The 72,089-nt window shown below is 44.3% G+C and overlaps 3 protein-coding genes across 3 annotated transcripts; all 3 read right to left on the minus strand.

Moving 5' to 3' along the window:
- Positions 1-13,415: 13,415 nt before the first annotated feature.
- Positions 13,416-14,309, minus strand: LOC137358341 (probable G-protein coupled receptor 139). The gene has a single exon (XM_068024284.1). It carries the CDS (start codon positions 14,307-14,309, stop codon positions 13,416-13,418), a length of 894 nt encoding a protein of 297 aa, XP_067880385.1.
- Positions 14,310-24,653: 10,344 nt separating this feature from the next.
- On the minus strand, positions 24,654-30,134 carry LOC137358342 (probable G-protein coupled receptor 139). Its single transcript, XM_068024285.1, has 3 exons — positions 29,906-30,134; positions 29,037-29,393; positions 24,654-25,552 (listed from the first exon to the last, which is right to left on the minus strand). Exons 1-3 carry the CDS (start codon positions 30,132-30,134, stop codon positions 24,654-24,656), a joined length of 1,485 nt encoding a protein of 494 aa, XP_067880386.1.
- Positions 30,135-39,840: 9,706 nt separating this feature from the next.
- Positions 39,841-53,634, minus strand: LOC137358343 (probable G-protein coupled receptor 139). The gene is made up of 3 exons (XM_068024286.1): positions 53,517-53,634; positions 49,157-50,025; positions 39,841-39,936 (listed from the first exon to the last, which is right to left on the minus strand). The coding sequence occupies exons 1-3, from the start codon at positions 53,632-53,634 to the stop codon at positions 39,841-39,843; spliced, it is 1,083 nt and encodes a 360-aa protein (XP_067880387.1).
- Positions 53,635-72,089: the final 18,455 nt, after the last annotated feature.

Raw genomic sequence — 72,089 nt, forward strand, 5'->3', positions numbered from 1 at the left:
ATGAATAAATCCATGTTGACTCTGCCCAATCAGATCATTATTATCCAAGTGTCCATTTATCACATCCTTTAGAATAGATTCTAGCCTTTTCCCAATGACTGATGTCAGGCTAACTGGTCGGTAATTCCCTGTTTTCTCTCTCCCTCCGTTCTTAAATAGTGGGATGGCATTTACTACCTTCTAATCTGCAGGACCCGTTCCAGAAGCTATAGAATTTTGGAAGATGATCACCAATGCATCCACTATCTCCATAGCTACCTCTTTCAACATTCTGGGATGTAGAATATCAGGTCCTGGGGACTTATCAATCTTCAGCCCCATTAATTTCTCCAATACAACCTTCTTACTAATACTAATTTCCTTCAATTCCTCATTCCCCCGAACCCCTTGTATCTCTAATTCTGGGAGATTTCTTGTATCTTCCTCAGTGAAGACAGACACAAAGTCATCATTTAGCTTCACTGCCATTTCTCTATTCCGCATTATAAATTCACCTGACTCTGCCTGCAATGGACCCACATTTGTCTTAGCCAAACGTTTCCTTTTTACGTACCTATAGAAATTTCGACAGTCAGTTTTTATGTTTGGGGTCTCTGGGACTAGTGAGCATAGTCTCAAAATTAGAGGCAGACCTTTCAGGAGTGAAGTTAGGAAACGCCACTACAGACTAAAGGTGGTATTAGTTTGGTACTGTCTTCTGTAAACGACCATTGATGCTAAATCAATTGTTCATTTTTAAATCTAACATTGACCTTCTCGAATGGCTTTTGGAAATTGAAATATTCTTCTGTCACTCTCTGTCCCTTGGGCAGTCTGTTTCTGTGTGTGTGTCTGTGTGTGTGTGTGTGTGTGTGTGTGTGTCTGTCTGTCTGTGTGTTTGTCTGTGTGTGTATCTATGCCTGTTTCTCTCTCCTCTCTCAGAAACTCAGTAAAACTCCAGTTAGTACAGAGGCAGCGATTCTCTGTCAAAGCGTCAGTCCTGAAGGTGTGCTGCACTGTCGGAAAATCAGTAGTGTGGGATTGCTGCACTGTCAGAGGGTCAATACTGAGGGATTGCCGCACTGTCAGAGGGTCAATACTGAGGGATTGCCGCACTGTCAGAGGGTCAGTACTGAGGGATTGCCGCACTGTCAGAGGGTCAGTACTGAGGGATTGCCGCACTGTCAGAGGGTCAGCACTGAGGAATTGCCGCACTGCCAGAGGGTAAGTACTGAGGGAGGGCAGCACTGTCAGAGGGTCAGTACTGAGGGATTGCTGCACTGTCAGAGGGTCAGTATTGAGGGATTGTTGCACTGTCAGAGGGTCAGTACTGAGGGATTGCCGCACTGTCAGAGGGTCAATACTGAGGGATTATCGCACTGTCAGAGGGTCAGCACTGAGGGATTGCCGCACTGCCAGAGGGTCAGTACTGAGGGATTGCCGCAATGCCAGAGGGTCAGTATTGAGGGAGCGCCGCACTGTCAGAGGGTCAGTACTGAGAGAGTGTTGCATTTGGGAGGGGCAGTAGTGAGGGAGCGCTGCACTCTCGGAGTGTCAGTACTGAAGGAGTGCCACACTGTTGCCACAATAACCTCAACAGGAGAAAAACACCAACAAATCCAACAACAACCTCAACAGTGGAGAAACATCAACAAATTCAACAACATCAGAAGGGGGAAAAATTCACACCGATAAGCACAAGCTGTTGAGGGACAGGAAATGGTTTCCGAAGGGCCAGAGTATCTGATCACACCCGGGATGGTGTAATTGTAAGCAACAAAGCCCGTTTCAGCCTGAAAAATCGAAAGGAGAGAGCAAAGCTGAGAGGGAATGAGTTGATATTGACTGAGTTAATGAGGGGGCAATGGCCTCATGCGGCTCCCACAATGCCCCGCGACTGGGAAAGGCCCCTATCTGTGGTAAAGGCCGCGTTGCACTCTGGGAGGAGCTTCCACACATGCGCATCTCCACAAGCGCGTTAACTGCCGCTTTTTTTTATTCTCCCGCGGCTCAGACTTTCAAGTTTCCTTCATTGAGATTGACGACTGAAGCCGCTTCGGCTTTTCCTTTAAGCTGCTTTTTGCGGAAACAAACGGTCGACGGGCGACGTAACGCAAACATGGCGACTGATGACGCCCCGTCCCAACCACTGTGTCCTGAGCTCTGATTGGCTGCGCTTCCCCACGTATTTGGAGGTCAAAGGGGTCAACTGGCGCTCCAGCCTCCGCGCAGCCGCAGTTTAAGCGACCTGTGACCCCTCCTGGGGTGGGGGAGGGGCCAGCACCAGATTCTTAAAGGGACCCTGCACCGCCAGAACTGTCCCAAACTCTTAAAGGGACCCAACATGGACAGACAGAGCAAGAGAGTTGGAGGGAAATAAAAGAGAGTGATGGAGAGAGAGAGAAATGAGATTGAAAGAATAATAGAGGGATGGAGAGACTGAGAGTAAATAGGTGATAGGGAGAGAGTGATAGAGCAAGAGATGGTGAGAAAGGGAGGGAGAATTTCCTCAATTGGACAGAGATGGAGAGAGAGTGATAGAGAGATGTGAAGAGAGATCAAAGAGAAAGGAAGGTGGAGAGTGAGGGAGAGGTAGAGTTTGAGAGTGAGGAAACAGATAAATGGAGAGAGAAAGGTGAGGAGAGAGTAAAAAAATGAAAGAGAGAGAGAGAGAGAGATGGAGAGAGAGTGGGAAGGTAAATGAGAAATTAGAGGAAAAGAGCAGACACAGGGTGTACAGAAAGAGTGAAAAATGAATGAGAGATACAGTGCCCGTCAGAGAGAGAGGGAATGTCCGGGACAGACGTGGGCAGAGAGAGAGGCAGATAGTGTGTGTGTGTCTGTGTATGTGTCTGTGCGTCTGCATCTGTGAGTGTGAGTGTGTCTGCGTCTGTGTCTGCATCTGTGTGTGTGTCTGTGTGTGCGTGTCTGTGTGTGCATGTCTGCGTATGTGTGTGTCTGCGGCTGTGTGTGTGTCTGTGTGTGTGTGTCTGTGTGTGTGTGTGTGTGTGTGAGTGTCTGTCTGTGTGTCTGACTGGGTGTGCGTGTCTGTGTGTGCGTGTCTGTGTGTGAGAGAGAGAGATCAGCACACGTTCACAGTAAAAAAATGTCTTGCGGTGTCACGCACTCATTTAATTGGGTGCACAACCAGACAAAAGTAACTTTATCCCCGGGCGAATGAGTGGAGTCAGACATATAAAAAGAGATTGCAGGTTAATGCCCAGATAACCCAGATAAAAGTTGCGGAGAGAAATCACCCAGTAATCCTGGTTGTAACCCATTGGACTCAATACAATGATCCAAAAATATTATCACTGCCAATCAAACAAATTCATCAGCTCAACAGCGATTAGTGAAATGATCCATAAACTGCAGTGTTACATGATTCAAGGAAGATTACAGAGCATGATAGAGAACATGTAAACAGACACAAAGTGTTTGTTTAGTTTCTCTGCCATTGTCCGATGATGAGAGGCTGAGTAAATTGGGCCTGTATTCTCTGGAGTTTAGAAGAATGAGAGGTGATCTCATTGAAACATATCAGATTCTAAAGGGACTGGATAGGGTCGACACTGAGAGATTATTTCCGCTGGTTAAGAAATGAAATTCTCCCTTATCCCTTCCTAACCAGCATATCCACCTGTCCTGTCAGCCCCAGGAATCAGTGAACATCAGTGAGCTTTCCTCTGTATCCTTGGAATTTAGAAGGTTAAGGGGTGATCTGATCGAAGTTTAAAGTGGTGGATGGGGTGCCAATCAAGTGGGCTGCTTTGTCCTAGATGGTGTCGATCTTCTGTAGTGTTGCAGGTGCTGCACTCATCCAGGCAAGTGGAGAGATACCATCACACACCTGACTTGCATCTTGTAGGCGGTTGAAAGGCTTTGGGGAGTCAGGGGTGAGTCACTTGTAGCCACAGTATTGATGTGATTTCTTCAGGTCAGTTTCTGGTGAATGTTTCCCCAGGATGTTGATTCTGGGGGATTCAGCGATGGAATAATGCTTTGAATGCCAAGGGGAGGTGGCTGGATTCTCTCTTGTTGCAGATGCTCATTGCCTGTCAGTGTGTTTTTCTGTGTGTGTGTTTTTTCTGTGCTCTGGGACCAATTTCCTCATGGGGACGTCATACTGGTGCCCCATAATTGACTAGTTAGCAAAATGAATACTCATGGAATGAACGGGACAGGGACAGAGTGGATACAACATTGGCTAAGGGACAGAACACAGAGAGTAGTGGTGAATGGTTGGTTCAGACTGGGGGACGGTATCTATGCCTGACATAATCTTATAGACTTCTATTAAATCTCCCCTCAATCTCCTTTGTTCTAAGGAGACCAAACCCAGCTTTTCCAACCTACCTATGTAGCTAAAATCCTTGAACCCTGGAACCATTCTGGTAAATCTCCTCTGCACCCTCTCAAGGACCCTCACCTCCTTCCGAAAGTGTGGTGACCAGAACTGGACATAATTCTCCAGTTGGGGCCGAACCAGAGCTTTATAAATGTTCAGCATAACCTCCGTGCTTTTGTACTGACTGTATACAGTGTATATTGTGGTACAGGGGTATTCCCCAGGGGTTTGGATTAGGACCACTGATCTTTTTGATATATATTATTGACTTGGACTTGGGTTTACAGGGCATAACTTCAACATTGTGCCAACTGCAATGTAATAAACAGGGAAGGGAATAGTAGTAGACTTCAGGAGGATAGAGGCAGTCTGGTGAAATGGTCAGACACAGGGCAGGTTAACTTCAATGCTGAGAAATGTCAAATGATGCATTTTGGAAGGATGGCTGAGGAGAAGTGATATAAACTAAATGGTGCAATGTTAAAATGGGTGCAGGGACAGAGAGATCTGGGATTTCATTTGTGTCATTTTTTACATCTAAAAGATTCAATTTGGGGCTTGCAATCTCTCAGTTGAATTTAGCTTCATCCTGAAAAGTGTTAGCAAACATGTTGGGAAATGTGTCAAAAGCTGTTTCCATTCAGACATTCCTGCATTGTGGAAGTGTGGGCTATCTCTGCAGAGACAGGAAATAGGGGTGTTTGAATGGATCTGCAGCTTTTGGTTGATGCAATAAGGTGAGATTGTGAATAGTGTCCCTTGCATATCCACAGAATTGAAGGTATTTACAGAACACCACATGAAGTAGTTTACCAATGTCTGATAAACTTCAAAGACTTCAGACACATGGAAGAAGAGGAGAAGGGAACAATATATAAAACCTGAGACAGTCAGACAACAGCAGTAGGGAAATGAATCTCTTTTTATGGGTTTTAATTTGAAGGCCTGAGCTGATGATTGAAAAAGCAAGAGTTCAAATCCCACACTAGGCTGTTGTGAATTTGAATTCTGTTTTTTCCAAAAAGAAAAAACATATCTCTGGAAGTTTACCAATGACACAAAAATAGGCAGCATTGTAAGCAGTGTAGCTGGAAGTATCAAATTACAAAGACATATTAATATCTGAAGTGAATGGGCAAAACTGTGGTAAATTGATTTCAATGTCAGTAAAAAAGACTAGAACAGAGTACTTTATAAATGGTGAAAAACTGGAAACACTGGAGGTCCAAAGAGACTTGGGGGTGGCGGGGGGGGGGGGGGGGGGCGGGGGGGTGGGGGGGGGGGGGTCCATGTCCATTTGGGTGCAGTTTAGATTTCCCAGAATGATAACTGGACTCCAAGGGTTAAATTACGATGTGATATTACACAAACTAGGGATTTTTCCCCTGGAATTTAGGAGGATCAAGGTGATTTGATCAAAGTTGTTGAGATATTAAGGGGAACTGATGGGGTCGTTTGGGAGAAACTATTTCAGCAGCTTGGGAACATAGGAACAGGAGTAGGCCATTGAGCCCATTGAGCCTGCTCCACCATTCAATACTATCATGGCTGATCATCCACTTCAATGCCTTTTCCCCAGACCATCCTCATATCCCTTTATGTCTTTGAATGATGCTCACCAATGCATCGACTATCTCCATAGCGACCTCTTTCAACACTCTGGGATGTAGAATATCAGGTCCTGGGAACTTCAGTCCCATTAATTTATCCAATACAACCTTCTTACTAATACTAATTTCCTTCAATTCGTCATCACCAAGGCTGATTAAAAGTTGGAGTTTACCTCAGTGCTTTGGAAATATCAAACCCTGATCCCACACCCAGTAAAGTATTTTACATGATGGGACGCTGCAAATGTTGATATACTCAGTACGCACAGTACCTTCATGTTGCAATAAGATATTATATTCTCTATTCAGATAACTCTCATCCCACAGGGGCAAAATTCTACTGGGTCAACATTCTGACCAAAACATTAAAACATTCCAGAAAGCGAGGCTCACAAATTCAACACAAGTTTCCTTTTCTGAGTCTCGCTGGTCTGTTCTGATTTTCTGTTGGGTGGCATCAGCCGAGATTTTATGTTCAGACCTGAACCCACAAACGTATAACTCAGAGGCAGGATTATTACCCACTGAGCTACATCTGGCTCCAATGTTCCCAGAAAATTTAGTTGTTGTGCACGGCCAGTTATTTTTTCCGTGCCCTGTCCTTTTAAATTTTTAAGAATCTTTGTAGATGTGTGTTATTTATCATGGAACAGGACCTGCATGGGACCTTCCAGGCTGCTGCACACAGCTTTGCAGGAACACTGACCGACACTCTCCATCCCAATCTCTTCCTCTTTCTCTCTGGTACTCTCTCCCCATTGCTATCCTTCCCTCTCTCTGTTATTCTCTCTCTATATCTATCCCTGTCTTTCTCACTGTTACTCTCTCCATCTGGATGGAGGAGGAGAAAGAGAGGCAAATATCGAGGCAGCTTTACTCTGTATCTAACCCCACACCGTACCTGCCCTGGGATTGTTTGAGAGAACAGAGAAGACAGAGATTTACTCTGTAGATAACTTGGCTTGGCAGCATTTGATGGGAAAGTCGAGACAGAGCTTTACTCTGTATCCCTGGAATTTAGAAGGTTAAGGGGTGATTTGATCAAAGTTTACAAGATAATAAAGGAAACTGATTGGGTAGATAAGGAGAAAATCTTCTCACTAGTTGTGGGAGTCTTGGACGAGGGGCACAGTCGAAAAATCAAACATTAGTCGAAAACACTTCCCAGGGTGAAATTTATTATCACTTCTACACACAAAGGGTGGTGGAATTTTGGAATTGTCTTCCACAAATGACCCTTCCCTATCTCTGCAATCTCCTCCAGTTCCACAATCCACCAATATCTGTGATCCTCTAATTCTGGCCTCTTGAACATCCCCAATTTGAATCGTTCCACCATTGGTGGCCGTGCCTTCAAGCTGCCAAGGCCCTAACTCTGGAATTCCTTTCCAAAACCTCTCCGTCTAACTAACTCTCTTTCCTATTCAAAGACACTCCCTCAAAACAACCTCTGACCAAGTTTTTGGTCGTCTAGTCTAATATCTCTTTAAGTGGCTCGGTGCTGAATTTTTATTTTTAAAAATTGATTCGAGTGACGTGCGTGTCACTGTCAAGGCCAGTATTTATTGTCCATCCCTAATTTCCCTTGAGAAGGTGGGTGAGCCATGTTCTTGAACCACTGCTGTCCATGTGGGTTAGGTAGACCCACAGTGCTGTTAGGATTGTGACCCAGTGCAATATCGTTCCAAGTCAGGATGGTGTGTGACTTTAGTTGTTGTCAGTGGCCAGCTTTTTCAGTGCACTGTTGCTTTCAATTTGTGATATTATCGCAGCTAGATGTAAATGTTCTCCTACCATCTGCCTGTCTCTCCCTCACTCTTTCTGCCCATCTCTCCCTCCCTCTTTCTGCCCATCTCTCCCTCCCTCTCTCTCTCTCTGTCTCTCTGAAGACCAAGATCGCATATGTTTTGCTAATTACTCTCTTACTATCTCCTGCTGCCTTCAAAGATCACTGCTCGTGAACCTCCAGCTCCCTCTGTACCTGCACACTCTTGGGAAATATGTCATCGTGTCATCAAACAAAGTCAACATGGTTTCACTAAAGGGAAATCTCCTTTTAATCTTCTCTGTTCTAAGGAGCACAAGCCCAGCTTCTCCAGTCTATCAGTGTAACTGTAATAATCTCATCCAGGAACCGTTCCAGTAAATCTCTTCTATACATTCACCAAAGTCTCCATGTTCTTCCTAAAGTGTGGTCCCAGAATTGGACACAATACTCCAGCCGAGGACAAACTATTATTTTATAAAGGTTTAGCATCACTTCCTGACTTTTACACTCTCGATCTCTGTTTATAAAGCTCAGGATCCCATCTGCTTTATTAACCCATCAGCAAAGACAGACATTCTCTCCATTGACCAGTTCCATTAGACATGAATCTGTGAGTCGTTCCAAGGCTGGCGGGAAGGTTTAGGGGAGACCAGAGAGAACCCTGACCTGGTCAGATTTTTTCAAACAGGAAACAATCAGTACATTGGCAGTGATATTAATAAATCCCTGAGGAAGATAGGAGGAGGCTATTCGGCCCCTCGAGACTATCCTGCCGATTCACTCAGGTCATGGCTGATTTGCTCCTTCTCCACATTGAGCTGTCTCGGCTCCATAAACATTAATACCCTTTCCTAACAAATCTCTGCCGACAATCAGGAATTAATGTCACTGCCTGTTAACACTGGGGAATTCCTTCCCGAAACCTCTCCATCTCAATCTCTCATTCCTGCTTAAAGACGTTCCTTAAAACCAACCTCTTTGACCAACCATTTGGTCATCATCCTTAATCTCTCCTGATGTGGGTTTGGCATCAGATTTTGTTTTAAAATGCACCCTGTGTAACACCTTTCGGACTTCTTATTCCTCCTCCTTCTCCCTCACCCCACCTCTCTCTCTCTCTCTCTCTCTCTCTCTTCCTCCCACCATTTTATTAATAGAGGGGAAGAGTGTGTGTGTCTCTGTCTCTGGTCCCATAACGTTACCCCAGGGTATCCACACAGCCTGTCTCCCCGTCCCCCTGCTTCTAAAGTGTCTCAGGGTCTCCTGGAACTTTCTATCTCTCTGCTTCTGTCTCTATCCCTCACCATCTCTCTGTTCTCTCTCCGTTTCTATCTCTCCCTGTCTCTCTGTTACTCTACCTCTGTCCCTCACTCTCTGTCTATCACTCTCTCCCACCATGTTGGTTATCATTAGGGGTCGAGTTAAATCACAGACAAAATAAACACTTCACCTGTCTGCCCCGGTATAAATAGCAACATTTGTGGCCATTTTATGTCTGTATTCAGACAATATAGACAGGAGTGTACATTATATGATGGGATGCTGCAAATCGATTTACAATCATACTGCCGGAAAAACAACTTAAAAAGGATTATTCACAAGTCTAGTCCAACTGAACTACAGATTCGACCCGATGAGGTAATAAATGCCAACACTCTTGAGTTTGTTGCAGTACCTTAAACTTTACTCTGTATGGCTTTCAGAAATTAAACATTACACGTGCACTACAAGATTAAAGATTACACGTAGGTTAGGTTACATAGAATTCCAGTAAAATAGCACTAAAATCCCAGTGAATATTCCCGGAAAAATCAATGCTGCAAATGATCCCCACAGACTCTCACCTAGTCTGTGTCTTTAATCTCACCAAGTTCCCACTGTTCGATGATCAGTCGTTCAGGAGGGATCTTCTTCCAATCGCTGGCCCAGCTATCTGGACTGCAGTGTCAGATAAAGGAAAGGGACCCCCTTATATCCAGGACTGACCTTCACTCTCCCCTCGTGCACCATGTCACTGGGCTCAATGTTAGGGTCTTTCCCTGCATGATCAATCACTGTGTGTGATCAATATCTTTTCCTATACTGCCTGGACCACCCCACACACACATTGCATTTGTTTCTACATTCCAAGCCTCACCCATAACTAATTTCTTGTCATTAAAAGACTCCATTTTATTCTCCATATCCTGCCTTCTTGTAATTTCCAGGTCTTTGGTCATTTACTGTCCATATCTTGTCTTTGGAATGCAGCACATAGAACATTCCAGACCCATTTCTGTTGAGTGTTTACTTGAACAAGTGAATTGACCATTTAATATTTTTAACTTACTTAACCCTTGTGTTCCCACAAAGATCAAGCTAGCAAATTCAACAGTGTCCACTTTGACTTCATCACATCGTGTCTTATGTATATTCTCACAGGATAGCAGGTATAACTGTAGTCATAGTATTCAGCTGAAAATTGATCAGTTACATTGTGATTTCAGTCCATATTTAGAGTACACACTGGACCTTACTGTTGTAATAAAGTCATTTAGTATCTATTCATCCCACTTGGGCAAAATTACACTGGCTCAACATTCTCACCAAATACTGAAACATTCCAGAAGGCGAGGCTCACAAATTCAACACAAGTTTCCTTTTCTGAGTCTCGCTGGTCTGTTCTGATTCTCTGAGGGATTACTGATGCTTATCCTCCACATGAGCAGTCGTCCTAATCCTGGGTGCCTATTCTGCCATGCTTTCCTTACGTTGCCTGAGTCTTAACATTGGATTATTTACGAGTTGGGTCATTGCGTGGGAAACCGTAAGCGTTTGACCTGACCCGGGATGACAGATGGTTCAATTTTTTTTGTTTGTTTGTAATTGAGCCATTCAAGTAATTACGAGATAATGATTGTTGAAGATAAAAGCAAAATGCTGCAAATTCTGGAATGCTGAATTAAAAACACAGAATGATGGAAATACTCAGCAGTTCTGCCATCAGATGTGCAGAGATAAACAGAGTTAACGTTTCAGGTCTGTGATCTATCATCAGAGCTGTTAAATGATAGAAAAGTAATAGGTTTGAGAAAGCGATTGGGGTAAATCGGTCTCCATAGCATTAATTGTGTAAAGAAAATATAAGGAATTTTCGTGTGCCCTGGCATGGTAGCGATATTGTGTCACATTGAATGACATAATGTACCTGGGGCAGTGCCAGCGAGTATTACAAGGAGATCACTCTTCTACGCAGTGTTTAATGGTATAACTGTTGTTATTTGATATTGCTGTTCATTGCATGTGTGAAGTCATAATTGTAGTGAATAGAATATAACCACTGTTATATTCGAGTCACTTCAGAATTTGGAACAATAGTGCAAAAGAATAAATGAAGGGTAATTGACTCTCGCACCCCGACATCCAACAACTGACGAGCCGGTCAGGAATGATAAGAAAGTTGTTTTTAATTTTAAAACTATGTTCCAAATAAGCAGGATCTGAGGGCATGTGACATAGGAAGTGAACCTTCAGGAGTGTAGATATTTGCACATCCAGTCATTTACTGAATTGGAAAAAAAGAATGGCTGACTAGATGTAGGATTTGCTTCCTTTTCTTTCCTTCTCTGCCGCTTCTCTGTCTCATCATTAAAGCGTTTGGACACAAAGAATAACGCAGTTTGATGGACAGGCTGTCGCCATATTGAACCAGTCTTTGCAAGTTCCTCCAAGCCATCAATGTCAATGCTGCCGCACTTCAAAGAGAGCTTCAGATTTTCCTTGAAGGGTTCTTTTTGTCCTTCCATGGAACCGAGCCATTTGAGAGTTGACAAAACAGGACCTGGCTGGGGAGACGCCGTTCAGTCATCTTTACAGTGTCCAGCACTTCGAAGTTGGTTTTTCAGGAATTTTGCCTGAATGCTTATGGATCTGGCTTCAAGAAGTACACTAGAGTTTGTCCAACTGTCCTCCCATTGAATCCAGAGTGTCTGACAGAGACATTTCAGCTGGAATTGCTCCAACACTCTTCTGTTTTTCTTCTGTATTGTCCAAGTCTCACTGCAGTACACGAGTGTGCTGACAATTGCTCTGTACACTAGGACTTTATTTGACTTGCAAAGGCCTTTGCTGTCAAACACCCCCGGCCATAGTTTCTAGAAGGCTGAGCTGGCACAGCTGATCCGGTGTTTGATCTCCTCATCAATGGTGGCCTTTTGAGAAAGATGATTGCCAAGTTATGGGAAGTGCTCAACATTTTCCAAAGTCTCTCCGTCAAGTTAGATGGGAGGTGGATTATTTGGCCGACCAGGTGTCGGTAAAAAAAAGTCAGGTTTGTTTTGGTAAATTTCAAGGATAGGCCAAACCTCCTGCATACAGAATTGAAGAGATCAAACGCAGCTTGAAAATCTGGTGCAATGTGGGCAACGACACTGCAGTCATCCACAAACTGTAGATCTGCATGCCTATGGTGGTCAACTTTTAGTTTAAGCACGGAGGTGAGTGAGGTTAAAGAGTTTGCCATCTAGGTGGTATTTACTACTCACACTAGAGGGCAGCTGATCTTTGTTGAGGTGAATAGCCACAGTCAAGAAGATTGCAAATAGTATGGGGACTATCACAGTACATCGTTGGAACCCAGTCCTTGGATTTGCCTGGCAACAAAGACCATGTTGGAGGTTCCTCTGGAAAGTCGAGTGTAACATTTTGGCTCTGGGAAGATTTCCTCCGTCACAGGAAGTAGATGATTCAGGCGAATGAGTGTCAGGATTTCCCCTGCTGTGCACAAGAGGGAAATACTGCAAACTTTCCACTGCATGATTTCTATCCCTTCTTGAAGACAGTTGCAGTATCACATTCCTGAAGTTGTAGGGAGTTATTGTCCTCCCAAATCCGTAAGATGAGTGCATGGAGTTTTGAGGTGATCAACAACCCACCGGCTTTGAGTACACAGCTGTAATAACATCGAAGAGGCAAAACACTGAGCCAGGCATTATGGAATCCGGGTCATTGGCTCAGGGCTTAGATGTTTAGGGTCACTAGCCAAGGGCATCGAGTGTTACACATATTGTGGTTCAGGGTCAATGATCCAGAGCATTGAAGCTCATTGTAACTGACACGGGATAGTGTGGCCTCAGGGTCACTGACCCAGGACACTGTCCCTTCATAATCACTGACCCAGGCCACTGTACCGTCAGAATCATTGACCCAGGCCATCGGGGGTTCAAGGACACTGAGCTAGACATTATCGCGTCAGAGTCACTGACCTAGGGCTTAGTTTCAGGATCACTGACCGAGGCATTGTTGGCGGAGAGTCACTGACTCATGCATTACAAGTTCAGCCTCACTGCTCCAGGCATTATAGGTTCAGGGTCATTGACCCAGGGCCTTGTTGGCGCAGGGTCATTGACCCAGGGCTTTACAGATTCAGCGTCACTGACTCAGACGTTACAGGTGCTAGGTCACTGACCCAGAGCCTTGTTGGTGCAGGGTCATTGATCAGGGAAGTGAGCGTTGAGGTTTAATGCCACAGGACATTCTGGTTTCGAGGCTAAATTCTCAGGGTATTCAGGTTCAGGGTCAGTGACCCAGGGCATTGAGTATTCTGGATCTTTGACTGGTGTGTTAGTATGTGTATCAATATTAATGTAAATCAATGGGCCCACAGGAAAGGACTCTTTCTCAGAATATAATGTCGGAATGAGTTCTGATGTTGAACGATTTTCAATTCTTCTCACATTTTAATGACTTTAACAATTAGTTTAAAGGGATACTTGACCACATCCTTCATCTGCTCCCTGATCTTAGTTTGCATCACGGCATCAATAAAAGTATTTGTGCAGCAACTCAGCTGTTGTAGCATGGACCCTAGTTGGTTTAATGTATCAGGTGGCCATATTTCATCATAGCCAAAAACAAACATTTGGTACCATATTGAATGCAATGCAAACACTGCCCATAACAATATGAAATTCCACGAGATAACAAACAATAAAATAATGGATTTCCTTCGACTCTCCATCTCTGGGTCTTTGGGACGGTCCCCAATGCTTTTCCCCCGGAGTCTCCTGCGAGCTCTGCTACTCACTAAAATGTTCCTGACAGTGAAAACATTGAGCAGCAGAATCAAAATAAATGGGAGAGCGGGGTTTAGAAGATGATGAATGGATATCACTATTAACCAGAAGAAAGATCTCATAACAACAATTGGCATAAAACAAAACCAGGGGAAATTGATAAATGGATAGTAATTTTTGAACACAAAATACCAGAAAATGTTGCTTAAACAACACAGTACAATCACTGTTCCCAGAACCACAGCCGCTATTCTCTCAGTACAATATTTTCTCTTCAGTTTCTGGCAAGAAATGGCTACAAAACGATCAAAGGTGAAAGTGACAGTGGCCCAGACAGAACAGTCAGTAATGGCATAAAGCAAGACGGCGTGGATATTACACACACGGATGTAATTCATGAAACGAAAATGTTCCCGATAAACAATTGGAATGTGCCTTAATATCAGGTCGAGGAAAACAACCAGTAAATCCATCACTGCCATGGTCACCAGGTAGCGAGTGACACATTTGGAAAGACCACACTTTCCTCGATACAGGATCACAATCGTCATCAAGTTAGCTGTGAGGATGGGAAATAAAAAGAGAAGTTATACGTCAGGCTGGGAACCAGCTTTAGGCAAATGTTTTATTCTACCCATTGATGTATTGAAATGATTATACCTGTAAGAACACAGGGGAAGGTCAGGGATCTGGTGGACGGCAGGAGAAGTTAAATGGCAAACGAATGAGCCTGAAATTGTTGAACTTACTGTTGATCATAATCCTCCCGTCCACCTTTGGCTGCGTGTCCTACAAATTGTGACATCTCCATGTACTCCCAGTTCTAACGCAGGGTCATCAACCAGAAACATTAACCCTATTTGTATCTCCACAGATGCGGCTGGACCTGCTGATTGTTTCCTGCATTTTCTGGTATTATTTCAGATTTGCAGATAACACAGCACTTTGCTCTCGTATAAAAAGACTGACAGAGAGATTCTCTGACCCGTGACAGTCAGCATGGTTTCAAAAGAGTATTTTGCACGCCTGGTGCCTGGATAAAGGATGCACAGAAAGCATGCAGTACTTTCTGCAAGAGGAAGGGAATGAGGCAGATGTAATGATACACTTTGGTGCCAATGACACAGAGAGAGTAGGTATTGAAGTCCTAGGTCAGGAACTAGTTTGGAAGTTAAAGAGGAGGACCTCGAAGGCAAACATCACTGGCTTACTCCCAGTCCCACATATTAGTGAGAGTAGAAGTAGAAGTTTAGGTGTATCAATGCGTAGCTTGACGATGATGTAGGAGGGAAGGCTTCAAACTCTGAGGTAATTAGGACCAGTAATGAGGCAGGGGTGGTGCAGTGGTTAGCACTGCAGCCTCACAGCTCCAGCGACCCGGGTTCAATTCTGGGTACTGCTTGTGTGGAGTTTGCAAGTTCTCCCTGTGTCTGCGTGGGTTTCCTCCGGGTGCTCCGGTTTCCTCCCACATGCCAATGATTTGCAGGTTGATAGATAAATTGGCCATTATAAATTGTCCCGAGTATCGGTAGGTGGTAGGGAAATATAGGGACAGGTGGGGATGTGGTACGAATATGGAATTTGTGTAGGATTAGTATAAATGGGTTGTTGATGGTCGGCACAGACTCGGTGGGCCGAAGGGCCTGCTTCAGTGCTGTATCTCTTTAAAAAAAAAAGGAGGCACCTAATCACAAGGGACAGGTTGCACCTCAACTGGAGTGGACCAACATCCTCGTGAGGAGATTCATTAATGTGATTGGGGACTGTTTAGACTAAATTGGCAGGGGATGGGCACTGACACATAGACGTAGAAAGGAGGAATAGGGTGCATATTGTGAGACTGTTGAACAGGAATATAGAAGGAAATGCTTCCGTCTTCGATGGGATTGGTCTAAGAAGGACTATGAGGAATGTGAATCCAGGATTACAATGTAAGTTTGTAAACGCCAGACGTGTGGTATATAAGGTTGGTCAATTACAAGCACAAAAAGCAGTTCGGGATAATGATGGTGTGGCAAAAATGGAAACATAATTTAGAAATTGTGAGGAGCAGGCGCTTAATATGCAAGGATATAAAGTGTTCAGAAAAGTTAGGGAAGGAGTGAAAGAGAGGTGGGGATGGCAGTAGTGATTAGGGGAGACATTGCAGTTTTGGAAAAGGAGGTTGTACTTGAGGGAGAAAGGACAGGCTTTATTTGGTTAGAATTAAGAAGCAACAAGTGTATGAACACACAAATAATGATACTTTATAGGCGTCCAAATAGTGAGATTGAGATAGGATTAAATTTGCAGGAAAATCACAAAATGTGCAAAAATTATAGATGGTGATATGGGGGAATCAAATATCTATTAGCATAATTCGAGAGTGAAGGGTAAGGAGGCGGAGGAATTCCTGAAATGCGTTCAGGAGAAGTCCCTCGATTAGTATGTTCTCCACCCAACTAGAAAGGAGGCAGTGTTAGATCTGGTGCTGCATAATGAGTGGGACAAGTGGACCAAGTGTCTTTGGGGAAGAACTTGGGTGAGAGTGATCATCACATGCAAGGATTTTGACCATTAATGCAGAAGCGCCGTGAACGAATTAAGGTAGAACGTCTGGAATGGAAGAGGACAACGTTCAGTGAGATGAAAGGGATCCAGCCAAGCTCAAATGGAACCAAAAACTAACAGGCAGACAAAGTGTCGTCTTCAAGGAAGAGTGCCTTCAGCTACAATCTAGTCACATTCAAATAAGGCCAAGACGTTAGGAGACCAGCAACAAGGCTCCTTAGATGACAAGGGTGATAGAGATTATGATGAAATAATGAGTGGTTGTATGATATATGTCAGTTAAACTCATCAAGTGAGAAGCAGGCCAAATACAATCTATTGAGAGGGAAGATGACGAGGAAGGTCAGACTGTCAAACAGAGAATATGAGAATAGAAAATCAGAACAATCTTCTACCGGCGTGTAAATGGAGAGTTGGTAGTAAGAGGTGGATTGGAGTGCTTAAGGACAGGGAGACTAATATCTGCCTGGAGGCGCAGCGACAGGCTAATTTATATAATGAGTACTTTGTATCAGTTTTCACTGAGGAAGTGGCATCTGACAAAACATCTGTCGAAGTAGAGAGGGTAGAGGCGTTGGATTGGGTCAAAATTAAGAGGTGGGAGGACGAAAACAGCAGTCTATGCATATGGTAGATGTGTCACCTTGTCTGGATGGCTTGCATCCAAGGTTAATAAAGGAAGTGGGGATGCAGAGAGCAGAAAGGCTTGCCATTACCATCCAATCTTCCTGGATGTGGAGGAGGTACCTGATGATTGGAGATTGGAAAATGTGACTATCTTATTCCAGAAAAGGTGTCGCGACAGTCGCAGCAACTACAGGTCAGTTAGGTTTAACGTTAGTTACTTAGATCTTGAGTAGGTTAAAGATTCGGGATAACATCGTGGGCCGAAGGGCCTGTACTGTGCTGTACTGTTCTATGTTCTATGTTCTATGTTCTATGCTGGTGGTAAGTAAGTTATTGGAAACAATTATAAGGGAAGAATCAACAGACACTTGGAAATGATAGTCAGCAAGGATTTGTAAAAGACAGATGATGCTTGACTGACCTAAATTAATTTCTGTTGAAATATGAGAGAAGATTGATGAAGGGAATGTGGTTGATGTTGTTTCTATGTATTTTGAGGAAGCTTTTGAGATGGTGCCATCTGAAAGACTGGTTCACAAAATTAAGGTTGTTGGAATAGGAGGCTCACGATCATGTTGGATACAAATGTGACTCAAGAACAGAAGAAAAGCGAGTTGTAGTAAAACGTTTCTGCTCAGAATGAAGGATGGTACACAAGTCAGGAATGTGACGGAATACTCTCCATTTGCCTGGATGGTTGGAGCTCCAACAACACTCAAAAAGCTCGACACCTTCCAGGACAAAGCATACCGCTTTATTGGCACCCATCTACATGTATTCACTCCCTCCACCACCGGCGCACAGCGCCAGCTGTGTGTACCATCTACAAGATGCACTGCAGCAATGCACCAAGGCTCCTTAGTCAGCACTTTCCAAACCCGCGACCTCAACCAACTGGAAGGACAAGGGCAGCAAATGCATGGGTACATCACCACATGCACATTCACCTCCAAGTGACACACCAGCCTGACTTAGAACTATATCACCGTTCATTCACTGTCGCTGAGTCAGAATCCTGGAACTCCCTTCCTAACAGCACTGGGGTGTACCTACCCCAAATGTACAGCAGCAGCTCAACCAGGCAGCTCATCACCACCTCTCAAGGGCAATTAGGGATGGGCAATAAATGGCCAGCGACGCCCAAATCCCATGAATGAATTAAAAAAACATGGCATCTGCTAACCTCCACAGCACCAATATTTCGTGCTGCTCGATGCACTACACTTTCACACACATTCTGACTATGCCAGCCGGGCACCTACCTCTCACTAGTTCCGCATGCCTCCAGTTGGTCACCAAAACTGTGCAAAACAAACACTGATATTATTCCCTCTCTCCTGCAGGGCAAAGTGGCCTATAATAGCAGGCAGCCATAATGAACCAATGTGGGTCAAGCATAACTTCATCCCCGAGCCTGAGGGAGGAGATGGTTCTCTGCATTCTGAGGCCAGCTGTAATAGAGCACGGAACACTCAGCATCACCGAGAGCATTCAGGATGACGCCATGTTCCTGCATTATGCACTTCTAAAGCCCCAGCTCACCTTCATTCTGATATCTTGAATGATGTGCAAGTTGCCGACAGTAGAAGCATGAATATTTTGCTTCCTATCCCCAGTTCCTCACACCAGCCCTTCCCTTCTGAATTTATTATTTTCATTGACAATCCAAAACTGTCATGTTCCTAGCTGCATGAGCTCCAGGTGTCCGAAAGACAGAGAGATAGATAGATTGAGAGAGACTAAGTGACAGAGAGAGACAGAGGGAGAGAGAGAGAGAGAGCAATAACACAACACTGATGATGAAGCCCCGTCAATTTGTCTGATGCTCTCAGCCATCAACTCAAATTGCATGTTCCTTAGAGGCTAGTATAGAGTTTGAATCTTCACGTGGTGTGGGACAGAGCACAAGTGGTCTGCAGACAGGCCGGAAGGAATGTATAGCTCGTGGGCCACTTCATCAGGGGACGATATCACAAGCGAATTTTAATACATGGGACTCAGGTGAGAAAAAAAACATCTGCTGTAGCTAAACAGGAGCATGGAGGTGTCTAACTCCAATGTGGCACAGGACATTGTTGTTGAGCCTATGCTCAGCTGATCCAAAATGTACCTCAAAAGCTGCTGAATCGCCTTTCCTAGTATGGAGGACCACCTGGGGCACGCTGGAAGTGAACAGCAGCATGCACTGCACCATTAGATGTGTTTCCAGCTTTATAGCACTGACACCAGTGGATCTCCATCGCCACAAATTGCGGCCAGGCTGAGATACAGATGAATCGAAATGTTCTTTACAAAATGAATTAGATAACGAGTGAAAGGAAACAAGCTGCAGGAATATGGGAATGGGAGTAACTGAAGGGTTGAGGCAATGGAAGCGGGTGAAAATATTAGAATTAAGGGATTTCCAGAGTGGAAACCTATGTAGTTCAGTGAGCATGGTGTTTTGAATGGGATTTGGCGCTAGTTAGGATATGGGCAGCAGCTTTGGATGAGTTTTGGTCTATTAAATGTTGCAAATGAAGGGTGGAACATTCGGGCAACCGAGCATGGATTGGACAGAGGCACAAATGAGGGTTTATATTGCAGATGGGCGGAGGCAGAGGGCAATATTATGGAGGTGGTCGTCAGCATGATGGGTGAGGGAGAGAATGTTGAATCAGAACTCAGCTCAGGGTGAAAGAGTCCGTGAGTTTGTGAACAGTCAGGGTCAGCCTCAGACAACAGCCTGAGTGGGGAATAGATTCGGTAGACACGGAGCAGCGTTGGTTTTGGGAACTGAAGTTAATTTCATTTTTTCCAATGTTTACATGACAAGAGCACTAGTATAGTGATATAAGATGTATCGATTTAATAGCTGGATATAGCGAATTACCAGGGACCCCAGCAACAGCAAAAATGAAAGAGCAAATTACCTCTGCAGTAAGAAAGTTAGAAATGATTTATTGCTCTAATAGCTGCAGACAAGGTCTTACCAAAAATACCAACTGCAACAAAGTGAGAGAATAAGTGACAAAAGCAGTAACATGGTTAAACCTTGTTTATAGAATTAATATCTGAATTGAAAGACTTACTCGGGACACCGATGATAGCAAGGATGGGATAGTAAATGTACTGAATCATTTTCAGTCTGAAATAGATCCGTCGATCTAATGATAGCCGATCATCATCTTCAGTAAATAGGTGAAACCAAACCAATATATTCCTGACGACTGTTGTTCCATTCCAATCTATGGTTCTCAGCTTCTGATCCATCATTGTAACATTCCAATCCATTGTTTTGAAATTCCAGTCTATCCTCTCCCTCTCTCTGGAGCCGCAATCCCCGTTAGTGCTAGAGGTGATGTTCACGCTGACACATTGAAATAAGTCCCTTATTAATAGAAGTGGGAAATCTTCCAGTGACACAATGACTTGCCCGCGGAGATTGACATTAATTCCAGTCACTGAACAAACAGGTTTAGTTAACCCCTTTTTATTCAAAACCTTTTCTTTAATTTTATTAAGTCGAACTTTTATGCAATATGGTTGGGATGTATGAAGGTTGCTGAGGGAAAGAATGGTGGACATTGCAGTGACACTGTGATAATCTTTCAATCACCTTTTGGCAATGGAAGGGGTGCCCGAAGGCAGTGATTTACCAATGTTAAACCCTTTTTAGAAAAAAAACTGTATTAGGTAAACCCCATAACTAGGATAAATGGGTCTTTTTCCGAATGGCAGGCAGTGACTGGTGGGGTACCACAGGGATCGGTGCTGGGACCCTAGCTATTCACAATATACAAAAATGATTTAGATGCAGGAACTAAATGTAATATCTCCAAATTTGCAGATGACACAAAACTGAGTGGGAGGGTGAGTTGTGAGGAGGATGCAGAGAGGCTTCAGGGTGATTTGGACAAGTTGAGTGAGTGGTGTAATGCGTGGTAGATGCAGTATCATGTGGATAAATGTGAGGTTATCCACTTTGGTAGCAAAAACAGGAAGGCAGATTATTATCTGAACGGCTATAAACTGAGAGAGGGGGAATATGCAACGAGATCTGCGAGTTATCATACACAGTCGCTGAAGGTAAGCATGCAGGTGCAACAGGTGGTAAAAAAGGCAAATAGTATGTTGGCCTTCATAGCGACAGGATTCAAGTACAGGAGCAGGGATCACTTGCTGCAGCTACACAGCGCCTTGGTGAGGCCGCATTTGGAATATTGTGGGCAGTTTGCGTATCCTTCTCTGAGGAATGATGTTCTTGCTATAGAGGGAGTGCAGCAAAGTTTTAACAGACTGATTCCTGGGATGGCGGGAGTGACGTTTGAGGAGATATTGAGTCGGTTAGGATTATATTCGCTGGAGCTCAGAAGAGTGAGAGGGGATCTCATAGCAACTTATAAAATTCTAGAAGGGAGGATTTCAGATATCTGGACCATTGGAATCGCGTCAGGGACAGATGGGACCTGTACAAGAAGGACGGTTTGCATCTAAACTGGAGGGGCGCAAATATCCTGGCTGCGAGGTTCACTAGCGTCACTCGGGAGGGTTTAAACTAGTGTGGCAGGAGGGTGTGAACCAGAGCAGGTAAATAAGGCCAGTAAGACGAAGAGGAAAAGCAGGCATGGGGATGTTGCGGGCTGGTGGCCTGAAGTGAATTTGTTTCAATGCGAGAAGCATAACAGGTAAGGCAGATGAACTTAGAGCTGGGATCAGTGCTTGGAACTATGATGTTGTTTCTATTTCAGAGACACTGTTGCGAGAAGGACAGGATTGGCAGCTAAATATTCAAGGATTTAGAATCATCAGGCGGGATACAGGGGGATGTAAAAGGAGTGGGGGAGTTGCATTACATGTTAAGGAGAGTATCACAGCTGTACTGCGGGTGGACACCTCGGAGCTGTCGTGCAGCAAGGCAATATGGGTGGAGCTCAGGAATAGGAAGGGTGCAGTGACGATGTTGGGGGTTTTCTACAGTCCTCCTAACAGCCACCGGGAGGTCGACAGATATGTGAACAGAATTTGGAAAGATGTAAAGGTGGGTAATTTTAACTTCCCCTATATTGACTGGGACTCACTTAGTGCTGGGGGCTTGGATGGGGCAGGATCTGTATGGAGCATCCAGGAGGGCTTCTTGAAACAATATGTAGATAATCCAACGAGGGATGGGGCCGTACTAGACCTGGTATTGGGGAATGAGCCCAGCCAGGTGGTCGACTTTCAATAGGGGAGCATTTCGGGAACAGTGACCATAATTCCATAAGTTTTAAGGTACTTGTGGATAAGGGTAAGAGTAGTCCTTGGGTGAAGGTGCTAAATTGGGGGAAGGCTAATTATAATAATATTGGGCAGGAACTGAGGAATTTAGATTGGGGGCGGCTGTTTGAGGGTAAATCAACATCTGACATGTGGGAGTCTTTCAAACATCAGATATATAGAATCCAGGACCAGCACGTTCCTGTGAGGAAGAAGGATAAGTTTGACAAGTTTCAGGAACCTTGGATAACACGGGATATTGTGAGCCTAGTCAAAAGGAAAAAGGAGGCATTCTAAATATCCCGCAGGAACAGACTCCCATCGAAATACATCCCCAGGAACAGACTCCCATCGAAATAACCCCCCGGGAGCAGACTCCCAACTGAATACCGCCCCGGGGATGACCATCCCTCCATCGTAAGATCAGAATTAGTGATGTTGACTGATGATTTCAGTTTTCCACACTATTCACAACTCCTTAGATACTAAAGCAGCCCATGTCCAGATGCAGCAAGAATTGGACAACATCCAGGCTTGAGTGAATTCGAACCACACAATTGCCAGGCAATGACCATCTCAAACAAGAGAGAATCTAACCCCTTGAAGTTCACTGGCATTACCATCACTGAATTCCACACTATCAACATCCTGGTCTTACCATTAATCAGAAACTGACCTGACGAACCACAAAAATGCCAAAGCAGGTCAGAGGTGGGGAATCTTGCAGTGAATAACTCAACTCATGATTCCTCAATGCCTGTCCATCATCTACAAGGCACAAATCAGGAGTGTGATGGAATACACTGCACGAGCCTGGATGAGAGCAGATCCAACAACACACAAGAAACTCGGCACCACCCAGGACAAAGCAGCCCTTTTGACTGGAAGCCCACTTACCACCTGCAACATTCACTCTGTTCACTACTGATGTACAGTGGCAACAGTCTGTACCATCGACAAGTAACATTGCAGAAACTCATCAAGGCTCCTTAGGCAACAGCTTCCACCTAAAAGGGCAAGGACAGAACATGTTTCCCTTCAAGCCACACACCATTCTGACTTGGAACGATATCGCTGTTCCTTCACTGCCGCTGGGTGACATTCCTGGAACGCCCTTCCTAACACGTGTACCTAAACACCAGCACTTCAGCAGGCCAAGAAGGCCACTCACGGGTCACGGATGAATAAAATAAGCTATTGAGTAGGGTTTTAATGTGTTATGAATTTAATTAAGTGTTATAAAAGATGATAAAGAGTACAATGTTTGCAGTCGATTATAAAAACAATACAAAAGTTCATGAAAGATTACGAAGTGTCATATCTTGTTATAAAGGTGTTTATATTATTATGAAGGATGATAAAGTTGATGAAGTTTCAAAGGATTATAAGGTGTTATAAAGGATGATGAATGGTTACCAATCATCATAAATATTATAACATTCTATTAAAAACTATAATCAATGTGAAAAAATGGTTATAAAGGAGTACAAAGAATTCAGGCTCAGTCTTCACACCATCTTCGGCCTTCTTGGTTTTGTTGTTCTTTATGTTGCTATCCTGGTCGAGATGGAGATCACCAATGGACGGGGCTGCTGGTGGTGCTTTTCCCTTATGCTTTCCACTGCATCATTGGCTGTGCATGGTGGGCGAGGCTGGAGAACCTCAGGCACTGCCCCCGTCCATTGTGCCGTTGCCATGTGGAACAGCCTCTGCTACCACTTCACAGTCACCATGGGGAACAGACCCCGCCCAATCCCAGTCACAATGATGAAGAGACCCTGCTCCCACACATCCGCTGTGATGTGAAACAGGCACCGCCCAGAATCTCCAGTCAACATGGGGACCAGGCACCGACTCTCTCTTCATTAAGCAGGGCAACAGGCCTCGGTAAATCCCAGTCACCACGGGGAACTCTGCAAAGCTTCATTCCTCCGGCCACCATGGGTAACAGGTCCCCTCCCCACTCAATCTCCACCATGGGAAAGAAGCCCTACCACCACACCCCACCCACTAAAAGAACAGGCTCTGCCGCCACTCCATCATAATCATGCCGAGCAGGCCTCACCCCCCCCACCCCCAACCCCGCCCTCCCCCGGCTGTATCCATGGAGAATGGACCCTGCTACAAGTCCCTCATCACGATAGCGACTTCCCACAGCTCCCAATTATCCGTCACACTGGGGAACAGGCCCCGCCCACCCTGAGATGTCACCATGGGGGACAGGCCAAACTGCTTCTTCAACAAGGTGAACAGGGCACTCCTAGCACTCTCACCATAGAGACACAAACCGGAACTGCTCCATCACCTTGGTGGAAGAACATGGCCCTGCTCTGTCACCAAAGTAACGGGCCCCACCCCTAGCTCTGGCACTACAGCGGTAGCCTCCACCCTCGATCTGGCACCATGGCAGCAGACTCTGGCAATGGATGGTGGAAGTGTGAAAGAAAATGACAAGCTGCTGGAAATAACCAGTCATTTATTTATTTAATTAATAGAACATTTTGAGTAAAGGGATATGTCAGCACATTCTTCAACTGCTCTCTGAACTGAGTCTGGGTCAGTGCATAAATCGCTGTGTTTGTGCAGCAACTCAGGAGCTGCAGCATGAAACCCAACTGTATCAGATAAACGGGTACTGATGGAGCCACCGGCTCCAAATCCTGTATTCTTTGCCACATCGTATTCACCATTAACACAGCCCATAAGAGTATGAAATTGGCCGAGATAACGAGCAGCAAAATTATGGATTTCCTTCGATTCTCCAGCTCTGGGTCTCTGCGACACTCCCTTCTGCTGTGGGCTCGGAGTCTCCTGCGACCTCTGCTGCTCACAAAAATGTGTCGGATGGTGAATGCATTGAGCAGCAGAATCACCACAAATGGGACACAAGGGGTTAGAATGTGATGGAGGAACTCGATTGCTGCCCAGACATGAGAGAAATAAACATACATATTTGCATAACAAAACCAGGGTCTGTTCGCCTTCGAGTACCAACCTGTCAACATAAAATACCAGAAAATGTTCTTTAAGCAGCTCAGCACATTCACACTTCCCAGAACCACAGCTGCCGTTTTCTTGGTGCAATATTTTCTTTTCAGCTTCTGGCAGCAAATGGCCACAAATCGATCAAAGGTGAAGGTGACCGTAAACCAAACAGAACAGTCTGTAGCTGCATGAAGCAGGACAGCGTGGATATTACACATGCGTACGGCCAACAAGAATTGAAACTGTTTTGGATAAACAATGGGAATGTGCCTCAATATAAGGTCGAGGATAATGACAAGTAGATCCACCACTGCCATGGCCACTAAGTAGCGAGTGACACATTTGGAGAGCCCGCACTTTCCCCGAGACAGGATCACAATCGTCATCAAGTTAACTGTGAGGAAGTGAAACAAACCAAGAAATTATACATCAGGCTGGTAGCAAAGTTAACATTTTTGACTGAATACATATTCAGAGTTACAGATGTGTTCCTGTGCCCAATGATGCATTTAAATGGGTATACGTAAAAAAAAACTGAATGGTTCTTATTGGCTGGAAGGCGGAAGAGATTAAATTGGAAAGGGGTTATGCTGAACTGAAATTGCTGAACTCAGTATTGATCAAAATCCTGCAATCCCTCCTTTCCCATGCCGAGTTTAAAAACAGTCCAGTTCCAGCGAATTTCACTGATCTAAAACACATTTTCCTGTTTCTTTCTCCACAGATGCTGCCAGCCCTGTCGAGTCGTTTCAGCATTTTCTGTTATTATTCCAGATTTGTGGCTTCTGCAGCAATCTTGTACATAAAGTTAAATGTTGGACTGACTGAGAGATTCCTTCAACAGTGACAGGCAGCATATAATTCACTTATTCCAAAACAATAATTGGACATGAGTCCACTAAAAAAAAAAAATCAACGAAACAATTAATCCGAATTGTCGCTAAATTAAATGTAAACTAGGGAGTAAAAATAACAGTTGAAAGGAGTTTGGTATGACAGTTGAGCATCAGTGATCACTATCAGTGGTGGACCTTCTTTAGTTCCTGTGACAGAGCTTTCTGTTGGAGATAGGGTTTAAATGAAATAATCCTGATTTGTTTAGGAAATAGAGTTAAAATATGGATTGAATGTGGAATCAGGAATGGATTAATGGGAAATAAAATAGCAGTATTAAATTAAACATAAACACGATCGATGCTGGGACCCCTGCTCCTTGTACTGCACATTAATGTTTTAGATGTGAATATAGGAGGTATGATCAATAATTTCAAAGATGACACGAATATTGGTGGTGTCATAAATAATGAGGAGGAAAGCCTTAGATTGCAGGACGATATAAATGGGCTGGTAAGATGGGCAGAGCAGTGGAAAATGGAATTTAATCCTGAGAAGTGTGAGGTGATGCAACTTGGGGGAACAAAATAGACAATGGAATATGCAATGGGTGGTAGGACCCTCGGGAGGACAGATGGTCAGGGGGACCTTGGTGTACTTGTCCATAGATCACTGAAGGCAGCAGCATAGGTAGATAAGGTGGTTAGGAAGGCATATGGGATAATTGCTGAGGCATAGAATATAAGAGCAGGGAGGTTATGATGGAGCTGTCGAAAACACTAGATAAGCCACAGCTGGAGTACTGTGTACAGTTCTGGGCACCACACTATAGGAAGGATGTGACTGCACTGGAGAGGGAGCAGAGGAGATTCACCAGGATGTTGCCTGGGCTGGAGCATTTCAGCTGTGAAGAGAGACTGGATAGGCTAGAGTTGTTGTCCTTAGAGCTACTTCACGATAAAACATCCACAATTTATTTACCATTGAACTCAAGCTTGTCTAGTAACGTATTGCTGCCAAAACAATAAAACAATTAATGACTTCAAAAGGAAATTTGTTGGCCACTTGAAGGAAATAGACCTGCAGGGCTATAGGAATTGAATGGGGCAGTGGGGACAGACTGATTAGCTCCGTGGAGAGCTGGCATGGAGTCGATGGGCGGACAAGTCTGCTTTTGTGCAGTAAAAGATACTTTCACTCAATGACAGCATAGCATTCTCCCTCGATAAGCAACATTCTGGTTCGCTCTGGAGGTGCAAAGATGGTGAGAATGGCTGACTGCCTCAGATTGAAGCTGCTGTAGCTACTGCCAGGATAGTGAACATTCAGCAACTTTCAGCAACGTTTGCACAGTCACTAATCAAGTGCACATTAATCGATAAGAGTTGTTCATTTCCTTTACCTCTCCACTTTGACATTGGATTCCACAGAGCCACATGAACCATCTGGAACTCCACTGCTTTGGCAAAACCATGGGATTTCTGATCCTGTATTCTCTGTGAGGGAGAAAACGATGTTTTCTATTCACCTGGCCTGGATGCCCTCTGTCATCTCCCGAATGCATCCATGTACACACATTGGGAGGTGTTGGATATGTTGCTCCCCCACCACCTGGAAAGATGTCTATGCAGAGAATGGTCTTAATGGCCACTGACAGCTCTGTCTTGGCTTTGGTGTGAGACTCCAGACTATGTTGATGGAGGCTGCACGTCTCTGTGACCACCTCCTTGTTGAATCGGAGTTACCACGCGTCCAAATCTTGTGTTAGGTGTTGGTAGGAAACGTGCTCTTGAAAATCTCGGGTTGTCCAGCGCAGATTCCGCCAACACCTTCCTCTTCACAGAACTTTCCTTTTCTGCAGCTTCCGCTCCATTTCTTGTAGATCAATATGCGCTGTTAATGCAGTCTCCATATTTCATCCAGAGTTGGGTCAACACTTCCTCAGCCCTCCCTAAATGTATGCAGCAGCTCACAAACTCAACTTCCAGAAAAAAATCTACAGCACCTTAAATAACTTGGCATTAGCAGAGGGAAGTCAATAGCTCCTCACCTATAAGGGCATTTAAGTGGTCATTGGATAGACATATGGATGAAAATGGAATAGTGTAGGACAGATGGTTTCACAGGTCGGCGCAACATCGAGGGCTGAAGGGCCTGTACTGTGCTGTAATGTTCTAATTCTAATTCTTATAAGCTGGATGCCTGGAACATGCAGAGACAGACCAAATTTCAAAGAAGTGCGTCAAGGTTGTGAGAGCACCCTGCCCAACATGGATAACCACACGGGATATGCCAGGTGTGGCTGGCAGCTTGTCCTGCATCATATTGTGTTTTATAATCTTTGCAGCAACAGCAAAATAGCTTCATTCTTCTGTGAAGCCCAGAATCATGGCCATGGAGAGATACAGATGAAAAGAAGTAATCTTTCAAAAGAGATTTGCGATAAATACTGAAAAGGAACAACTCACAGGGATATGGGAAATGGACAGAGGTATAGGAGAAATAGGAGGGGCGAGGACATGGAGGGGTTCAAACACAAGGATGGGAATTGGAAAATTGAGGTGCTGCTAGACCAGGAACCAATGCATTTCGCTGAGAACATGTGGATGGGTGCATGTTGTTTGGTGTGATTTAGTATTAGTGATTTGAATCTCCTGTCGTGTAAGAGAGGTTGTACCTGTGAATCTCACCAGTATAGTTTTGGAATAGGCGAATCTGGATTTAAGAAAAGCAATGATAAGGGTTTATACAACGGATGGGCTGAGGTAGATTGCGATATTTTGCAGGTGGTAGGAGTCAGTATTGATAGCGGCGATAATATGTGATTTCAAGTCAGCTTAGGATCAAAATGATTGCCCAGGTTGCAAACAGCTGCTCCAGCCTCAGATATTGTCAAGTGAGGGGGATTGAGTCTTTGGTTAGCATGTTGACTTTGTACCAGGAATCAAAGAAATGGCTTCCATTTCCTCAATATTGAAACAACAAAGATTTGTAACAGAATGAATCATGGTTTATAGATATAATAACTGGACTGAGAGACTTACCAGGGACACCAATCACAGCAAGGATGGGATAGTAAATGTGTTGAATAATCACAAGTGCATATTTGATCCGGAATTCTAATGTTAGCCAATGATAATGTGCAGAAAGAAAATAAAACCAATTGGTTATACTTCTGCTCATTGCTGCCGCATTCCAATCTTCCATTCTCAGATTCTGATCAACTGTTGTAACTTTCCAGACTTCTGCTCCCAGATTCGGGTCCATTGTTGTCGCATTCCAGTCCATTGTTCCCAGATCCTGGCCCATTGTCGCAATAATCCAATATATTCTTCTCAGATCCTGACCTATCCTCTCCCTCTCTCTGTAGCCACTGAACCCTGTTATCACCGGGGATGATGCTAACGTTGACACAATGGCATAACACATTGCAAAGAGTCCTTTATTAATGGAACATGGAATCCCCCCAGTGACACAATTAGTGACAATGGAGACAGATATTAATTACAGTCACTGAACAAACAAGTTCAGTTAATCTCTTTCAACGCAACACATTTTCATCGAGTCGTAGAGATATACAGCACAGAAAGAGGCCGGTCAACCCATCGTGTCAGTGCTGGCCATCAAGCATATAGCTACTTAAATTATATCATATCTCCCCTCAGCCTACTGTGCTTCAAGGAAAACAACCCGAGCCTTTTCAGTCTCTCTACATAGCTGAAATTCTCCAGCCCAGGCAACATCCTGGAGAATCTCATCTGCACCCTCTCCAGTGCAATCACATCTTTCCTATGGTGTGGGGCCAAGAAATGAACAAAGTACCCCAGCTGTGGCCTAACTAGCGTTTTATACAGCTCCCTCATAACCTCCCTGCTCATATATTCTATGCCTGGGCTAATAGAGGCACGTATACCATATGCTTTCCTAATCACCTTATCTACCTGTGCTGCTGCCTTCATTGATCTAAGGACAAGAATACCAAGGTCCCACTGACCCTCTGTACTTCCTAGGGTCCTACTACCCATTGCATATTCTCTTGACATGGTAGTCCTCCCACACTGCATCACCTCACACTTCTCAGGATTATATTCTATTTGCCACTGCTCCACCCATTTTACCAGCCAATCTATATCGTGTTGCATCTAACGCTTTCCTCCTCACTATTTACAGCACCACCAATTTTCTTGTCATCTGTGAACATATTGATTATACCACCTGTATTCAAGCATAAATCATTAATGTACACTACAAACAGCAAGGGATCCAGCACCGATCCCTATGGTGCACCACTGGCCACAGTCTTCCACTCGTAAAGACAACCCTCGACAATAACCCTCTGCTTTCTGCCACTAAACCTATTTTAGATCGAATTTACCAAGTTGCTCTGGATACCATGAGCTCTTATCTTCTTAACCAATCTCCCATGTGAGACCTTATCAAACGCCTTACTGAAGTCCATTTCGACTGCAGCAACTGCTTTGCCCTCACCTACACATCTCGTCACGTCCTCTAAAAATTCAATCAAGTTAGTTAGACAAGATATCCCCTGACAAATCCATGCTGACTATCCCTGATTAATCCTTCCCTGTCCAAGTGGAGATTAATTCTGTCCCTCAGAGCTTTTTTCAGTAGTTTCCCAACCACTGATGTTAGACTCACCGGCCTTTAATTACCTGATTTATCCCACGATGTTGTACCGAACCTTTAACCTATTCTAAGATCAAACTAACTACCTACCCTTCATTCTACCATCATCCATATACCTATCCAAGAGTAGCTTAAATGCCCCTAATGTATCTGCTTCTACTACCACCGCTGGAAGCGCATTCCACACACCCAACACTCTCTGTGTAAAGAACCTACCTCTGACATCCCCCCGAAATCTTCCTCCAATCACCTTAAAATTATGCCCCCTGGTGATAACCCTTTCCAACCTGGGAAAAAGTCTCTGGCTATCCACTCTATCTATGCCTCTCATCATCTTGGACCCCTCTATCAAGTCACCTCTCATCCTTCTTTGCTCCAATGAGAAAAGCCCTAGCTCCCTCAATCTTTCTTCATAAGACATGCCCTCCAGTCCAGGCAGCATCCTGGTAAATTCCTCTGCACCATCTCTAAAGCTTCCACATCCTTCCTACAATGAGGCGACCAGAACGGAACACAATATTCCAAGTGTGGTCGAACCAGGGCCTTATAGAGCTGCAGCATAACCTCGTGGCTCTTATACTCAATCCCCCTGTTAATGAAAGCCAACACACCATACGCCTTCTTTACAGCCCTATTAACTTGGGTGGCAACTTTGAGCGATCTATGGACATGGACCCCAAGATCCCTCTGTTCCTCCACACTACCAAGAATTCCGTCTTTAAGCCAGTATTCTGCATTCAAATTCGACCTTCCAAAATGAATCACTTCACACTTTTCCAGGTTGAACTCCATCTGCCACTTCTCAGCCCAGCTCTGCATCCTGTCAATGTCCCGTTGCAACCTACAACAGCCTTCCACACTATCCACAACTCCAGCAATCTTCGTGTCATCGGCAAACTTGCTAACCCAGCCTTCCACTTCCTCATCGAAGTCATTTATAAAAATCACAAAGAGCAGAGGTCCCAGAACAGATCCTTGTGGAACACCACTGGTCACCGAGCTCCATGCTGAATACTTTCCATCTACTACCACCCTCTGACTTCTATGGGCCAGCCAATTTTGTATCCAGACAGCCAACTTTCCCTGAATCCCATGCCTCCTTACTTTCTGAATGTGCCTACCATGGGGAACCTTATCAAACCTCTTGTACCACTCCAGTGAACAGAGAGGATCTGAAAATTTCTGTCAAAGCCCCTGAAATCTCGTCCCTTGCCTTGCCTTTTGTCACTCAATAAAGTAAAATATTTACCCAATCCACATGGGATGCATGACAGTTGCTCAGTGAAGGAATGGTGGAAACAGCTGAGTCACCAGATAGAAAATGTCAATTGTCCTTGGCTGCAGGAGGCAGCAGAGGACTGGTGGACTGGAGGAGAGAAGCTGAAGAATGGACAGCAAGCCAGCTGCAGACACATAAAACAGTGTGTATGAGGTAAAAGGTGTTATGTCATACTGGTGGAAGGCTGCAAGTGGTGTTCCACATTGACCAACGCTGGGAACAGTATCGTTCACCAGTTACATAAAGAATGAAGCACAATTTGCAACTTTGCTGACAAATCCACACTGAGAATATAGTTAATAAAGTGGAAGAATGCAACAAAGTAGCGAATTAATTGAAAAATGTTGTTTATAAACGTTCAGAATGGACAATTAGACAGCAAATTAATTTCAATATAATGATATGTGAGGACTTTTGGTCAGAAGAATCAGGTTCTGAAATGCACCTTCGAACATAATTGCATGAATAGGGTAGAGAGGAACAGGTAATCAGAGATAAAGAGTTCAAATTAAAATTTAAAAGAGCAAACATGAAAGGTCACAGACCTAAAAAGTTAACTCTTTTTCTCACTCCACAGATGCTGCCAGACTTATTGAGTATTTCCAGGACTTTCTGTTTATAGAACTGGATTTCTCTTCGAAAGAAATGGAATTGAAAAAGCAGAGCTGATATTAAACTAATACAGAACCTTGGTAACACAACACTTAGCATACGATGTACAGTTCTAGTCTCCATGTTGCAAAAAAGATATTGATGTACTGGAGAATATGCACTTATTTTAACCAGAATGGTTCCAGAACTGAGAGAAGTGCGCTATTTATTTCATTGTTCACCATTTATTAATGCTATCATTTATTTCCCTCTGTCTGATCTTCGCATTATGAAAACCAGATATGTATACTCCTCAGTTATCTGTGACTCTTCTCACAGGGACACTCCGCACTGAGCTCAGAACAGTCAGTGGTACAGGTTACACGTGTAGAGACTCTGAATCAGATGTAACAATATATCCATCAAATCTTAAGCAGTTCGAGAATAGGTCGTTTCAATAAACACAGTCCAAGTTTCTTCCTCTGTAATAGCAAGACAAAAAAATTCATCACTCCTGACACACAGATTTTTATGACCCATCTGGGGGGAAGGCGATACTCAGCAGTAAAGTAAATGTAGTGTTTACAGTAACTATACTCAGAGCACGAAATTCATTCGACAGGGAATTAGAATGCTGTGACAATGCTATGTAATGTCAGGAATTAATTAACATCCGTTTCTTTTGGTGCAGTTTAATGGGTGTCTCAAACTCCGTTTTTTCATGGTTGTGCTTTCAGACAGAACTGTTCATGATATGAACATAGGAAAATGGGAACATCGAAGCAAGAGTAGGCCATTCAGCCCTTGGAGCCTGCTTCGCCATTCGATTAAATTTGGCTGATATTCTACTTTCCCGTGCTATCCCCACATCCCTGGATGTCATTTGCATCTGGATATCTGTAGATTTCTGTCTTGAGCATCCTCAATGATTGAGCTTCCACAGTCCTCTAGGATAGAGAATGCCAAAGATTCACCAACCGCTGAGTGACGAACTTCCTCCTCAGTCTTAAATGGCTTACTCCTTATTCTGAGACTTTGCCCCCTTGGTCTCCACCCACCAGCCAGGCGCAATATCGAATCTGCATCTACTTTTGGCACGCCGTTTATGATTTTTTAACGTTTCAATGAGATCACATCTCATTCTTCGAAACTCGAGAGAATACAGGCTCAGTTCCCTCCATGGCAAGTATATTGTTCCTCAGATGAGGAGATAAAAACGACACAATACACCAGGTGTGGTCTCACCAAGGCTCTATACAATTGCAGCAAGCCTTGTTTACTTCTCTACCTAAAACCCCCTTTGATTAAGCTGAACATACTATTTGCCTTACTAATTGTTTGCTGCAGCTGCATGCAAGGTTTTAGTGATTCATGAAAAAGGACACCCAGGCAGCTTTGGACATCAACATTTCCCAATCTCTAATCATTTAAGAAATAGTCTGTTTTTTTCTGTGTTTTTCTACCAAAGAAAATAACATCACACTTATTCACATTACATTCGATCTGCCATGTTCTTGCCCATTCCCTTAGTCTGTGAAAGTCCCTTGAAGCCTCCTTGCATCCTCCTCACAACTCAAATTCCCACCTGGTTTTGTGTGATTAGCAAATTTGGAAATATTACATTCGGTCGCCATATCCAACTCATTTACATAGATTGTGAATGGCTGCAGCCCCAGCACTGATTCCTGTGGTATCCCATTAGCAACAAGCTACCATCCTGAGAACGGCCAGTTTATTCTGTCTGTTAACCAATTCTCAATTCATTGCAGTATATTAACCTTAATCCCATGTGTTCTAATTTTGTTTACTAACCTCCTGTGTGGGACAGTATCAAATACCTTCTGAAAATTCAAATACACCACATCCATTGGTTCTCCTTTATCTATGCTGCAAGTAAAATCCGAAAAAACTCCAACAGCTTTGTCAAACATGATCTCCCTCCATAAATTAATTTTGACTCTTTCAAATTATATCATGATTTATTAATTGTCTAGTTGTCACATCTTTAGAATAGATTCTTCCATTTTCCATACTACCAACGTCAAACTCACAGGTCTGTAGTTGCCCGTTTTCTCTCTGCCTCCTTTCTTCAATAGTGCGGTTATATTTGCTACTTTACAGTCCGAAGGGACCTTTCCAGAATCGATAGAATATTGAAAGATAACCGCCAGTGCATTCCCTCTCTTTTCGCCACCTCCATCAACACTCTGGGGTGTGGCTCATCTGATCCGGTAGATTTCTCAACCTTCACTCCGGTTAACCCTTCGACTGCTAACTCTTCATTAATACTAATTCCTTTCAGTTCCTCATTTTTGAAAGTCCCTTGGTTTCCTAGTATTCTGGGACATTTTCTGTTTCCTCCTCCATGAAGACAGATACAAAGTAATTGTTTATTTTGCCTGCCCATTCCCTATTCTCCATTAACAATTCTCCTGTCTCCACCTGCAATAGGTCTGTCCTTGCTAATCTTTTCCTTTTCACATACCGAAATATACTTTTACCATCCACCTTTATGTTTCTTGCTATGTTGCATTCATATTATATTTTCCCTTTTCTTATCAATTTCTTGGTCATCATTTGCTGGATTCTAAATTGCTCACTATCCTCGGGTTTACCCATTTTTCTGACAGCCTGATAAGCCACGTATCTTGATCTAGGCAATCTTTAACTTTTACTAGCCACGGTTAATTTATCTTTCCTGTTTGGCTTTTGTGTCTTAGAGGAAAGTTTATTTGTTTTAGACCATGTAATGCATCTGCAAATGCTGCCGTTACCATTCTCTGGACAAATGCTTTGCCTTTTCGTACGTCTATTCCTAATCCATTTGCCTTTCATCCCATGACATCTTTGTCATTTAATCTCTCCTTCCATCCACCCTATCACACACCTTCCCTTTTGTTTTTCTTCCCCTCCCCCTTCACTCGCACAAACCCAACTACATTTCTAATCATTTCCAGTTCTGACGAAACGTCAGAGACCTGAAAGATACATCTGTTTCTCTCTCCCCAGATGCTGCCAGACATGCTGCGTATTTCAGCTGTTTTTATTTCAGATTTCCGAAGTATGTTGCTTTTAGTTTACCTGACTAAATGATTTCGAAATAGAACCATGTTCCACCATTATATCCGTACAACTCCACGGAGACAGATACTCCCAGTCGAACATGATCACTGGGATCAGGTTTCCCACTCCGGCTAGTGACCCACTCTCAGTTCAGCTTAACAGTGACAGATACTCCAAATAATACATGACCACTGGGATCTTGTGTCCCACTATCGTTAGTGAACTTAACTCAATACAATACTACAGAGCCAGATACTGTCAGTAATACATGATCATTGGAGTCAGGTGTTCCACTCTGGTTAGTGATCCACACTCAGTATAATTTTGCACTAACTGATATTCCCACTAAAAATCTTACTCGGAGAGTTACTGTCACTGAGCTCCAATTCAACATTACATGAAATTCCACAAAATGCCATAACTACATAATTCAGAGAGCCTGTCAGTTACAAACAGAGGTTTTATTAACGAATGAAAATTCGAGGCTGCATTCTCCCAGCAATGAGGGTGTTCTTTCCAACACCCTTAGAGCCATCCCTCGCTCTCATTTTGTTTTAGCGAGGTCCTTCACTCCATTGTGGTTCAGACGGGGAAGAGCAGATTGTGTCCATCATCCATCTGGGCCTTGAGCTGCAGGATCTCACTGCGATGTATGGAGAATTGGAATGGCAGGCAGTGAAACTCTGAGGAGTCATTCACTGTCTCATCGGCGAGAGTCTTCAACTATTCCTGGGGATGGGAGAGCGAGGACGAAACAACATGCAAGGACAGTTTTAATCAGACAGAGAGATTCACTGTCCATCGCCATGACTGACCAATCAGAGAAAACGCAGGAAAAGGAAAAGGCCATTAAACCCTCTTGAATCTGATAAACAGGAACAGGAGGAGGCCATTAAGCTCCTTGAGCCTGTTATGCTGGAACAGGAGGAGTCCATTTGGCATCCGCGGGCCTTTCCGTCTTTCGATGGCAGTTGTGGTGGGGAAGGTGGTAACTGTGCAATAGCTGATTGTTTTAACGTAGTAGTGGCTCTCTCAGCAGGAGACGGGACCTGGAAGTATTTATCTCCACCGAAGTGGGCAAACGGGACCTAGGGACCTGTCATCCAAACAAACAGCACATCCAACATTGCAGTGCATCCTCAAATCGCCTCTTCGACAGGACAGCACTCCCTCAGTAATGCTCCTCCAACAGTGGAGCACTGCCTCAGTACTGCCCATCTGATTGTGCCTCATTCCCTTAGTATTGACCTTTCGACCATGCAGTGCTCCCTTAGTACTGCCCCATTAGCATCGTAGCACTCCCTCAGTGCTGCTCCTCTGATTGTCTCAGCACTCCCTCAGTACAGATCCTTGGACAGTGCAGTGCTCCCTCAGTGCTGCCCCTCCGACATTGAAGGGCTCCCTCAATGCTGCTCCTCCGACTGTTACAGCCCTCCCTCAGTGCTGATCATCCGACATTGCAGTGCTCCATCAGTACTGCTCCTCTGACAGTCTCGCCCTCCCTCAGAGCTGCCCATCCCACTGTGAAGCACTCCCTCAATGTTGGTACTGCCAATAAATCCGAAACAGGGGATGCTTGTTCACAAGATATTCTGGCGGGGCAATTTGAGAGGGCTGATTAAAACATATAGTGGATCCTGGGATCTATACAGAGAGGCACAGCCTACAATACATGGACATTGCACTAAACATTTATAAAACGCTGATTAGTTCCCAAATGGAATATTTTCTCCAGTTCTGGGCACCGCAGTTTCAGAAAGATGTCAAGGTATTAGACAGGGTGCAAGAGGTTATTTCCCAGAATAGCCACAGGTATGAGGGATTTCTGTTAATTTGGAGAAACGAGAGAATTTGGGATTGTTTTCCTTAGAGCACAGAAGCTTAAGAGTATATTTAATCAAGTCTTTCAAAGTCACACAATTTTTTGATAGAGTCAATATGCATAAATGTTTCCAGTGGCAGGAGGGTCTGTAACCAATTGACAAAGGTTTATTATAATTGACTATGGCACCAGAGGGGGCAATGAGAAATGTTTTTACACAGTGAGTTGTTGTGATCTGGAATGCACTGCCTGAAAAGGTGCTGGAAGAAAATTCAAGAGTAACTTTTAAAGGAGAATTGGATAAATACTTGAAGGGAATGAATGTACAGAGCTATGGAGGAAGATCGGTGGAGTGTGAGACTAAGTGGATCAGTCTTAAAGAGCCAGCACAAGGACAACGGTCGGAATGACCTCCTGTGCTTTATGATTGTGAATTTAGGTGTATTACTCAGACTGAGAGAGTGCTCTGGGTTCATCACGAAGCATGCAGGGCAGCGACTGGAAAGCGCAGAATTCCAGGTGACACACTTGAAGGATACTTTGTGTTCAGCAGAATTGGAGGATGAAAGTAGCGTTTCCAGTAACATAAAGGCTAGAATAGATAATGAGTATATTGTATCAGTGTTTACTAAGGAAGATGAATCTAACAAAATATCAATAGAAGCGGAGAGTTGAGCCAATGCATATGGTAAAATTTGAGAGAGGCAGGTGCTGAAAAGGCTGGCTGTGATAGGGGTAGATAAGTCACCTGATCCAGATGGACTGCATGGCAGGTTACTAAACAAAGTGGGGGTAGACATTGCAGAAGGGCGTGTCATAATTGTGCAATCTTCCCAGATATGAGGGAAGTGACAGAGGGTTAGAGAGTGGCAAAGTGAATCCCTTATTCAAAAAAGGGTGCAAGGACATTTCTGGCAACTGTAGGCAGTTGGCCTAACATCAGTGGTGGATAAAAGTTTAGAAATAAGACTCAGGGAAAAATCGACTAGCACTTGGAGAGGTTTCAGTTAATTTGTGATAGCCAGCACGGATTTGTAAAAGGCAGATCATGCTTGACTAATTGGATTGAATTGTATGATGTTCAACAGATAAGGTTGAGGAAGGAAATGCAATGAATGTTGTTGACATGGACTTTAAGAATGAGTTTGATAATGTAACACATATTAAGCTGCTTAACAAAATTGAGGCTCATAGAATAGGAGAACCAGTGTTCAACTGGATACAAAATTATCTAAAGGACAGAAAACAGCGCGCCATGCAAAATGATTGTTTTTTTTTTTGCAGACTGGCGGATGGTAGATAGTAATTTTCTCCCAGAGTCAGTGCTCGGAGCATTTTTTTTTGCTATATTTAAGTCTTGCATCTTGGAATGCAGAATCTCGAAATGTGTCGATGGCACAAACCTTGGAGGTGTGGCAAACAGTGAGGATGATATGAACAGCCTACAACAGGACATAGATGTGCTAGAAAAATGGAAAGACAGGTGGCAGATGGAATTTAATACAAGTAAGCGGTCATGCATTTTGGCAGAAGGAATAGGGAGAGGCAATATAGACCGAATGGCACGGTTCCAAAACGTGTGCAGGAACAGAGAGACCTGGGGATGCTTGTACATCGAACTTTGAAAGTTGAAGGACATACTGAGGGAGTGGTAGCCAAACATATGGCATTGTTGACTTCGTAAATAGACGCATTGTGCAACAGTCAGGGAAGTTATGTTGAAACTTTATAACAATCTGGTTATGCCCCAATTGGATTAGTGTATGCATTTCTGGTCATCACACTTTTGGAAGGATGTGAGGATCCCTCAGAGGGTGCGGAGGAGATTTACCAGAATGGTTCCAGATGAGGGGATTGCTAGCTGCAACGTGAGGTTGGAAAACTTTTCTTTGTTCTCCTTGGAGCAAAGGAGATTGAGGGGAGAATTGATAGAGGTGTACAAGGTTATGATATTCTTCGATACGTTAGACAAGGAAAAGCTGTTCCTATCAACTAATGGTATAAGAGCTGGCAAACGCAAAAAATGCAGAGGATGTGAGAATAACTTTTATTTACCCAGTGAGTGATAATAACCTGGAACTCGCTGCACTTGAGCTTGGTAGAAGTAGACACAATCGAAATTATCTAAAGAAATTGGATGGGCGCTTAAACGAAAGAGAATTGGAGTGCTGCGGTTATTAACCAGGGGAGTGGGACTGACTGGATTGCTCCATGGAGAGCTGGCATAGACTCGATGGGCCGAATGTCTTCCTTCTATGCCGTAAATGGCTCTAGGACTCTGCCCGCCGGTGCACCCCATTCCTAATGGGTATGATCCGAATGCATCATTTTTGTGATTTGATCTGCCATTGATGGATTTCCTTCTCATGGCCAATTCTCTCTCTCTCCCTCGCTTTCACTCTGATTCTCGTCTGTAGGTTTGTGCTGGGCCTCAGGCCAGTTTCAATTATCTTAACCAGCGCAAAATCCCCAAAAGACAGAAAATGGAATGGTTGCAGCCTAGTTCATCAACCACAATTTGTGGAACCTGGATTGTCTGCTCCTAGCAAGAAGAACAAACCACATGGTCCGGCCGCAACTGTTGGCAGTGTTAAGGGGGAGCACAGAGCAGGAAATACCCAGGATTCATCCCACCCGCTCCTCATCTCACCCATTCGACATATCCTTCTATTCCTTTCTGCCTCATGTGTTTATCCAGCTTCCCCCAAAATACATCTACACCATTTACTTCAACCACTGCCCGCGCTATTGAATCCGAAATTCTCAACATTCACTGGGTAAGGAAGCTTCTCCTGAATTCCATTCAACCCCCTCGAGTCGGAGAGATGATCGGTTCATTCTGCACCAACCCCAAACTCTCTATAATGGTAGGTCCAGCGAGTCTGCTCTGCAAAGTAAATGATGGGGTGATACTGAATGAATCTACCAGTGACCAAAAAGATTGAGAGCTAGTGTGTTAGTGAGAGGAGTTACGGGCCTGGATTAAACCCTCCTGCTTCGATACGAAAATAAAGTAAAATATTCTGTCTCTGAATGCGTTTTGGTTTATTGATTGCTCACCAGAATTCTCTCATTCATTTCTTCCATTCCGTGTGTTAACCGTTGCTTACTTGGGGCTGTGAGGTGTGTACTGCGCCCCGCATGCATAGAGCAGGAAGATCCCAGGCTTCATCCCGCCAGCCTATATTGTGTTATCCGATCTCGCCGTGTGAGGTACTGACTGATCCGCTCCTCTTCCTGTGTAACAAGCTCAAGGGGGTTGAATGACCTCCTGCTGTTGCTATTTAACAGGCTAGAGAGGGCTGAATGGCCTTTTCCAGTTCCAATGGGGTGCTGAGGGATTGTATCTACATACTTTAAATGTATATATGCGTGTGAGTGTTGCATGTGCAGCTCCTGCAAACCTCCATATCGCTGCAATTGTCTCCAGCACCTACAGCCCCCCTATCTGAGTATCCTCATCCAGCCCCTACAACCCTCCATATCTCTGTAAACTCTTCCAGCTCCTACAAGCATCCCTATCGATGCAACACCCTGCAGCCCAACAAACCTCCAAATCACTGCAACCTCCTCAAGCTCCGACAACCCTCCCAGTCTATGTGACCTCCTGCATCTCCTACAACCCACCATATCTCTTTAACCTCTTCTAGACCCTATAACCCTCCGATATATATAGCCACCTGCAGCTCAAACAACCATCCCTATCTATTTTACCTCCTGAAGCCCCTACAACTCTCGGTAACTTACTCCAGGTCCTACAACCCTCCCTATCTATGAAATACCCTGCAATCGTCCATGTCTCTGTAAGCTTCTCCAGCTCCTACAACCGTCCCAATCTCTGATACCTCCTGCATCTCTTGCAACCTACCATAACTCTCTATCCTCCTCCAGTCCCTATAATCCTCCATATATTTGTCACCCCTCCAGCTCCAACAACCATCACATGTATGTAACCTCATGCAGCCGCTGCAACCCTCCATAAATCTATAATCTTCTCCAGCTGCTGCAGCCCTCTCTATCTGCTTTAATCCCTGGAGTCCGACAACTCTCCATATCTCTGTAAAGTCCTCCAGCCCCTACAACCCTCCCAATCTCAGTGACCTCCTGCAGCTTCTGCAACCCTGGATATCTCTCAGACCCCATCCAGCGCCAACAACGCTCCATATTTCCTAACCCACTGGAGCTCTTACAACCCTCCCTGTTTATGTAACCCCCTGCAACGCCTACATACCTCCATATCTCTGTAACCTCCTCCAGCTCCGACAAACCTCCCAATCTATGTAACCCGCTGCAGCGCTGACAAAACTCCACATTATTGCAACCTCCCCCTGCTCTTACAACCCTCCCTATCTATGAGACCTCCTGCAGCTCATATAACCCTGTATATCTCCGTAATCTCATCTGGCCTCTACAACTCTACATATATATGCAACCTCCTCCAGCTCCTACAACTCTCCCAATCTATGGGACCTCCCGCAGATTCTGCCACCCTCCATATCTCTGTAACATCCTCCAGTCCCTATAAAACCCCATTTAAATGTAAACACCTACAACCATCCCGATGAATGTATCCACGTGCAGCCCGTAGGTCCCTCCAAATCACAGCAACCTCCACCAGCTCCCACGACACACCCTATCTATGTAAACTCCTGAAGCCCTTACAATCCTCCATATCTCTGCATCCTCCTCCAGCTCCTACAACCCTCTCTACCTCTGTAACCTCCTCCAGCCTTTATAATCCTCCAAATATATGTAAACCCCTGCAGCCTTACAAGCGCCCATATCTCTGTAACCTCTTGCAGCTCCGACAACATTTCCTATCTATGTAACTCCCCACAGCCCCTGCAACCCTCTATATCTATGCAACCTTCTCCAGCTCCTACAACCCGCCCCCAATCCCTGCGACCTACTGCAGCTCCAAAGCCCCTCCATAACTCTTCAGCCTTCTCAAGACCCTATAACCATCCATATATATCTAAACCCCTGCAGCCCCTACAAACCTACATATCAATGCAACCTCCTCCATCTCCTGCAGCACTCCCAATCTACGGGACCTCCTGCAGCTGTACAACGCTCCGTGTATCTATAACATCCACCAGCCCCAATAATCCTCCATTTAGATCTAACCTCCTCCATCTCCTACAGCACTCCCAATCTACGGGACCTCCTGCAGCTGTACAACGCTCCGTGTATCTATAACATCCACCAGCCCCAATAATCCTCCATTTAGATCTAACCACCTCCAGCTCCTACGAACATCCCTAGCTATTCAACCTCCAGCAGCCCTCACGACCATCCATATCTCTGTAACTTTCTCCCACTCCTACAACTCACCCTATCTTTGGACCCCCCTGCAGCCCCTACAATCCTTTGTATCGCTGTAACGTCGTCCAGCTCCTACAACCCTCCTTATCTCTGTAATGTCCTCCAGCTCCTATAAACCTCCCCATCAATGTAACCCTCTGCAACCCCTGCAGCCCTCCATAACAAGGTAAACCTCTCCAGCTTCGAGAGCACTGCACCATCCCTCCCCACAAACATTGTGACCACCTGCAGCTCCTACAACACTCCATAACCCTGGAACCTCCTCCAGCCCTATAACCCTCCCTATCTCTTTAACTTCCTCCAGTCCATACAAACCTCCAGATATCTCTAATCTCATCCAGCCCATATAACACTCCATGCACAAGTAACCTCTCCAGACCTACAACCCTCCCTATCTGTGCACTCCAACAGCCCCGACAGCCCTCCTTATCTCTGTAACCTACTCCAGCTCCTGCAACCCTCGCTATTTATGTAAGTCCTGCAACTTCTAGAACCCTCAATTGTTCTCTTATCTCCTCCATCTCCTGTAACCCTCTGCAGCTCCAACATTGCTTCATATCACGGCAACCTTCTCCCGCTCATGAAACCCTCCTACTTTAAGGGATTTCCTGCAGCTCATAAAAGCCTCCATATCTCTTTAACCGCAACCAGCCTGTATAATCATTCATATATATGTAAACCCCTGAACCCCTACAATCATCCAAATCACTGTGACCTCTTCCGCCTCCTAAAACCCTCGCTATCTATGCCACCCCTGCGGCCCTTCAACCATCCATATCTCTGTAATTTCCTCCAGCTCCTATAACCCTCCCTATCTATGCAATACCCTGCAGCCCCTGCTGCCGTCCATATTTCTGAAACCTTCTCCAGCCCCGACAACCCTCCCTTATCTATGTAACCGCCAGCAGCCCCTACAACCCCCCATATCTCTGTAACCAAAACCAGTCCCTACAGCCGTCCCTATCTATTTAAGCACCTGCAATCCCTAGAACCCTCCATATCTCTGTTATGCCCTCCAACTCCTATAACCCTCCCGATCTATGTCACCCACTGCAGCCCCGACAGACCCCCATATCACTGCAACCTCCTCCAGCTCCTACAACGCTCCCACTTCAAGGGTCCTCCTGCAGCTCATACAACCCTCCATATCTCTCTAACCTAATGCAACCCTTGTAATCCTCCATATATATGTAACCCCCTGCAACCGAATACCGTTCAAATCGCTGTAACCTCATCCAGCTCCGACCACTCTCCCTATCTATGTATCCCCCTGCATCTCCTGCCGCTCTGCATATCTCTGAAAACGTCTGCAGCTCATAAACCCAGCCCCCATCGATGTGACCTCAGGTAGCCGTTACTGCCTTCCTTATCTCTGTAATGTCCTCCAGCTCTTCCAACCCTTCCACTCTCAGGGACCTCCTGCAGCTTATGTAAACATCCATATCTCTCTAAGCTCATCCAGCCGTTATAACCCTCCATATATATGTGACCACTCCTGTAACCATTCCTATCCATGTAAACCCGTCCAGCTCGGACATCCCGCCATATCTCTGTAACCACCTCCATCTCTTACAACCCGACGTATCTACCTCAGCCCTTGCAGCCCCTAAAAACCTCCATATAAGTGCAACCTCTTCCATCTCCGATAGTCCTCCCAATCTATGGGACCAACTGCATGTCCTACAACATCTCTCTATAACCTCTTCCAGCCCCATAACCCTCCATATATATGTTACCACCTCCATCTCCCACAACCATCCCAATCTAGGAAACCTCCTGCAGCACCTAAGATCGTCCACATCTGTGTAACCTGTGCAACCTCCTCCACATTGGGGCGGCACAGTGGCGCAGTGGTTAGCACTGCAGCCTCACAGCTACAGCGACCCGGTTTGAATTCTGGGTACTGCCTGTGTGGAGTTTACAAGTTCTCCCTGTGTCTGCGTGGGTTTCCTCCGGGTGCTCCGAATTCCTCCCACATGCCAAAGACTTGCAGGCCATTATAAATTGCCCCGAGTATAGGTAGGTGGTAGGGAAATATAGGGACAGATAGGGATGTGGTAGAGATATGGAATTAGTGTAGGATTATTATAAATGGGTGGTTGATGGTCGGCACAGACTTGGTGGGCCGAAGGGCCTGTTTCAGTGCTGTATCTCTAAACTAAACCAACTCCTACAAAACTCCATATCACTGCAACCCCTTGAAGCCCCTACAGCTCTCCTCATCTCTGTAAACACCTCCAGCCTTTGTATTCCTCTCTCTCTCTCTCTCTCTCTCTCTACATATATATATATATATATAATCCCTGCAGCCGCTACAACCGTCCAAATCTTTGTAAGCTCCTATAACCCTCCCTATCTTTGTAACTCATACATCCGCTTCAACCATCCATATTCTGCAACCTGCTCAAAATCCTACAACCCTTTCTATATATATATCTCCAAGCAGCCGCTGCAGCCCTCCATATCTCTGAAACCTTCTCCATCTACCTTCTCCAGATAGATTGGAGAGTTGGGCAGAGAAATGGCAGATGGAGTTCAATCAGGGCAAATGCGAGGTGATGCATTTTGGAAGATCCAATTCAAGAGTGAACTATACAGTAAATGGAAAAGTCCTGGGGAAAATTGATGTCCAGAGAGATTTGGGTGTTCAGGTCCACTGTTCCCTGAAGGTGGCAACGCAGGTAAATAGAGTGGTCAAGAAGGCATACGGCATGCTTTCCTTCATCGGACGGGGCAATGAGTACAAGAGTTGGCAGGTCATGTTACAGTTGTATAGGACTTTGGTTCGGCCACATTTGGAATACTGCGTACAGTTCTGGTCGCCACATTATCAAAAGGATGTGGATGCTTTGGAAAGGGTGCAGAGGAGGTTCACCAGGATGTTGCCTGGTATGGAGGGTGCTAGCTATGAAGAGAGGTTGAGTAGATTAGGATTATTTTCATTAGAAAGACGGAGGTTGAGGGGGGACCTGATTGAGGTGTACAAAATCATGAGAGGTATAGACAGGGTGGATAGCAAGAAGCTTTTTCCCAGAGTGGGGGTTTCAATTACTAGAGGACACGAGTTCAAAGTGAAAGGGGAAAAGTTTAGGGGGGATATGCGTGGAAAGTTCTTTACGCAGAGGGTGGTGGGCACCTGGAACGCATTGCCAGCGGAGGTGGTAGATGCGGGCACGATGGAGTCTTTTAAGATGTATCTAGACAGATACATGAATGGGCAGGAAGAAAAGAGATACAGAAGCTTAGAAAATAGGCGACATGTTTAGAGAGAGGATCTGGATCGGCGCAGGCTTGGAGGGCCGAAGGGCCTGTTCCTGTGCTGTAATTATCTTTGTTCTTTGTCTTTGTTCTTTTATCTCCGACAACCCTCCCCATCCATGTGACCTCCTGCAGCTCCTACAACCCTCCCTATCTCTTTAACTTCCTCCAGCCCCCTACAAACCTCCATTTATTGTAGCCCGCTGCAGCCCCTACATCCCTTACCATTTCTGCAGTACCCTGCTGCACCAACAACCTCCATATCTCTGTAACCTCCTCCAGATACTTCAACTCTCCCCACCTATGTAACACACTCCACACAACTATCCATATCTCTGCAACCTCCTCTCTCTCCTGCTTTCCTCCTAATGCATTTGACCTCCTGCCGCTTCCACAACCCTCCATATCTCTGTACCCACCTCCAGCGTCTGAACACATTGCTAACCAAGTAACCCCCTGCAGCCTCTTCAACCATCCATATCTCTGTAACATCCTACAGCTCCTATAACTCTTCATTTATATATAACCCACTGCAACACCTGCAGCCCTCCATAACTCGGCAACCTTCTTCAGCTCCTTCTACCCCCCACTAACCTTTGTGATCTCCTGCAGCTGCTACTATCCTCCATAAACCTGTAAACTCCTCCAGCTCCTATAAACATCCCTATCTCTTTAACTTCCTCCACCCCTTGCAACACTCTATATCTCTACAACCTCACCCAGCCCCTATAACCCTCCATATATATGGAACCTCCAGCAGCCCCTACAACCCTCCCTATCTATATAGCAGTCCTGCAGCCACTACAACTTTCATATCTCTGTAACCAACTCGAGCTGCTACAACCCTTCCTATAATTGTAACCCACTGCAGCCCATACAACTCTCACTGTCTATGTAACATCCTGCAGCGCTTTCAAACCTCTATATCACTCCAACCTACTCCATCTCCTACATCCCTCCCAATCTGTGGTACATCCTGCAGCTCATACTACCCTACATATCTCTGTAAATCTTCCAGCCCGTGTAACACTCCATATATATGTAGCCACGTCGAGCTCCTGCAATCCTCCTTATCATTGTAACCCCCTACAGCCGCTGCACCCATCCATATCACTGCAACCTCCTCCAGCCTCTATAATGCTTTATATATTGTTACGACGGATGGTTCCAGTCAAAGTCCCCCCTGTCTAAATATATGATTCATATTATGTTGGGAGCATCGCACTGTAAATTCAATCTCTTCATTCCACAGATCACGTAACATATAATTTTAATGTTTCTAATTTAAAGAAAGACCCTGCCAAATTGTACCATCTATTCACCCCCTCATGAAACTAACCAAACCAAGTGTCTTTAAATCAACAAATTAAAAGTTTGATTAGAAAATGAAAATTCTTAAACACTAATAAGACACAAACAACATTTGAAATAGAAAAAATATAGTCCTTGCAAATTTGCAGCCCATTGTTGCTTGAAGTTCTCACAGCCGTTGGATGGGGACAAAATAGGTTATTCAACAGTAGAACAGTCTGTCGTCGAAATCCAGTGGTAAGTGATGTTTTCCTTCTCTAGCGGTCTCCACAGTAGATCAACAACTCACAACCACTTTTAATAGAATCAATCTGGCTTTAGAGTGCTTGGGTGATAAAAGATTGTCACAGTTTAACTTCCCTTCCTTCTGGTTAAATTATCAGAGATATCAGTTTAGGCCTGATTTTTGCTTCTAATTTTGAGAGATAATAATAAATAAACAGACTAAATTCTCTTCCTCCAGTTTAAAATGGGCTAAGACTCTTCTTCAGGTGCTAACACATCGATGTCTGCCTGCTTCCTCTGTTAGAATACTCTGTTTGCACTATAAGACAGTTCAAAATTAAGTTGTAACAAACGTGTCTCGCGATGCTCAGTCCGAATGGCTATATCCAAGACAATGAGAATGCACTTTTTCGGTAACTCTTAAGGCCTGCTTGTTCTTAAAGCAGTATTGATACTTTACAGTCTTAAGGACACACCACATACTTCCCGGAGGGAATAAAAAGGATCATGACAGGATACGTAACCTCCTGCAGCTCCTACAACCCTCCCTGTCTATGTAACTTCCTTCAGCCTCTACAACTCCATATCTCTGCAACCTCCTGCACCCGGTATAATCCAGCCACCCCCACCCACCCCGCCCCATATCTCTGAATCCTCCTGCAGACCCTGCAGTCATCCATACCACTGTAACCTCCTCCAGCCTCAACAATCCTTCTTATCTCTATCCTACGACAGCCCAGACTACCCTCTACCCTCCCTATCTCTGCGACATCCGCCAGCCCCAGCACCCACCCTCTACCTGTAAACACAAACAGCCCCTACAACCCACTGAGACCTCTGCGCTCCTCTAATTCATGCATCTTGCAAACCCCAAATGAGCTCCAGCAGCCCACCGTCTGACTCAGTGAGAGAGCAGGGGCTGGCAGTGAACATGTTGCGGGAAAGTAAGGGAGATAGACTAAATACCATCTCTCGAAAATGAAAGCAAATAATAGTAATCAACTGACAAGTGTAGATTTCCAGCATCTGCAGCATTTTGATTTTGTAAGAATAACTCTTGTTTTCAGCAATTGACCTAGTTGGGGTTTTGGAGAGACAGTAGCTTCTGATTCCATGTCTCTCCAGCAGGGGACGCTCTGACTCTCCTCCTGCCCCCTTTCTCTCCGCTCCTCCAAAGGTCACCTCATTGCCTCTGAGCTGCTACCTTTCGACATGTGTGATGCCCCTGCCCCCGCTATTGTATTTCTGGTCATCTGGCTGTGAGTCACCTCTTGTTCACTGTCCCAATGCTCTTTGGGATGTGTGAACAGCAGCACCCACCACCCACCCCCCCATCCCGCCCCCTCCGCCCGCCGCCAATATATTTAGGATCATCCAGCTGTCGGTCAACTCATGTCCACTGTCCTGATGCTCTTTGGACTGTCTGACCACACCCCGCAACACCACCACCGACCCCCTCTCCACTATCCCCGCCCCGACACCCGGATGCCAAGTTATTTCGCATCATCTAACCCTAACACTAACCCTAACCCTACCTCTTGCACATCGGGGATGAATATTAGATTCATGGACTGCAAACACTGGGACTTGCCTTTGGGCTGCTGTCAGTTTTGTTTGTTGATTAATTGAATAATTGATCTAACCGGATATTTCACCGCACTCTTGACCTGCTCTCTGAACTTGGACTGAGTCGCCCCATAAATAAATGTGTTTGTGCAGCAACTTAAATTCCGCATCATCAATCCGACTTGTCGAAATATGTATTCGGAATCACTGTAATCCCTGTGATCCGTTCCTGATATGGTATAATATAAGAATTCTATAACAAATACCAACCACAGAAGTATGAAGCTGCCAGATATGGTGAAGAGTAAGATCACAGACCTCCTTCTGCTCTCCATCTCTGGGTCACTGCAATTCTCTCCCTTGCTATGACCCCTCAACCCCTTGCGAACTCGATTGGCCACCAAAATGTGTCTGACAGTTAGAGCATTGAGCAACAGAATTAAAGCGATTGGGAGCAATGGGTTTAAAAACTTATCAAACACGCCAAACCCCACCCATACGGGATCAGTATAAGAGCTTGGCTTTGCAGAACAGAACCATGGTACTTTGCTGATTTTCTCTGCAGGTTCACAAGCAAAGTAAAATGGGACGTTTTGTAAGCAGAGCAGAATGCCGGTTGTTGCTAGAACAACAACTGCAGTTTTCTCAGTGCAATATTTTGTTTTCAGCTTCTGACAACAAATGGCCACAAATCGATCAAACGTGAAAGTGACGGTGAACCAGACAGAACAATCTGTGGCTGCGCGAATCAGAACAATGATAACATTACACACAGGCGTGATGTAAATTATAACTTCTGGGAAATAATAAAAATTGATCCTGAGCAGTATGACCCCAGAGATAATGACCAGTAGATCCGTTGTTGCCATGGCCACCAGGTAGTGAGTGGTGCACGTGGAGAGGCCGCATTTTCCCCGGGACAGGATCACAATCGCCAATAAATTAACTGTAAGAGAGAGAATGGGAAAGAGATTGGAAGTAACCGATCAAATGCTCGAATTGTCTGACGCAGACAGTAAGCACAGACACAGACCATGCACCGGGATAGCAGAAAAATGGTGCAGATGCTGGAAATCTGAAATAAAAGCAGTAAGTGCTGGAAATACTCAGCAGGTCGGGTAGAATCTATAGAGGTAGAAGCAGAATTAACATTTCAGGTCTGTGACCTTTCATCACAACTGTTCTGAGCAAAGAATATTCCATGTATCTGATACAAAGGCAACATATCTAGTACATGCTGCCAGAGCGACTACATTTGAGTGTGAAATATTCTAATGTTTGCACCACATGTCCACATACCTAACATTTACAACAGTGTCCCTGCACAGGTGTCAGGATCAGGATACTCTGAGGATTTTCATTCCAAGAGCAGAGCTGCTGAAAAAGAGAGGAGTTCCACTGGAAATGGCGAGTGAATGAAACAGCACAAATAAATTCGAAGTGGGGCTCTCAGAACGATCCAGCCAGAGACGGTCGATGGATACCATCCGGGAAAAGGCTTCATAGTGTCTGCCAAGCAAGATCTCATCCATTGGGAGTTGAAGGACAGCTCGGCTTTACTGGACTTTGGACCAAAGAGGGGAAGACTGACATGTACAGAAATGTAAATGAACCTTTGTGGCAAAGCTCCGAGCTCTGAAGGAAGGAAGTGTCGTGCTCTGTGGGACAATTGGGACAGAAAGACTCACTGGATTAGTATTCGGAGCCTGAAGAAAGGAGGGAGACCTCTGAGGGGAGTATTTAATGTCAGTTAATGGTGAATACATTCAATAAAACCGTCATGACATTTAAGGTAGAAAGTGGGGAGATACATGATAGATTAATCAAAGAAAGGGCAAACTGTCTAGTTCAGATGGATTGCATCCATACATACTTTGAGAGATGGGGAAGCGATAAGAGAGACACGATTATCTGTTCATCAATGTTCATCAGAGTAGGGAAGAGTGCCGGAGAACTGATGGACAGCTAATGTGATTCTTGTATTTCAAACAGAAGATAGATAAATTTGAAGGAACTATAGACAATTAAGCATAACGTTACTGGTAGGAAAGATAATTGAATACTTATTCAAAGGTTTAACAGGAAAACATCCAGAAACACCTCGCAGTGTCGTATTATTATTAATTATTATCATAAACGTGTTTGAATAATATCAAAAAGAGTAGAGAAGTGTAAAACAGTTCATGCAATTGACATTAATTTTCCAAAGGCCTTTGATAAGCAGCCAAACAGCAGATTCATGGCTACTGTCAAAAATAGTTGTGTTACGGGATAAGCAGCAGAATGGACAGCAAGCTGGCTTGAAAAATAGGAAACATGGAAAACGGGTAAAAGTTTGTTCCTCAGATTGGCAGAAGGTGGGAAGTGGTTACCATAAGGATCAGCCCTAGGAATACTGTCATTCACCAGTTACAGGAATGATATGAACTCGGGCAGGAGGAGCACAATTTCAAAATTGGCAGAAAAATCCAAATTGAGAGTACAGTTAATGCAGAGGAAGAATGCAACAAAATACCTGAAAACATTATTAATAGCAGTTAACAGATTTGCACAATGGGAATTTTAATAGCAATTTTATTTCATTGCAGCTAAGTGTGAGGCGTTGAATTTTGGTTCGAAAAATAAGCTTCCCAAATAATCTTTGGAAGGTAAGAGTCCAAATCGTTTAGAAGGGAAAAGGGGTTCAGGGGTTTAGATTGAGAAATCGTAACATAGATTAACACGACCATAAAAACACTAACAAAGCACTGGAGTTCATTTCCTGAGAAAGGAATTGTAACAGCCGAGAGTTGAATTAAACTCATATAGAACGTTGGTTATTCCACAATTAGCGTTCTATGTACAGTCCTGGACTCCATTTGACGAAAAGGCTTTATTGGAGAAGGTGCAATTATTTTAACCAGGACGATAATCGTACTGAGAGAAGTGTACTATTCGTTTCATCATTAACAGTTCACTAATATTATTACTCAATGCCCCTGGTCTGATGTCTGTCATGAAAATCTGATATGTGAGATACTTAGATACAGCTGCCTCTCCTCACTGAGACACACCTCATTGAGCTCAGGGAAGCAATTGTTGCTGCTAACATGTGTCGAGACGCTAAACCAGGCATAAGAACTGATTGGAAGAACCTTAGTCATTTGCAAAAGTGCATGTTTGAATAACTGCAATTCGATATTCATTCCGTGCATTAGCACGATAGTAAAAAGCAGCACTTTTGACATACAGATTCTCAGAACCGTTTTGGGGCAAGGCATTATTCAACACTAAAAATACTTAAGTGTTCACAATAAATATAATCAGAATCCGAAACGTAATTTTACAGAGGATTATAATGCGTTAATAATGCCTCTCTGATGTGTAACTGTAAGGAAGTAGTTAACATCTGTTTCTGTTGGGGCAGTTCAATGGAAGACAGAGCAATACTGATACATTTTAATGTATACACTTATTAGCAAACATCAGCGAAAATCGTCCCCTTTTGCTGTCAATTACTTGCGTCAATCACACAGGCAACTCCAAGGAAAGGAGAGATCTGTCACCAGAAAAAATGATTTCAACACAGAATCGGATTGTACAATTGTCCTCAGTACAAAACGAGAGTGACACATGCTCCCGGTAATACATGACCACTGGGGTCAGGTGTTCCACTCCAGTTAGTGACCACACTCAGTACACTCCTAAAACTGACAGGTACTCCCAGTAATACATGGTCACTGGTGTCAGGTGTTCCTCTCCAGTTAGTGACCTGCACACAGTACAAATCTATAGTGACAGGTTGTCCCATTAATACATGACCACTGGGATCAGGTTATCATTATGGTTACTGATAGGTTAACAGGCACAATTTCATAGTTGCGGATGCTCCCTATAGTACATGGTCACTGACATAAGGAATTCCATTTTAGTTAGTGACTGACATGCAGTACAATTCTACAGTACGTCAGGTGTCCCATTCTGGTTAGTGACCCACACTCAGTACAAATCTACAGTGACAGCTACTCCCAGTAATACAATGTCACTGGGATCAGGTGTTCCACTCCAGTTAGTAACCCACAGTCAGTACAATTCTACAGTGACGGTTACTCCCAGTAAGAAATAGCCGCTGGGCCTTGTGTTCAACTACAGTCAGTGACCAACACTCATTTCGATTTTACACCAAGTGATACTCCCACCAGTACCTTCACTCTTATAATTATTCTTACTGATCTCCAAGTCAATGTTGCACAGTATTCCAAAAATTCTGATCTGTGAGAGAGCCAGTCAGTTACAAACAGAGGTTTATTCTCAGCTCAGTCAATGAAATAAAACTAGAGGGATAATTTTATATTCGATACAGGAACTTATCAGGTGTCTGTATACTAGATCAGTATGTAATATTATCTGCCAGAGGGTAAAATCATAGGCCAGCTCACAGCCAGATTTACTACTTACCGGGAGCACCAATGATGCCAAGGATCAAGTAATATATTTTCAAGATACTATAAAATGTTGCAATCATTTTCTTCGTGAAGTGATCCGTTCGTTCTTGGTACAGGCAATCCCGCTGCATTAAATTCTGGGGCAATATATTCCCAGAGCCTGTTATTTATAGTTTGTGGGATCTCCACGGAGTATTGATGTTGCCACATTGTTCAACCTGTTTTTTTTTTTAATTGAACAAACAGATTATGACGTCAAGCTCAGTCTGTGTTGTGATAGAATATATTTATTTTGGAGATTGTATTGGCAAACTTCCAAGACTGGAAAATTCTCTTCACATCATATAACTAATGCAAATTCGAAGCTGTATTCGCCGAGCAGTAAGGTTGTCCTTTCAAACACTGTCAGTCACACCTCCAGATGCCATGATGTTTCAATGATGTTCTTCACTCAATTGTGGTTCGGGTGGTGACGGGCAGGTTGCAGCCATCGACCATATGAGCCTTGAGCTGCAAGATCTCACTGTAAAAATGCGGAGAAGCCCTCTCGAGCCTTCTGCACAGATACAGGATGAGACAATACAAACCCTTGAGTCTATTATGCAGGAACAGGAGGAGGCCAGTCAGCCCCTCGAGCCTCTGCTGTCTTTTCATTGACGTTGCGCGGGAAAGGAGGAAGTTGGGGAATAGATGAGAGTTTTAAGGCCTCTTGGCAAGGAGTGGGGGTGGGGGTCATGGATTTGTTTGCATTAGCCTGAGAGGGGAAAAGAGATCTCATTATAAGGTCTCATCCTAAACAGCATCTCAACACTACTGCACTCCCTCATTACCTCCGCTTCAACACGGCAGAACTCCATCAATACTGACTCTGACCGTGCAGCACTCCCTTAGTACTAAGCCTCTGACAGTGCAGCGTTCCTCCAGTACTGACAGTCTGACAATGCAGTGCTCCCTCATTCGTGCCCTTCCGACACAGCATCACTTGCTTATTGCACCTCCATCAGTGCTAGTCTCCCTTAATGTGGCACTCCCTTAGTACTGACCCTCCAGCAGTGCCACATTCACTGAGTACTGACTTCCGATGGCACAACATACCCTCAGTACTGACCATCGGACAGTGCAGCATTCCCTCAGTACTGGTACTCTCAGTAAATCTGAAAACGGGGAGCTTTGTTCACAAGACTTTTCAAATAGCGGGCGGGTTGAGAGTGCTGATTAAATATACCGGCTGGAGCCTAGGATTTATAAGTAGAGGTACAGCATGCAAAAACTTGCAATTACACTAAACCTCTATAAAACACTAATTGCGTTCCAGGTGGAGTGCTGTTTCCAATTCTGGGCACCAAACTTTGGGAAGGATGTCAAGGTCTTGGAGAAGGTCCTCGAGGCGATTGACAAGGATGGTACCAGGAATGAGGGAATTCAGAGAATGTGGAGAGACTGGAGATGCTGCGATTGTTCTCCTTAGAGCAAAGATGGCTCAGAGGAGATTGAATCGAAGTTTTAAAATTCATAAGCTTCTGCTGGAGTAAATAAGGAGAAACTGTTTCCAGCGGCAGGAGGGTCCAAAGCCAGAGGGGCACAGATGTAAGGTAATTGGCAAAGGAACCAGGGAAGGAGATGAGGAGCATTGTTTTTATGCAGCGAGTTGTTGTGATCTGGAATACGCTGTCTGAAAGGGCGGTGGAAACAGATTCAATAGTAACTTTCAAAAGATGAATTGGAGAAATGCGTGAAGGGGGAAGATTTTACAGAGAAGGAGCAGTATGAATGCGAGGCTTGCTGGATAGCTCATTCAAAGAGTCAACGCAGGCAGGCTGGGCTGAAAGGCCTCCTGTGCCGTATAATTCTGTGCTTGGGTGTATTATTCAGAGTTAGGGAGAGCGCTGGGTTCAGCATGATGCACCCATTGCAGGTACTAGGGGAGGACTCGCTTCTGCATGGCCCACATAAAGAATCCGGTGAGATCGGCAAAATTGGGTGATTAAAGTCGAGACTTCCAAGTTTGAGCGCATTCAGAATCACTCTACAGTTTCCAACCTCATAGTCCCGCAACCCCAGACAGCCCGATTCTAACTCCTTCCGAAAATCCACAAACAGGATTGCCCTTGCAGACCCATTGTTGCAGTCTGTTCCTGCCCCACTGAACTTATTTCTTCCTACCTTAACTCGATCTTTTGTGCCCTGCTACAGTCTCTTCCCACCTACCCCCGTGACGCTTCAGATTTCCGACGTTATTTTGACAATTTCCAGTTGCCTGGCCTTAGCCGCCTCCTCCTCACTATGAATGTCCAATCTCTCTACACCTCCATCCCCCACCAGGACGGTTTCAGGGCTCTCTGCTTCTACCTTGAACAGAGGCTCAACCCATCCCCGTCCACCACCATCCTCCTCCGCCTGGCTGAACTTGTTCTCACATTGAACAGCTTCTCCTTCATCGAAACAGAAACAAAGAAACATAGAAAGTAGGAGCAGAAGTAGGTCATTCGTCGCTTCGGGACTGCTCCGCCATTCATCATGATCATGGCTGATCATCCAACGCAGTAGCCTGTTCCCAGTTTCCCCCCATATTCTTTGATCCCTTTCACCCCAGAAGCTACATCTAACTCCTTCTTGAAAACATACAATGTTTTGGCCTCAACTGCTTTCCGTGGTAGCGAATTCCACAGGCTCACCACTCTCTGAGTGAAGAGATTTCTCCTCATCTCAGTCCTGAAAGATTTACCCCGTATCTTTAGACTATGACCCCTGGTTCTGGACTCCCCCACCATCGGGAACATCCTTCCTGCATCTACCCTGTCAAGTCCTGTTAGAATTTTATAGGTTTCTATGAGATTCCCCCTTCATTCTTCTGAACTCCAGCGAATGTAATCCTAACTGACTCAATCTCTCCTCATATGTCAGTCCTGCCATCCCAGGAATCAGTCTAATAAACCTTTGCTGCACTCCCTCCATAGCAAGAAATCCTTCCTCAGATAAGGAGACCAAAACTGCACATAGTATCCCAAGTGTGGCCTCACCAAGTCCTCAGCGAGACATCCCTGCTCCTGTACTCGAATCCTTTCACTATGAAAGCCAAAATACTATTTGCCTTTTTTACCATCTGTTGCACCTGCATGCTTACCTTCAGTGACTGGTGTACGAGAACACCTGGTCCGGTTGCATATTGCCCTCTCTCAGTTTGTAGCCGTTCAGATAATCATCTGACTTCCTGTTTTTCCTAACAAAGTGGATTACCTCACATTTATTCACATTATACTGCATCTGCCATGCATTTGCCCACTCATGTAACTTGTCCAGAAGCCTCTCTGCATCCTCCTCACAACTCACCTCCCACCCAGTGTTATGTTATCTGCAAACTTGGAAATATTACATTTAGTTCCCTCATCTAAATCATTAATGTATATTGTGAATAGCTGGGGTCCGAACACCTATCCCTGCATTACCTCACTAGTCATTGCCTGCCAACTTCAACTCCATTCACTTCCTTCATGTAAAAGGTGTTGCTATGGGTACCCGAATGTGTCCTAGTTATGCCTGACTTTTTGTGGGATGTGTCGAACATTCCTTACTCCATTCATACTCATGCCCCCTCCTCCAACTCTTTTCCTGGTACATTGATGACTCTATCTGCGCTGTTTCCTGATCCCGCCCTGAACTGGAAAACCTTTATCAACTTTGTTTCCAATTTCCGCCCTTCTCTCACCTTTACATTGTACATCTCTGACACTTGCCTTCCCTTCCTAGAATTCTCTGTCTTCATCTCTGGGGATAGGCTGTCTACTAATATTCATTAAAAGCCCACCGATTCCCACAGCAACCTCGACTACACTTCTTCAGACCCTGCCTCGTGTAAGGACTGCATTCCATTCTCCCAGTTTCTCCATCTCCAATACATCTGCTCTGATGATGCTACCTCCATGACAGCGCTACTAATATGTTTTCCTTTTTCCTCAACCGAGCATTCCCCTCCACTGTGGTTGACAGGGCCATCAGCCATGTCCAGCCTATTTCCCGCACCTCTACCTTCACCCCTTCCCCTCCGTCTCAGAACCGCGACAGGGTTCCCCTTGTCTTCAATTTCCACCTCACAGCCTCCACATCCAAAGGATCATCCTCCGCCATTTCCGCCACATCCATCGTGATGCCACTCCCAATTACATCTTCCCCTCGCTTCCCCTGTCAGCATTCCAAAGGGATCCTTCCCTCCGAGACACCATGGTCCACTCCTCCATTACCCCCACCACCTCATCCCCTTCCCAGGGCACGTCCACCTGAAATCGCAGGAGGTGCAATACCTGCACTTTTATCTCTTCTGATTTCACTATCCTCTGCCCCCAAACGCTCCTTTCAGATGAAGCAGTGATTTACTTGTACTTCTTTCAAATTAGTATACTGTATTCGCTCCTCACAAGGTGGTTTCCTCTACATTAGGGAGAACAAACGCAGATTGGGTGTCCACTTTGCAGAACACCTCCGCTCAGTCCAAAAGCATGACCCCAACCTTCCGGTTGCTTGCCATTTCAAGGCAACCCCGTGCTCTGATGCCCACATCTCTGACCTGGGCTTGCTGCAGTGTTCTGGTGAACATCAACGCAAGCTCGAGGAACAGCATCTCATTTACCAGTTAGGCACACTGCAGCCTGCCGGACTGAACACTGAGTTCAATAATTTGAGCACGACGCCCCCCTCCCCCCTCTTTTTATTTTCAGTTTTTTTTCTTTGTTTCATTTTTTTCTTTTTATTTTATTTTAGTTTGTTTCATCATTCATTCTTCTTACCATATGCCTGCCCACTGTATTTTTCATGTTTGTGCTTTGAGCCAGCGGTGTTCAATTTTATTTCCATTAACACCCTCTCTGCAGAAACACTTTGACTTTTAGTACACCATTAACATACCTTTTGCCTTTGCTCCATTACCTTCTTGTCAATTATTCTCTGTGACCTTGCCCTATCAACACCTTTATTTTTGTTATCTCTTGCCCCACCCCCGCTTTATTTGCTTAAAAGCTATTACATTTCGAACCTTTGCCAGCTCTGATGAAGGGTCACTGGCCTGAAACGTTAACTCTGCTTCTCTCTCCACATGTGCTGCCAGATCTGCTGAGTATTTCCAGCATGTCTTGTTTGTGTTTCAGATTTCCAGCATCCGCAGTATTTTGCTTTTATTATCCCATTAAGGACCGGCATGCCAGAGCTACTTCACCATGACTATTGCATTTTTTTTCTGATCAGCAATAATCACTCCCTTGCTATGGGACCCCGAGCTCCACGTTTAATATGGCGATGTCCTCGTTGCCTTGTGGCCACTTCCAGTGCCTCCTCGTCGGCTTGATTTAAAGGACCACTGGTCCTGGCCGTCGACCACCACTTGTGGGCCCTCTTCGTCTGAAAGAGCAAGGATGCAGATATTGAACATTGCCAAATGTAAACATCACGGTTCAACTAACATGGGCACTTCATCAACACCTGGACGATGCTTTGTCTGGCATCCTAACTCAAACTGTTCTGGTTCTAAATTGCTCTGAGGTACTAACGACGTAGACCTGATTCACATATGCAACCACCCATCTGCCATCACTCTGCTATGACCTCCCTGTCTATGAAATGGCAGTGGCACCCATGTGGAAAACAGTTTAGTGACAACCAGATCACACCAAACGATTTGGAAACGTGCCACTTAACTTTGTTGAATGCAAGAGATCATTGACCCTCTCCCTGCACAGGACCTAGTTTTGTTTTGTGACTCCAGGGCTGCCAACAACCTCTGTCTAGGCTCCCTTGGTCAGGCGGGAGGTTCTCTTCTTGTCATTGCTGTGGAAAATGACCTCCCTCCTTTCCTTCGTAGCATGGAGGAAAATAAGCAGGGAGGGATCATTACTGAACCAAGTGGCCAACATTTATTGGACCACCAACATGATCAGAAGGATCCCTGTGTGGCGACTTGCTGAGTTTTATCCTTTTTGGTCAGCACAGAAGTGTTGATTTCATGAACTTCTATAGGATACAGGGAGGCAGCAAATCCAGGACTGGTAGGCTTTCGAAGACAGCGCCAGCACCTAGTCCTACATCAGGTGAGGTCATGAACAGCTTCTACATGTCTGCCCCCTCCACATGATTGAGGAAGATGGCAGCCTCCATTATGCAAAATGGCGACCCGCCGCATAATTGCAGAAGCTTGGGTGATCACGAGAGAAGCGGGAGCCCCGCCATTTTGCACATCCGCCAACATTTCCGGCAGCATGATCATGAAATTCAGTCCTTTGTGCGCTCAACACCCCATTGACTCTGCGTGTGTCCCTGCGTGATCACTCTCCCCCTACCACCACCCCCCACCACCGTCCCCCGCACCAGCCACCACCACACTGTCTCTGCACTCATGCAAACTGTTCACGCATTCGATTGGCGAGCTTCCACATAAATCACACCAACATCATTCTTCCTCCACCTCTCCCTTACTGCCGCTGGCTGCAGGAAAGGAAGACTGGTGATTGTTCAGGTACAGGCAGCACTGCAGCAACCCTCTGCAGCAGATGTGAGGAGATGATAATAGCACGAGTAGAGATTGAAGAGAGAATCTGAATGCTGTTCAACCTGCTGTCCTGCAGGGATTCTTTGACTACTCTCCACACCGTGCTTTCTGATCCCATTACTTCTGGTCCACCAAAGGTCATTCTTGCACTTCGCCCTGCGACTCCTCGTCAAGCTCAGACCTGCCACATTTTCCAAAACATCGTCCAAGGGGCGGGGCGTCGTCCTATTACAGCTGGATGTGTATTCAAAGGGGTGCCTGAACCATTCTGTTTCTGTCTTATAGAGTACAGTCATAAGTCTGTGAGGGGGCGGGTTTGTGCACACCCCGAACATTAAACACCTCCCGTTAGAGGAGTATTCTGCAAAGATAGGCGTGACCTAACATTTTCAGCACAGAAACAGGCCATTGGGACCAAAAGGACATGCTGGTGTTTATGTTCCACTTGGTCCTCCTCCTCCCCTTCCTCATCTCACCCCATCAACATATCCTTTAATTACTTTCTCCCTCATTTTATTATCCACCTTACCCTTTATTCCACTGACACTATTCAGCTTAGCCTCTCCCTGTGGTAGCGAGTTCCACATTCTCACGGATCTCTGTGTAAAGACATTTCTTCTGAATTCTCGACTGGATATATCAGTGACTGTCTCATATTCATGGTGCCTAGTTCTAGTCTGGCCCACAAGTGGAAACACCTTCTGTGCGCCTCCCCTACCAAACCATTTCATACTGTTAATGATCTTTATTAAGAGGTCATGCCTCAGCCGGATTTCTTTTCGAGAAAAGAGCCCCAGCCTCTTCAATATTTCCTGATAGTAGCAACCTCACAGTTAATTCTTTCCTGATAGGTAGAACCAGCTGCGTTATCTAGAATCCATTTCGTTATATACATCTTCAAATGCCTTGATGTGGGTGTCACTGTTAAAGTGGAATTTATTGCCCGTCCCTAGAAGCACCTTGGCAAGATGGTGGCCAGCCCCTCTGATGAACCACTGCACTTAGTGTGGTGTATGTAAACCCACACTGCTGTTTAGTAGGGAATCGCAGGGCTGTGACATGCTACAATGAAGGGATGATCAATAATGAGTATGACTCAGAAGGGAATTTGCAATGGTGGTGCACCTGTTGCCCTTATAATTTTAGGTGGTACAGCCCGCAGGTGTCTCCAACAGTGCGAGCAAGTGGCACTTACTTAACAATAACCTGCTCACCGTTGCTCTGTTTGGGTTCCACTGGGGCCGCTGGGCTCCGAAACTCATTACAGCCTTGTTTTCCCAATGATGGACTAGAGAGCTTAGTTCCAGAGGTGACATGAGAGGGACTGCCCTTGATATCAAAGCAGCATTTGACCGAGTGCAGCATCAAGGAGCCCGAGCAAAATTGAAGTCAATGGGAACCACAGGGGGAGATCTCCACTGGTTTGCGTCATGTCAAGCACAGATGAAGATTGTTATGGTTGTTGGAGACCAATTATCTCAGCCCGATGGCATTGTTGCAGTAATTCCTCAGGGTAATTGCCATGACCCAACTATCTTCAGTTGCTTCATCAATGACATGCTCTCCAACAGAGATAATTCAGGAGAAATGTCTTACCACACTCAAAGATCCATGCACATGCACAACAAGCTCCCTCTGTTCCTTCACAAGCTTTAGAACTGCACAATTGTGCTCATATTCCCCTCACCCTATTCCTTCTGCCAAAATACATCCCCTCACACTTGTCTTCATTAACTTCCATCTGTCACTTATTTTTCCCATTCTGCTCGGCTATGTATGTCTTGTTGCAGGCTGTTCATATCATCCTCACTGTTTGAAGCTCCTTCTAGTTTGGTATCATCAGAAAAATTTTAAATGCTATTATGAATTCCAAGATCCAAGTCATTTATATAGAGCTTTCAAAAAAGAGCGGCCTGGCAGTGCCCCTTATGGAACACCACCGTCTACCTTCCTCCAGTTTGAACAAAAAAAACAACCATTCATCATGACTGATCCGCCGATTTCACCTGCCTCAGTTTTGTTAACTAGCCTTTTTATGTGATATTTTAACAAACGTATTATTAATATCCATATAGATAAAACAAACCACCTTCCCTTCATCAAGCTTCACTCATATTTCATCAACGAATTCAATTAGATTGATCAAGCATGAATTGCCTTTCACAAATCCCTGCTGGCTATCATTATTTAACTCAACCTCTCCAAGTGCCTGTTGATATTTTTCCGTGACTGTTTTGTTTTTCTGAATCCTTACCCATGACTGATGTTAAACTGACTGGCCTATAGTTGCTCACAGTGTCCTTTCACCCTTTCTTGAAGAAGGGTGTTACATTTGCCACTCGTAATACTCTGACACCTCCCCGGTATCAAGGGAACATTGCAAGATTATGGTAAGCCCTTCCTCTATCTCCAACCGCTATTCGATTGTTATTTTCTCTCTTAGCCAGTCTTCTTTTGCTCTAAACTTCCTTTCCCAACTTATTGCATTTGGCCTGGTTCTGACTTGAAGACTTCACCTGACGTACATCATACATCCTCTTTTATGTTTCATCATGATCTCTCTTTCCCTCGTCATTCAAAGAGCCCTGTTTTTGGTTCCCCGACCTTTCACCCTTGTTGGAATGCACCTAACCTGTAACTGAAACATTTCTTCATTAAATTAATCAGTTGTTCCATAACAGCTTTTTTCCTGTCAGTCTTTAGTTCCATTTTACTCTGGTTAGATCCATTCTCATCGCATTGAGATTAGTCCTGTTCAAATCTTAGAGGTTCTACCATATACCGTTCCTTGCATTTCTGCATTACGTGTCTAAACTTTATATTCCGATGATCACTCTTACCCAAATGTTCCCCCACAGACACTTGGCCCACTTGTCCCAGCTAATTCCGCAGCACCAGATCCAGCAATGTCTCTTTCCTAGTTTGACTGAGAACATACTGATCAAGGAAATTCTCACGAGCACATGGCAGAAATTCTTCCACATCCTTTTCCCTTTAGTTTAACATTGCTCAAATTGATATTTCTGTAACTAAAGACCCCCAGAAAGTCCATAGTTGTTGCACGTCTCTGTGATTTATCTGCAGAATTGCTCCTCTCTCTCTCTCTCTCTCGTTATTTGGAGACCAATAAAATACCCCCAGTAGCGAGATCATGCCGTCTTTTGCTTTTCAACTCTAAGCAAATGAATTGTGCCCTTGCACCCTCAAGGACATTCCCTCTTTCCAGCTCTATAATGTCATCCCTAATCAGTACTGTGGGAACACCACTTACAATCCGAATTAAACTGATTTAGTGCGAACAGAGGAAATCAGTGCATGGCATCAAAGAGAGAAAGATACAATACTTTGGCCGCATCATTCGAGAAGGTAGACAGAGACAACTATTGGAAGGAAAGATCGATGGACAACGTAGGAAAGGAAAGAAAGGAAGATATTAGGTGAGATATAAAATGGAATGAATGCAGTTAACCTATGTAGAATGTATAGGGATAGTACTGGAAGGACAGACGTGGAGATCCATGGCAATTCGCCTTGTAGGAAGAAGATAACAACAACGAATGAACTGGATGTAAACAGAATGTGATCCTCAAGCATTTTTACAAGATCTTGATCATTACAGCAGAGGTGCCAAATTCCATCATCGAGTAACGTATGAGTAAAATAAAGCAGAAGTGATAAAGAATGAATCTGTTTAATTGCATAGCTAATTTTTGTACAGGAAAATGTGTTGTTTTGCAGGAAGTTTTTATTACTCCATAGGGGCGGGTGGGGGAGCTCAGAAGCAAAAATGTTGACAATCCTTGCAATGGGAACCTCGTTGGAGAAACACTTGTGGAGCAGACCAAACAAGAAGGCATAAATATTAGAGATTCACGAAGAAATCCAATATATAGTGTTATGACAGAGGTGCGAGGAGTGCACTGTTAATTGTAGTTCCACTTCTCCATAGGTCACAACATATATTCTTCCTTCTCCCACTTACCGATGGTCAATCAGCAACTCTATTTCTATTCCAGAACAAAACACACCAACGAGGCTTCTTTAATAAACAACAACAAACTCAGTTTATTCGAAAATAATGCTTAACCAGTAATGAAGTAAAGATTAAACACACATATTGATATATCAAAGTTCCGTTTTTACCTTAGCCTCTCACTCTCACTCACACACATACACCAGTTAATTCGAAAAAATATGTTTTTGGTTGGTGTTTTAGTGCTCCATTAAAGACAAACGACACTTGGGCTCGGTACTTGCGCATTCTTGAAGAAACAACAGATGAAATGCATTGTGTTCCAAAACTCGCATGCAGTCTAGCCTTTGAATAGTCATAGATGGGTAACTGCGATCTTTTAGAACAGTTCTTTTCAGGTGACATTGAGAATTAATTTAGTTGGCTTTTCTTCAAAGACATAGAAGAGATGAGTTGAGACAATGGAATTCTCAGGGTTTTTTTTAGAGAAGTGCTGGAAGGCTGAGCTGGGTTTTGGTCTTCCTTCCTTTCTTGGGGATTCTCTTCTCTCCTTGGAAGTTCTCTATATTTTTATACAGTTCACCACAATTGGAAACAATTGGAAAACGAAACAAGCAACAGGTCAACCTTTTGACCTCCAGCAATCTTGATCTGTCACTTCTTAGTAAACAACTTCTCCAGCTGTCCAGATTTCTCTGTTGTTTATTGAGCCGGGAGTCAGGTGGTTTCCCGGAAAGGCTTGCTTTCCTCACAATACGTCGCAATTCCCCTTAAAAAAAACTTTCCAGGGACTGCTTTTCAAAGTTAAGTGATCTTTGTATCACCACCTTTCAAAACCCCAAAGTTTAATATTTCTTCAATCCTTCTAAAAGGAATCCTCAAAATATATTTAACCAAACAGAGGCACATTCGTAACAGAAGTTCTGCGGAATCTTCTTAGAGCGTGGAACTTGCTACCACATGGATGAGGCGAATTGCAATGATGTGTTTAAGCCAAAGCTGGGTAAACACAGGTGGATGAATGGATAGAAGTGAATGATAATAAGGTCAGGTGAAGACAGGAAGGTGGAGGCTTGTTTCGAACATAAACGCTGGCACAGACCTATTTGAATAAATGACCTGTTTCTGTGTTATAGGTGCAATGTGACTTGTTGAAGATCCTGTGCAGGTTGAAGCAGAATACAAACATTTTCCAATACAGACCATCTCCCAGGTGCAGAATGCAACTATAAAGGACTCAGAATTTGTCGATTAATTTTGTTCAGGTCTCCTGTGTGGCAGGTATGAATTATATCACTGAACTACAAAAGCTTGTCTGGGAGCTGTCTCCATGGGCATAATTCTGATTATGCAAGTATGATCAGTTATGACATTTAACGTTCAGTGCAATGGGGCGTTCCTGCATTGTAAACTTCACGCTGGTCCATAATGGATTTTAACCCAGCATTTGGGCACTCTAAACATTAGCACACACCGAACAGAATGCAGACAAGTCACTTCACACCTGCTGTGTTTCACTTGCTCAGTGTTTCCGGCAGTTTTAACTTTTTATCTTCCATTGATTACACTCTACCAGCCACAGCTACCCTCGTTGTCCCTCTCTCTCCCACCATCTCTCCGTCACTTCCCCATTCACCGCATCGAAACTTCCTGGTTAAACAGCAACTATCATCAGCTGCTCCGCTCCAATCCTATTAACGTAACAGGAAAATATTCCCAAACTGACATTTCCAGGGAGTTTCATTCAGCCCAGGTGAAGAGAAGATTGCTTCATTGAAAGAAGAAGGGGGCCAGGTCTCGTGTGCAGGCAGAGGGCCAAGTATGGGTTTACTGCCATTAGTTTGAGTGATGTGAGGTCAGGAGCGGAATCCCCCCTCTGATTCTCTAACCTTATAATTCTGCTAAATATCCAACTCAATGCAACTGCATTAGCTCAGTTGGGGAGGGTTGGATAGAAGATCAAAAGGAGCCTCCTTTCCTCAAAATATTCCTACTCATTTGGCAAATTTCCAAATATTTCCATGAGGAAATGGTTTTCTTTCCTCCTTTCTTCCTTCCTTTCCTTCTTTCTTTCTTTCTTTCTTTCTTTCTTTCTTTCTTTCTTTCTTTCTTTCTTTCTTTCTTTCTTTCTTTCTTTCCTTCTTTCTTTCTTTCCTTCTTTCTTTCTTTCTTTCTTAATCTTTCTAGCTCCACCTCTATTCTCCACATTTCAATTCTTTTCATCTCTCTTCTTTCTTTTAGAATTTAGAACATTACAGCGCAGTACAGGCCCTTCGGCACTCGATGTTGCGCCGACCTGTGAAACCATCTGACCTACACTATTCCATTTTCATCCATATGTCTATCCAATGACCACTTAAATGCCCTTAAAGTTGGCGAGTCTACTGCTGTTGCAGGCAGGGCGTTCCACGCCCCTACTACTCTCTGAGTAAAGAAACTACCTCTAACATCTGTCCTATATCTATCACCCCTCAACATAAAGCTATGTCCCCTCATGTTTGCCATCACCATCCGAGGAAAAAGACTCTCACTATCCACCCTATCTAACCCTCTGGTTATCTTATATGTCTCCATTAAGTCACCTCTCCTCCTCCTTCTCTCCAACGAAAACAACCTCAAGTCCCTCAGCCTTTCCTCGTAAGACCTTCCCTCCATACCAGGCAACATCCTAGTAAATCTCCTCTGCACCCTTTCCAAAGCTTCCACATCCTTCCTATAATGCAGTGACCAGAACTGCACGCAATACTCGAGGTGCGGTCTCACCAGAGTTTTGTACAGCTGCAGCATGACCTCGTGGCTCTGAAACTCGATCCCCCTACTAATAAAAGCTAACACACCATATGCCTTCTTAACAGCCCTATTAACATGGATAGCAACTTTCAGGGATTTATGTACCTGGACACCAATATCTCTCTGTTCATCTGCACTACCAAGAATCTTCCCATTAGCCCAGTACTCTGCATTCCTGTTACTCCTTCCAAAGTGAATCACCTCGCACTTTTCCGCATTAAACTCCATTTGCCATCTCTCAGCCCAGCTCTGCAGCCTATCTATGTCCCTCTGTACCCTACAACATCCTTCGGCACTATCCACAACTCCACCGACCTTCGTGTCCTCCGCAAATTTACTAACCGACCCTTCTGCACCCTCTTCCAGGTCATTTATAAAAATGACAAACAGCAGTGGCCCCAAAACAGATCCTTGCGGTACACCACTAGTAACTAAACTCCAGGATGAACATTTGCCATCAACCACTACCCTCAGTCTTCTTTCAGCTAGCCAATTTCTGATCCAAAGCTCTAAATCACCTTCAACCCCATACTTCCGTATTTTCTGCAATAGCCTACCGTGGTGAACCTTATCAAACGCCTTACTGAAATCCATATCCACATCCACTGCTTTACCCTCATCCACCTGTTTGGTCACCTTCTCGAAAAACTCAGTAAGTTTTGTGAGGCACGACCTACCCTTCACAAAACCGTGCTGACTATCGCTAAAGAACTTAATCTTTTCAAGACGATTATAAATCCTGTCTCTTATAACCCTTTCCAACATTTTACCCACAACCGAGGTAAGGCTCACAGGTCTATAATTACCAGGGTTGTCTCTACTCCCCTTCTTGAACAAGGGAACAGCATTTGCTATCCTCCAGTCTTCCAGCACTATTCCTGTCGACAATGACGACATAAAGATCAAGGACAAAGGCTCTGCAATCTCCTCCCTGGCTTCCCAGAGAATCCTAGGATAAATCCCATCTGGCCCAGGGGACATATCTATTTTCACACTTTCCAAAATTGCTAACACCTCCTCCTTGTGAACCTCAATCCCATCTAGCCTAGTAGTCAGAATCTCTCTGAATCTTCTACCTCTGTATTTATTTACCCTTTACAGGCACTTTTAGCCGACTGAGTTTATTGACACACATAACAAACGTGTGTATTATTTTACACACTTCAGTGAATTGCATACATATTTGCTCCTCAATTTCCCGCTGACTATCCGGGGGTCTATCATAAACACCTAGTAATGTGGCTGTCCCTTTTTAATTCCTGAACTCTACCCATAAAACTTCATTTGATGCCCCCTCCAAGAAATCGTCTCTCCTTACTGCAGTAATTGACTCCTTGTCAGTCGTTGGGAAAATGATGGGAACTATTATCAGAAAGTCCTAACGGAGCAGGTTGTGCTCTCATTTTAGTTTTATGTGTGTCTGGTGCTACTCCTGGCATGTTCTCTTACACTCCTCATTGGACAATGGTTGGCTTTATGGTAATGGTAGGGCGAGGGAAATGCTGGGCACGAGTTTAAATGCTGTGGTGGAATACAATTCTCTTGCTCCTGATGGTGCACAGGACCTCGTGCAGCTTTGAGCTGCCAGATCTGTTCTGAATCTATCCCATTAAGCATAGTGGATTCGCCATACAACACGATGGATGGTGTCTTCTTTGTGAGGACAGGACTTTGTCTCCATATTGACTGTGCAATTGTCACTTCCACTATTACTTTAACTTGCACTTGCTTCAATGACAGGTAGATTTCTGAGTTCGAGGTCAAATAAATCTTTCCCTTTTGTTGATTCTTTTTTTTCTTTAGAGATTAAGCACTGAAACAGGCCCTTCGGCCCTCCGAGTCTGTCCAAACCAACAACCACCCATTTATACTAATCCTACATTAACCCCACATTCCTTACCAATCCCCACCATTCTCCTACCACCTATCTAAACTAGGGGCAATTTACAACGGCCAATTTAGCTATCAACCTGCAGGTCTTTGGCAGTGGCAGGAAACCAGTGCACCTGGCGGAACCCCACGCAGTCACAGGGAGAACTGGCAAATTCCACGCAGGCCGTACCCAGAACTCAACCTGGGTCACTGGAGCTGTGAGGCTGCGGTGCTAACCATTGCGCCACTCTACTCTCTTGCCACCTAACACAGGCCCAGACTGGCAAACACGTCCTTAAGGAATTGACCGGCTCAGTCTGGAATGTTGTTGCCGAGCCACTCATGGTGATGCATATTGAAGTCCCCCATCCAGAGTATATTCTATGCCCTTCTAACACTATGTTTCTTTCTAGCTGTGTGAAGAACACTGATGCATCAGCTGAGGATGAGCAGATGGCTTCCATGCCCGTATTTACGGTGATGTCAATAGAATTCATAGGGTCCGGATTCAATGTTGAATAATCCCAGGGCAACTGCCTCTTGACTGTATACCACTGTTCCACCACGGCTGGTTGGACTGTCCTGCTGGTGGGACAGGACATACCCTGGGATGGTGATGGAGCATTCTGGGGCATTGTCTGTAAGATATGACTGGTTGAGTATGACTATGCAAGTTGTTTGAGTTGTCTTTGTGACAGTTTTCTCAACTTTGCCTTTTGTTAGTAAGGAGGAGTTTGCATTGTTGACTGAGAGGGTGTACCTTTGTCGTTTCCACTGCCTAGAGCATGGCTGGTATGTCCTATTGTATTCTTATTCAACCTTTCTGTAGTGGGTTGATGCAACTGAGGGAATAGCTGAGCTATTTCAGAGGCCATTACCAGTCAACCACATTGCTGTGGATCTGGAGTCAGATGTGGGTCAAACCTAACAAGGATGGTAAATTTCCTTCCTTGAAGGGCATAAGTGAACAAGACGAGTTTTCACGACAATCTGGCAGTTTCACATTCCTCACTACTGAGACTATCATTTTGTTGTAGATTTATTCATGAGTATCTACGAATCATGAGTGAAGCCTCAGCTCACTCGTCCAATAACATTCTCACTTTGCAATTATTCTCATTAATTATTAAATTGAACCTGATAACAATGAGCAAGTGAAATAAGTTACCGTTAATTGTTCAATCGTATGTTAGAAAGGCACTAATTCATTTGGCTCCTTATTGAATTTGTTTTTGTCAGGAGTGCATGCGGTTAAAATGGTTAATTGTTCAAGTGGAGATGATAGTCCATACACCCTTGAAGGATGTAACAATTAATTAATTAAATGTGAAAATATTTAGCAAACGACTGTGGGAGAAGTTACTGTTATTTACATTTGAAACGGCAAATAATACCCTGTTGTATAAAGTTACAGTTAATTGATATATTGGGCGGATAGAGTACACATGGGAGGACTGCTGCATTTAATTGTTAATTTGGTCGTGATAACCGATACAAAGGGAATAAAGTTACTGTTAATTGTTTAATTGGACATGTTACGAATCCATAACGGAACAAAAATATAGTTAATTGTTATATTGGGCTTGGCAACAATATAGGGGTGAATTACGTTGGTGTTCATTGTGATATTAGTCTTGTAATAAAGTTGCAGTTAGTTTTTAGAGGCATTCAAAGGGGGATTAGGTAGTTAATTGATATATTAAGCTTGATGGAGTACACATGGGAAATTGGCTACATTTATTTGGTCAATTGTCTTGATAAGCAAGGAGGAATGGACAGGGTTACGGGGAGAAAGCGGGAGAATGCTGATTTAGAGAGCCAGTGCAGATATCATGGACTGAATGGACTCGTTTTATATTTTAACAATTCTGAAAATCTGTGATTCTCTGATTCTGTTTCAAAGGTGCAATAGTTTTTGCAATCACAGATGATAAAAGGAAAAAATGCCCGCTCAAAATGAATATCACTCGACAAATATGTGTGCAGAGAGCCAAGTTGCACCTAAGAAAATGTACAAACCATTACCGTTCGGCACACTGAGCAACAAGCAAACGGGACAATTGGCCAGTATTGCATACAATCGAGGCAATTAGGAACCTGATGTGATGCAAGTGATGTTGAAAATGTCAAATGGGAAATCAAAATACAAATAATCAAAGGCTGCTTCTCTAGTCAACTCTGCCAAAACGCATATGAAAAAGATAGGAAGGTGTCAGCGTGGTTGGAGTTAGCAAGATCACTATTGCTTTTAGATTCCAGAGCTACTGAAGATGAGGCTGCTAACAGTAACTACTACACTCGAATGTGGCCTCCTGTGGACACTATTCATTGTTCACGTGCCAGGAAACCGCCATCAAAGCAACAGCAGCTGTCTCACAAACAGAGTTCTGACTTATCCAAAGAATCTTTACACTGTGGCAGTGTTTATCGACATAGGAGTGTGTCTTGATAATGGTAAACAGTGCAAAGCCTATGGAAAATTTTACCACTTCGGTCGTGTTTGTCGCTCATCATCAAAATCAGTGACTAAGAACAATATGAACAGAAGTATGTCACACATGCATACCACAGCAAAAAGGTGACAGAATGTCGTCAATGTAGAGGCCAATGCCCCTGAACATTCTTTCATCCTCTCTCTCAATTACAGCAAACTGTCGCGTGTTACTGTGACCATTGTCTGCTCAGACATCGATGCTGTCATATACAGTTTTAAGGAGAGAAGAGTAGGTCCAAGTAGGTCTAAGAGTCGTATTTGAAACTTAAATAAGGAAAATTATGAGGACGTGAAAGCAGAGCTAGCAAAATAGAAACTGGCAAAATAGGTTAAGGGATTGGTCAATAGAGATGCAGAGGTAGACACTTAAGGGAATATTTCAGAATGCACGGAATAGATATATGGCAATGAGAAAGAAAACAAATCCAAGGAGAGGACCCACCATCCGTGCTTATCTACAAAAAGTTAAAGATAGTATCAAACTTAAAGAAAAAGTTGCACAAAGATGGGTGGCAGGTCAGAAGATTAGACAGAATATAAAAATCAGAAAAGAAAGACTCAACGATTCATAAGGAGGGAAAGAAGACAGTACAAGAGAAAGTTGGCTGGAAACATAAAAGCAGATAGGAAGATTTTCTATAGATCTTTTTAAAAAGAAAATAGTTAACAAAGTGAGCGTTGATCTGAGGGAAAGTGAGTCTGGGGAGTTAACAAGGGAAAATAAGGAGATGTCAAATGAATTGAACACGTATTTTGCATCGGTCTTCACTATAGAGGATACATCTAGCATTCCAGAAATAGCTGTAAATCAGGAAATGGAAGGGAGGGAGGAACTGAAGATCATTGCAACCACCAGGGAAGTAGCACTGAGCACATTGTTGGGGCTGCGGGTTGACAAGTCCCCGGGTCCTGAGGGACTTCATCC

This window comes from Heterodontus francisci, chromosome 49 (genome assembly GCF_036365525.1).
Source record: "Heterodontus francisci isolate sHetFra1 chromosome 49, sHetFra1.hap1, whole genome shotgun sequence".
Classification (NCBI taxonomy): Eukaryota; Metazoa; Chordata; class Chondrichthyes; order Heterodontiformes; family Heterodontidae; genus Heterodontus; species Heterodontus francisci.

Coding starts and splice junctions, on each gene's coding strand:
- LOC137358341 (XM_068024284.1), bottom strand. CDS start 14,309: ATGACGATTGTGATCCTGTATCGAGGAAAGTGTGGTCTTTCCAAATGT.
- LOC137358342 (XM_068024285.1), bottom strand. CDS start 30,134: ATGCAACACGATATAGATTGGCTGGTAAAATGGGTGGAGCAGTGGCAA. Junction 29,394..29,905: donor GGTGATTAGGAAAGCATATG/GTATACGTGCCT, acceptor TGTCAACGTTAG/CATCATCCCCGGTGATAACA. Junction 25,553..29,036: donor TGCTGTGATTGGTGTCCCTG/GTAAGTCTCTCA, acceptor ACTTCCTCACAG/TTAACTTGATGACGATTGTG.
- LOC137358343 (XM_068024286.1), bottom strand. CDS start 53,634: ATGCAGCGGGATTGCCTGTACCAAGAACGAACGGATCACTTCACGAAG. Junction 50,026..53,516: donor TGGCATCATTGGTGCTCCCG/GTAAGTAGTAAA, acceptor TCTCTCTTACAG/TTAATTTATTGGCGATTGTG. Junction 39,937..49,156: donor AGAGTGCGGTGAAATATCCG/GTTAGATCAATT, acceptor TCTTCTTGCTAG/GAGCAGACAATCCAGGTTCC.